The sequence below is a fragment of the Scyliorhinus canicula genome, chromosome 5 (genome assembly GCF_902713615.1).
Source record: "Scyliorhinus canicula chromosome 5, sScyCan1.1, whole genome shotgun sequence".
Taxonomy (NCBI): Eukaryota; Metazoa; Chordata; class Chondrichthyes; order Carcharhiniformes; family Scyliorhinidae; genus Scyliorhinus; species Scyliorhinus canicula.
In genome coordinates this window covers 56779347-56851435 of record NC_052150.1, presented here as the reverse complement: position 1 = coordinate 56851435, position 72089 = coordinate 56779347, and positions in this window count along the sequence as shown.

Here is a 72089-nt window from a genome sequence, read left to right as displayed (position 1 = left end):
GAAGTACCTTTGCCATTGCTGATAGTTTCCCTGACCTGGAACTCAACCTGTCCAATCTTGGATCCAGGACCGTATTAAAATCGCCTCCCATAACCAGCCGGTGTGAGTCAAAGTCTGGGATCTTTCCCAGAACCTTCCTGACAAACGCGACATCATCCCAGTTTGGGGCGTATATATTCGTCAGCACCACTGGCATTCCCTCCAGCTTCCCGCTAACCATAATGAATCTGCCTCCCGTGTCTGCCCCGAGCCTCCCCACCTCGAATGTCACCCTTTTGTCAATCAGGATAGCCACCCACCTTGTTTTAAAGTCCAGTCCCGAATGAAACAGTTGCCTGACCCATCCCTTCTTTGATCTAATTTGGTCTCCCAGCTTCAAGTGTGTCTCCTGTAACATAGCAACATCTGCTTTTAACTGTCTCAGGTGTGCGAACACACGGGCTCTCTTGACCATCCCGTTCAGTCCACAAATATTCCACGTAATCAGTCTGGTCGGGGGGGGGGGGGGGGGGGGGGGGGGGGGGTCTTGCCCCCTCTCCTGTCGATCAGCCATGACCTTTCCTCAGCAAGCTCTTAGCCCATGACCCGCACCTCACTTGGTCCGCCCCTACATGGGTAGTGACCTGGGGCTGGGATCGAACCCGGGTCCTTGGCTCGAACCACAGCGCCACCGTGCCACCATAAGTGTTCTTTTTTTAATGTGTAATACTTTACATTTATCTACAATATCAACCATCTTCTATTCCTCAGTTCACCTGCTTAATTGGCTCAGAACCTTTTTCACCCTTTTATTTTTAAAAATTCATTTAGGGGATGTGTGCATAGCTGGTTAGGCCAGCATTTATTGCCCATCCCTCGTTGCCCTTCAGAAGATGGTGGTGACTTGCTTTCTTGAGCCGCTGCAGTCCATGAGGTGTAGGTACACCCACTGTACTATTAGGGAGGGAGTTCCAGGATTTTGCCCCAGCGACAGTGAAGGAACGCCAATATATTTCCAAGCAAGCGTGGTGAGTGACTTGGAGGGGAGCCTCCAAGTGGTGGGGTTCCCAGGTATCTGCTGCTCTTGTCCTTCTAGAGTAAGGACGACTTTGCAGGGTCGACAGGGCTTGGTATTGTCATTTGGCAAAACATTTCATTAATAAATTTAAAAGCTTAACAAGTATTATCCTCTGAACAGTTTATGAATCAATTGGAGGCGCTAAGTAAATCCTGACACAGCTCCAGTAGTCACCAGCCTCCAGTCAGACCTGCTGCCTCTTTCTGATCACTGCCAAAGTGGAATATGCTTCTGGCTGCAACTTGGCCAGACAAGCATTTTCTTGGACTGCAAGGCATTATTGTACCAACAAATGTTGAGTTGTGCTGCCAGATATTTGAGGCATAGCTCACTTGTAAGAGACATGAGAATATTTAGCAAGCAGCTGCCTGCATAGCAAACACCAGTGCAAAGCTTCCGGCATGCATATGCAGCAAGCAATCAGACCCCAAAATCCACAGATCTCAAGGGATGAATGCGTTTTGATGATCTCATGTCAAATGGATAAATTTCTGATTTGCTACATTTCCATTCCCAGCTGCAGTATTTTCTAGATTTCTGCGAAATAACATGTTCATCTGGAATGAGCGAATCAGTCCTGGTTCCAAATTAAAAAGAATTTGATGGGGTCCATTCCATTTACGACCTTGGCTTTGGCATTTTCCTTGTCGAGCTCTCAAACTGTCTAAAATGTATAATAATGTTGTTACAGGCGTCCTTGAATGCCTCAATAATGTGACAGAAACATGTAGGACGTGATCCAGCGGACAATAGTTCAAGTCAGCTTTGGTGCGCTTGGAGGGGTGTTTAGTATCGGCCGCATTGGCAAGATCGTGGCATGTATTCAACAGCACCAAGTGCCAATAATAAGCCCCCATTGCTGGCTCACTCACCGTCTAATTCGCCTGACTGCATCTCAGCTGTTTGCCGTTAACTCTTAAGTGCTCTCTCACTCCCACTCAAAACGCAAGCATGGTAGCATGCGAACCTGCTCCCCGCTTTGGCAATGCCGCCCTGACCAGGTTTCTTGATGCCGTTGATGAGAGATGGGCAGCCTGTTCCCTGAGGATAACTAGCAGCAGGTTCAGGTCTCTGCTCGGACTTCATCAGCCATGCCCTCAGCAAGTATCCTTTGTCTCCCATGAGCCATCCATAATCCTGAGGTGGCTCTGACTGCCCCAGGATATAGTTGTCATGAATGCTCCCAGGTTGGCGGGCACACACTTACATGATTCTGAGCTGGTACTTGTATACAATCTGAACATTCAGGGAGTCGATCCCCTTCCTGTTAATATAGGGCACTCCCTGGTGCGCCGGTGCCGCATAGAACATAGAACATAGAACAGTACAGCACAGAACAGGCCCTTCGGCCCTCGATGTTGTGCCGAGCAATGATCACCCTACCCAAACCCACGTATCCACCCTATACCCGTAACCCAACAACCCCCCCCCCCCCCCCAACCTTACTTTTTAGGACACTACGGGCAATTTATCATGGCCAATCCACCTAACCCGCACATCTTTGGACTGTGGGAGGAAACCGGAGCACCCGGAGGAAACCCACGCACACACGGGGAGGGCGTGCAGACTCCGCACAGACAGTGACCCAGCCGGGAATCGAACCTGGGACCCTGGAGCTGTAAAGCATTTATGCTAACCACCATGCTACCGTGCTGCCCCATGGCGACATGCGTGCCATCGATCGGCCCCTGGACCTGGGCCATCCTGACAACGGTGACAAATCCTGCAGCCTGGGCTTCTTGGTGGGGCTGGTCCACGTCGAAGGTGATATAATCTGATACCTGGGCAGACAGAGCAGCACGACCTCCCGGGTCCATCTGTGGACTGAAGGTTGAGAAATGCCACAAAGGCCCCGTTCGAGCCCTGGAATGATCTGGTGGCACAGACGTTGAGGACTGCAGTGACCTTCAGGGCCACTGGGAGTGGGTATCCTCTTCCTCCTGGGGTGTCGTGTCCGCGAGTCTGTGTTACAGATGCCGCACTGTCCATGCCGAGATGTAGTCTTCTGTGGCATCTGTTGTCTGTCAGCTCATGGAAGGACCAAAAACACCTGTATACCTTGGACCGTTGTTGGCCTCACCTTCTGGGTCCCTCCTCAGCCTGATGGGCTGCCGGGTCTTCAATGTATGCGGTGGACCCCTGAACATGGGGTGACCTACAAATGGTCACCTGGACTCGAAACATTAGCTCTTTTCTCTCCCGACAGATGATGCCAGGCCTGCTGAGATTTTCCTACATTTTGTCTTTGGTGACGTCTCTAGCCTTAGTTGCCATTGCATACGACATCTGCAGGCCTCGGCAGCCACAAGCTCAGCAAAGACAGCCTCTGCGGAATCTATACCAGTAAACATTATTTTATCTGGAAGGAACTGGAGTAGGAGAGATAGCGACTATCACTTATGGATTGCATCCCGTAACCCTTTAAACCCAAGCCTCCCCGACCATGACCATGACTGTCCTACCTTCTCACAGAGTGCTATCTAGCGAGCCAGTTGTGCTGGCAAACCTTGCTCTGCACACTCACACCCAACCACAACAGGAACCCCTAGACTCCAGACCTTTCACAGCAACATTAGGGGTCTGTGCTCAACTGTCCTCTGCTCATTCAGACACTTGACTTTTGGCTGTAAGAGGATCCTCAGCTGTGAAACCCTGCTCTTTACTGTGACTGGTGGCAGCTGCCTCTATGGTTCTGACACTCCTAGAGTTCAGGCACACTGTTCAGGCATCAAAGGATTCTGGACATGCAATGCACTAATCATCATCTGACACATGACACCTGTGCATTCAAGAAGGCTCAGGAGTGTAAACTGCTCTCACAACTAACGAGGCTAATCCTCATTTGAAATAGCCTTCAGCTGTGAAGCTAGAGGCTGCTCACAATCAAGGAGGGTGAAATTGACTTTCAGGAGATAATCTGCAGCAGGGCTTTGTCCTGGAGAGTTTGGTAGAACAGACAGGCTGCAGTTCAAGATGGGTTGACGGCCTGTCAGACTCAAAGCCCCTCACCCCCACCCGCCCCAGGGGTGACCCCCGACCTGGACTGCTCCAGCCCCCTGAACAACCACACCCTCCTCAAGCACTCTCCACATCCCCGGGCACTGGGGCAGCAGCTCCGGTGCCCTTGAGCTGCATACCGGAAAATGGAAAGGGCTACTCACCTCCTCACTTCACCTCAGTAGCTGTTGCTTCAGTTTCATGTTTATGAAAAGGAGTACTGAACGATGCCTGCATGACCTCCTTGTTGCCAGTCCCAGCGGAGTTCACCAATAATGTTGCCAAATTAACTAGGTATGGCAGTTATTAATGATAATATTGCTTTTCAGAGTCACCAGGTATCAAATGATACCACCACAAGGCTTTACCAGACATCGATCAAAGACCAAACAACCAGTTAGTCAGTTCAAGTTCAAAGATAGTTTATTTACAGACACAGATTATAATTAAGGGCAACCTGCACTTTGCAGATGACAAGGGCTTTGTTCGTTGGGTAGAAGAAGTGGCTTCGTTTCTGCTGGGCTCATCCGTCTGGTAGCGATCGTTGGTCTTGAACTTGACTTCTGGTTGTAATGCTACACTTGGTTTTAGGCGTAGGCTGGGGCCAAGAGAGACCGAACACATGGCTGTGTCGCTTTTTATCCCTCTGGGATTTCGCGCTCTTTGGGCCGGTTCTTAACTTTGGATCCAATAATTCGACAGGCTTCGATCACTGCCTTCGATTTTGGCCAATAAAGGGGCGGGTGCCTTGATGGCTGGCCGTGTCCTGAACGGTCATTAACCTTGGCTGTTTGGGCTTTCTTAGCAAAGGGAGTGGTACTGGTTAGTCTGCATCTGTATTGGTTACCTGGGTACAGTCCTTTTATTCTGGGGAAATGGGCCATTAGAAGGCAAACGAGCGGGGATTTCGATCGCGTCTGGGTATCTGGGTTGCAAATACACACACAAGCTGAGTCTGTCTGAGTCCTGGGTTGGCCATAATTTCCATGGTCCTTTGCAGGTGGCCATCTGAGATAGCTACGTCCCATCTTCTTGATCCTGAACTCGAAGCGTGGTGGATCACACTGTTGATCCCTCATCCGTCCTTGGTGTGCCGGTTACCCTTGGTCAAGGACAGTTTCTACACTACTCTGTCGTATGTTTTGGAGCATTTACCTAAGTTTTATTAACACATCGTATATACATAATCTCTAAGGGGTCACTATAAAACATTCAACTATTACACATTTAACTTATTTGCACAAGGGAATATCTAAATATCACTATCTAAGCTACTGTCATGCGGCTGGCAAATATAAAAAGGAACTTGTGTACAATACAACATTTTTAAACCCACAGCAGCATCACATTTCTACTTAACTAATCAACAGAGGTTAACAATCTTTATTTTTATCGGTGGTTACATTGTTTGTTGGGTTGGGTGAATTCCGAAGAAAGGGGCTGGGAATGTTTATATCGGGGAGCGGGAGGCTCTTTTTTGCCATTTGCGGAGTCTAAGTGTCTGGATGACGCTGCAGATTATCGCTATCACCAGAAGGGTCTCTGCTGTATATGAAAGGGAATACCATTTAACAATGTTTTCGCACCAAGTGGGGGTATCAATGTTTATCTCTATGTATGGTGTGGTGTCCGGGCTAGGGGATGTTGTGTGGTCATATTCGGGGCTGGTGTGGTATAGGGTACAAAAGCTCGCAACGCGCGCAGTTGTAGGAGTCCAGCAATGATCGCAATGGAGGTCATCAGTCCTGTCTTCATCTTGTCTTCTGTTCTTCGTATATTCCTGCAGGTGCAAGTATAATATCTGTCATTATCATTGGTTAACATCTCGTTTCGTTTGTCTTTCTCTACCTAACTTCAGTTACCCATTAGAATTGTCATCATGTGTGACTCCCTCCATTTTTTTTTGAAATAGCCTTTTTTAGAGAGACAAGAAATGCAAATTTTTAAAGTATAGAGACTCTCGCAGCTTGTGATCAATGCTTGGAGTGGGCGGATAATTTCTTCGACCAGTCTTTTTAAAATCACAACCATGGGAGGTTGAGGCTCATCTTAACCAGCCGAATTTTCGGGCAGCCAGTTTTATAAAGTTTCTTCATCCCAGGGTACAGAGGTAGTTCGCGTATAGCAGCATATATGTGGTAACTAAGTGTGTCAAACATATAAATGGCAGGTGGGGAATGACCAGAGTTTGAAATGAAATGAAAATCGCTTATTGTCACGAGTAGGCTTCAATGAGGTTACTGTGAAAAGCCCCTAGTCGCCACATTCCGGCGCCTGTCCGGGGAGGCTGGTACGGGAATCGAACCATGCTGCTGGCCTGCTTGGTCTGCTGTAAAAGCCAGCGATTTAGCCTGGTGAGCTAAACCAGCCCCTGGTTTCGCGGAAGGTAAAGGGATGAGTGTACAGACTGTGGCAAAGGGCATTCTTTAAACCACAATAAGAGCAGAGAAGGGAAAACTAAGACCTGCCAAAGACAGTGAAAAGTGTAGAGAACCATTCCAGATACTTGAAGTAACGGGAACATGAGATGCGTGTAGGCCGCGGCAGGGCAAGAATGAGTGGGATTCCCGGGTAGGGCGATGATTAGTGCCATTGCTCCACTACCTGAGCTTAACTGACTGGATGCATTTGGGGTCCTCAGGCAGGGCGGGGATTAGTGCCGTTGCTCCCTTCCGGGGTGACCGAAATGAGCGGAAAGAATTTGTAACATATGTGAAATCCAACAATTGTTCCTTGAACGGCCATTGGTCAGTAAATGGCGTCGGAAGAGTAACTATGACTGTATCAAGAAATTGGGTGTGAGGCCGACATTAATTGAAACCATGCAGCAATAAGAAAGAAAGAAGGAAAGAAGGCGGGCAGGCTCCATCAGTAAATGGGACACCATAAATCTCATGCAGTTCCTTTTTCTCATCATCTGGACACCTCAGGGTTCTGTATTGAAAAGCGTTGTAAAAAGGTTACCGTAACGGGAGTCAGATTCGGAATCGTCCCCATCTCCAGTTGCCAGACTCGTGTGTGCCATTTTTGTGCCGTGGCCGCATGGGCCATTGTGGAATCCGAATCGTCATGTCTTACCTATCTACAAGAGTTGTCGCAGTGCCAAAAAGGGGTTCGTTTGTCATGGCGTAGGGGCGGTAGCAGTGAAGGACAAATTATTTTTGTCGGGCGGTGGCGGTGGCTCGGCTGTGGAAGGGGATATTGGGGGCCAAACATGTCCTGGTCATGGTTCCAGGGGCTGGAGTGACTGGGGCCGGGGAGGTTGGACCAGTGGTCAGTGATCGTGGTCAATTCGGGAAGGCTGGCACTATCGTCTGAATCAAACTCAAGGTGGAAAGTCGTACTTGTGGGCGGAGACAAGGTCGAGCCTGTGGACGTGGACGTGCTGTCATGGCTGGGGGCGGAATCGTTTGCTATTGCTAGGGAGATGTGGTGGGAGTGGCTACATTGGGTTCTATAGACTTTGAGCTGGTTGATGTGGAACCAATCAGTTTTACCATTGGGGTACATTATCTTGTACACAGAAGGGCTCACTTTGTCCAAAATGGAGTAGGGTCCTGCAAATTTAGGGGAGAGGAATGAACTGGGATTGTACAAGGAAACCATCACTTGTTGGCCGACTGTATACTCTACTGGGTGGCCTGTTTTCTCAAAGCAGGCCTTACTCTGCTTTTTCCTAGCACCTAGTCAGACAGCTGCAGCGAGCTGTGCTGCTTTAATATTGTCTGTAACTTGTTGGACCGCTTTTTCATGGCTGAGGGCGGTGACTGTGGGGCTTACCAAATCAAGACCTAATAAATATTCAATTCCTTTCTTGGGCCATCCGGTCATGAGAGTGTGGAGGGTGAAACCTGTGGAACTGGATACTGTGTTCCTAATAAACATAAGGGCGAATGGGAGAACTGTGTCCCATGTGGTGTTATGCTGTTGCACCATTTTTCTAATGGTCGCTTTCAAGGTGCGTTTCATTCGTTCAACAATGCCGCTGGATTAGGGATGATACGCTATGTGAAATTTCTGCTTATTCCAAAAATCGTTAAGACATTTTGCATGACTTTGCCGGTGAAATGAGAACCTTGGTCTGACTCAATGCTGCGGGGGAGTCCCCAGCGTATAAATATCTGTTGGGTCAAAATCTTAGCTGTGATTTTCGCTGTGTTCGTCCGGGAAGGGAATACTTCTACCCATTTTGTAAAGGTGTTGATTACTACGAATATATATTTAAAACCATTTATGCAGGGGGGGAGGGGACCAATGTAGTCAAGCTGTCAATTTGCCCAAGGGCCATTAACAGGTCGGGTGTGTCCCAATTGTCCTTTCTTTGAATACCTTTTATGATTGTTCTGCGCACTGATTAAGCAATTCTCAACATAATGTGTGACCTCTGCTTTTAAATCAGGCCACCAGCACAAAGGTCTCAAATGGGCAATGGTATTGTCTATCCCCTGATATCCGTGTCCGTCATGAAACTGGCAAATTATCTGGTTTCTGTCCTGGGTCGGGACCACACAAATTCCATTTTTCAAAATTATGCCGTCCTGCAACGTCAGTGAGTCCTTGAATTTGTCGTAGGGGGCTGGGAAGTTACCGTCTAAAACCTGCTTAAGAGTGTCGTCTGCCTTTTGGGCCTGGGCTAAATCTTCGATATTTGTCTGTGAAACCTGGACTGTGTGTATCTATTCACTTTCGGAGGGTTGCCTAAAGTGTCCTTGGCGTGACTCTGACTTGGCTAAGGCGTCTGACTTTATGTTACCGGGTGAGGAGGAACGATGAAGGCTTCTCACTTTGATTATGCCATGTGTGCGGTCTTTTGCTGTCTTAAGAATATGCTTCAACAATGGGGCTGAGGGTAGGGGTTTACCATCAGTGGATACGATTCCTCGAGATTCCCACAGGGGTAGGAATTCTGTCAAACTATTGCAGACATATAAACTGTCCGAATGTATGTCTGCTGGGGTCGGAAAGGAATCTGGATGCTGCACTACATATGCTATAGCTGCTAATCCGGCTGCTTGTGATCCGAGGTGGCCGGGCAATTTTAAAGATGTTTCTTCTAATGCGCGTCCCTGTGTGTTTTCCACATAAATTCCACAACCAGTTATTCTCTTTCCATTTTCTATGGTGGAGGAACCGTCTACATAAATTTTTAAAGCGTTGTCCGTGGTCTGGGGATTCTGTGTTCTAATGCCTGCTCGTGTGTATAGTGACTTCAGAATAAAGGGTCCTGTGTGGTGTTTGGCTGCAATGATCTGGCACTCATGTGGGGTTCCTGCATACTGAAGGTTGTCTGCTAAAAATGTGTGGGTCTTTGTACGTTTAACTTTAATGTCCCTTCCTTGTAACAACAGTGTCCAGCGAGCTGCTCTAATCTGGCTGACTGAACCGTCCTTTAACCTCCCATTTAACAATAGCTGCGTTGGGGTAAAATCGTTACTAGGTTAAGGCGGCCTGTGATGTATGCAAAATACTGTAGTGCCCAAAAGACTGCGAGCAAGTGCCGTTCGCAGGCTTAAAATCCTTGCTCTACGGGATCCAAAATTCGTGAGGCATAGGCTATGGGTCCTAAGCGGTCATGTCTTTCCTGAAGGAGTACTGCTGATAGGGTTTGGTCGGTGGTCACTTCTTCGATGGCGTAGGGAGACTGTGGGTCTGGAATTTGCAAACCAGGGGCTGGGCCGAGGGCGCGTTTTAATTCATCGATGGCGTCCGTGTGCTGAGGAAGCCATTCCCATGGGGCGTTCTTTTTTAGGAGCTCTGAGAGTGGGGCTGCTTTTGTGGCAAAACCATCTATATGGTTCCTACAATATCCAACTAACCCTAAGAATGACCGGAGTGCAGTCACATTGTGGGGCAGGGGCAATTTAACTATTGACTCAATTTATTTGTGTTCAATCTCTCTCTTTCATAGAATTTACAGTGCAGAAGGAGGCCATTCGGCTCATCGAATCTGCACCGGCTCTTGGAAAAAGCACCCTACCCAAGGTCAACACCTCCACCCTATCCCCATAACCCAGTAACCCCACCCAACACTAAGGGCAATTTTGGACACTAAGGGCAATTTTGGATACTAAGGGCAATTTATCATGGCCAATCCACCTAACCTGCACATCTTTCGACTGTGGGAGGAAACCGGAGCACCCGAAGGAAACCCACGCACACACAGGGAGGATGTGCAGACTCCACACAGACAGTGACCCAAGCCGGAATCGAACCTGGGACCCTGGAGCTGTGAAGCAATTGTGCTATCCACAATGCTACCATGCTGCCCTGTGGGTGATAATGGTGCCCAAATAAAGGACCTTTTGTTTTAGGATCTGGGCTTTTTTCAGGTTAACCTTGCATCCAATTGATTGTAAGAGACCTAGCAATTTTGAAAGAAGCTCAACATGCTCTTCCTTTGTGTCCGTCTGTAGGAGTAAGTCGTCCACATACTGAATAAGGCATTCGGGGTGGGAAAATTTGGAAAGTCCGTTGGCCAATTGTCGGTGAAAAATGGAGGGGGAGTTGTGGAAACCTTTCGGGGGCACATCCACGTATCCTGCTGCCCTTGAAATGTGAACGCGAACTTGTATTGACAGGCCTTATCCAAGGGAATGGACCAGAAGCCATTGCTAATGTCCAGCACTGTAAAGTACTTTGCTTGTACTCCCTGCCTGAGCATGGTTTCGGGACTCGTGGCTACGGTGGGGGCTGCTAATGGGGTGACCTTGTTGAGTTCTCGGTAGTCAATGGTTAATCTCCATGAACCGTCAGGTTTGGGGCATTGTTTGTTGAGGCTATGGGCTGAATTACTCCTTGATCTCGTAAGCTATTGATGACTTTTGAGCTCTCACCCTCGGCTTGCTGTGGGAAACCGTATTGCTTCTGAGGCTTGGGATCGGGACCTGAAATTGTGACCATGCCTGGGAACTTCCCACAATCGTGTTTATGTTGGGCGATGGCTGCTTTATGTTTTCTGAGGACCTCTCTAATTGTCTGGTCTGTACTAATTGTTTGCGGATCAAACCAATAGTCTCCTACTGAGCAAATCCTATGTTTGTTGTCCCCTACTGTGAGGGGAGCCTCTCGCTGTTTTGGCCATTTTCCATACACACCTATTCATGGGGTCAAAGGAAAGGTTGTGGGAGCTCATAAAGCCGATTCCTAAAATGTGCTCGCCTGTTTGGAACAAGTCGACTAAAATAACGGGGTGTCTGGTGTTTATGGTTCCTATCTAAATATCTAGGACTGTAATGTATCCCTGTTGTAAATGTCTCTGTAAATCCACTCAGGGTGATAGTGTCTGTGATGGGCCATTTGTCGCGCTGAAACATTGTGGAGGAGTTTAAAGTGGTGCAGGACCCTCCTGTGTCCCAAAGGAACTCTACTGGATGTCCCCGGACTGTGCCTGTGACTACTGGTCTGCCTGCTTTGTCCCAGAGTGAGTCGCAGACCCAATCCATCAATCTGTGGTGTTGATTACTGCATTATCTGTTCGGGCGCTAATGCTATGTATGGCCCTAACATTGTTCCTTGGTGGAGCATTCGATTGCTGGTGCCGTTGCTGGTTCGGGGGGTTTTTGTCTGCATTCATGGGCGTAATGTCCCATGTGTCCACAATTATAGCAACCTCGTGGTGCCTGTACTCTGGGTGTTGTCCTTCGTGTCTGCCCTCATTTACCAGTGCTGCCCTCATTTACCAGTGCTGGGTCCTGATTAGTCCTGACTGGGTGCATATTCGTTTCTGCCTTTTCCTGATCTGCCTTCCTATGTAGGGATTGTTCCCAAGCTCTGGAGAGTCGCTTTAAAACCCAAACTTCATTATGTGTGGCGTCTGCAGGGTCGTAATTTTCCCAAGCCTTTTTACCTGCTTCTGTGGTGTGGGACACTGAAGTGCGGGCCCATTTAGTTGTGTCGTCGTTATCTAAGTGTGCGCGATTCAAATCCCCAAACACTGCCTTAAAATAGATCCAAAGGCGACCTGCAAATGTGGTCGGATGCTCTCCCTTCTTTTGCCTACAACGGTTCAAACCTTCTACTGAGTCTCCCTTGTTGTACTCAATCGCATCTAAAATGGCTGTTTTCATCTCCTGTAGGGTTCCTCTTCCTACATTCTGGGGTTCTGGTAAAGCTGAGCTGACGGTCTAGTCAAGTTTAACTTCCTCCCTTCCATCCAGACCGTACCTAACCGTTTGCTGTCATACTCTCTCAAAGAAATTATGTGGGTCTGCGGTGGGTTTGAATGGTTCAATTTTGGCACAGGCATCTCTCAATTGGGTGATGGTTAGTGGGGTGGTGTAAACAAAATCAGGCTCATCCCGATCTGTTGACTTGCGCTGTGTGGTGACTGAATTCATGGGGGTGTGTGCTGCCTGTGCAGTCAGTGGTGCAGGTGCTTTCCTTTTTGGGGCATGAGGGGCTTTATTGTGATTTTCGGTATTCTCCACATATCTATGGGCATTTTATTTAGTTCTTGCCAATTGGGGCCATTCTCCTCATTTAAATCTTGTCCAAAGGTATCTCTGAATCTGTTTTGCACTGACAGCAGTGACTGCAACTTCTCTATTTGTCGTCTACATTTCGCGTGGTCTACTGTGCTCTGTCTTTGTTCTGTAGTGGAGCTATGGAGCGCTTGTAAAGCTGCCTTTAAATCCGCGCATTGTCTTGTTAACTCTCCTACCTGCTGTTCTGTCTCTTCTCGTACCAAGACTGCGTGCTGTGTATCTTGGTAGGCTTTATCGTACTGGGTCTGAAAGCTGCTGAGTTGAAATAAACAAGATTGGTGTGCCTGTTTGACATCAGCCATCTCTTTATCTTTAGCTGCCAACTGTTCCGGAGTTGCTCATTAATCTTTTCACATTCACTATAGTTTCCCTCATTCTTCTCCTCGTTCTCAACTAGCTGCCTGCGGAGCGTCTTCACAACCTCCTCTGTGCCTCGCAATTGTGCCAAACAGGACACTATTGCCATTGGCTTACCAATTTTTGCTGCATTCTTCTTGTGTACCTCGGTTAGGTTGTCCCACCAGGATTGTCCTATGCTTCCTGGACCTGACTCATCATTTGAACAAAACTCGGACCAAAGGGGCCATCCTTCCCCCCATCAAATACTTCCTCAATTCCTCTTCACATATGGGGCACTGCTCTGCTCTGTTGGTCGCTGCGACCTCGGGTTCCTGTGGATTCATTAGGCGTTCCATCGCTTTTGTGGCCATTGCTACTATTATCTCTGTTTTCCTCCCGTTAATCTCTGTTTTCCTACCTCTAAGTTCTCTTTTGCTCTGCTTCTAACTTCTCTTTTCCTACCGTTCATTTGGGACAGGGGGAATAAGGCGATGATTCAAACAGCGGGTACAGCCGAGGCTATTTTCCGGATCACAATACTCCCGATAGTTTTACGCGAAATCTAACGAGTTTACCTTAGATGCCTGTTAGTAGGCATGCAGGTTAGTACACACTTCCAAATCTTGGTGATTTGATCGATACAGGCCTTACACTTGTGGTTTCTTTCACTTTTCCTCAATTGGATTTCTAATGCAAAGTTTTGTGGGTTCTCTCGGAGTGACAAAATCACTTCGAGGTCGAGTCCCATCAGATGTCGACAATAATGTTGCTCTTTTTAATCAGTGGAAGACTGTCCCACCAGAGTCACCAATAATGTTGCCAGTCCCAGCGGAGTTCACCAATAATGTTGCCAAATTAACTAGATATGGCAGTTATTAATGATAATATTGCTTTTCAGTGTCGCCAAGTATTAAATGATACCACCACAAGGCTTTACCAGATATCTATCAAAGACTAAACAACCAGTTAGTCAGTTCAACTTCAAAGATCGTTTATTTACACACAAGGATTACTTCGACATGCAACATAAAACACTACAAGTTAAACTACACCTAACAACTACAAAACTTATACTTAACTTCAGGGCAACCGGCACTTTGCAGATGAACAAGGGCTTTGTTTGTTCGGATCTTGCATGGCTGGGTAGAAGAAGTGGCTTAATTTCTGCTGGGCTCATCCATCTGGTAGCGATCGTTGGTCTTGAAGTTGTCTTCTGGTCATAATGCTACACTTGGTTTTAGGCGTAGGCTGGGGCCAAGAGAGACCGAACACATGGCTGTGTCTCTTTTTATCCCTCTCGGACTTTGCACTGTTTGGGGCGGTCCTTAGGTGTGGACCCAATAATTCAACAGGCTTCAATCACTGCCTTCGATTTTGGCCAATAAAGGGGCGGGTGCCTCGATGGCTGGGCGTGTCCTGAGCGGTCATTGACCTTGGCTGTTTGGGCTTTCTTAGCAAAGGGAGTGGCACTGGTTAGTCTGCATCTGTATTGGTTACCTGGGTACAGTCCTTTTATTCTGGGGAAATGGGCCATTAGAAGGCAAACAAGCGGGGGTTTCGATCGGGTCTAGCTATCTGGGTTGCAAATACACACACAAGCTCTGAGTGTGTCTGAGTCCATGGTTAGACATAATTCCCATGGTCCTTTGAAGGTGGCCATCTGAGATGGCTGCATCCTGCTGGGGCGGCCGCTACATTTGACTTCAATCTCATTAATAAAATTGAAATGAATGCAAGTTGAGATTAATATATTTTCTCGCCATGTTTTGGGCGATATCCAGAACTTGCTATCAGGAGCGGGCCAACTGAATCGCAAAATTGTTTGCGATTTTGCCCTCTCCCACTGTTCACTCGGCTCGCCAGGATCCACACCTGGCGTAATGCGCTCGTTGAATTGACCCCATCGTTAATATTTTAATACTATTTCATGTATTATATTTTACGTTAATATTTGATAGGATGAGTCTTCCAATTCAGTTCTCCTGAAGTTTGCCCACTGAAGTTGTGCATGCTCAGCTGTTGATTTTCTGTTCAATGGAGTGTACAATGGGAAAGCTTACCCATATAGCTGGCGCTCCGATCCAGGCACCCCTCCCATACAGGAGTGCAGCATGCTTTGGAACTCACTTTGAATTGCTGAGGAGAACACTTCACACTTCTGTTGAAGACACAGCCTGGAATAGATCTATTTTTCCTGCCGATGCATGATGTACATCTATCCAGTGTTCTCACTTTTTCTCTTCAACAAACTTTTCTTTCCTTCATCACTTCTTCCCTATTTTCCAATTTCACTGTTGAAGAATGGAAATTCATACATATGGAGCTCCGCCTCGTGCGGCCAGTAGCAGGGTTACTGATGAGGCAGAGAATCCAGCGTCGGGGACAAAACTGCTTTCCAATTACTTCCCTTCATGGTTGAGTTATAAACATTGTGTTAAGACAACTTCAAAGTTACTCAACTGTGAAGGAAGGTAAATGGAACAATGCTCACAGCTGGGGGTGTTTGGAAGCTGTCAACCACAGCCTAGTAAAATCTGTATCAAAGAGAAATGAATGAATAGCTTGCAAATCAAGGATTTGAGGGGGTTTAAACACAGCTGACTGCTTTTCTCTTTCCAGCAATTGACGGGTGCTGCTTCCTGTGTCTGAGCCAGCAGGTGTATTACCCAGGTGAGTGTTAAAGCAGTAATATTTTCACTGCCTCTCTCGTGACTGCTCTCTAGCTTCCAGACAGGGGTCTCTCTGCGGGGGAGCTTCCTGACAGAGGTCTGTTCTGGGGGCTTCCAGACAGGAGTTTCTATTCTGGGAAGGGCTTCCTGAGAGCAATCTATGTACGTGCTCAAAATGGCAGCCCCCTTTTTCGACTTCCGGGCGGCGAGCGAGGAGGTCGCAGGGAGAGGGGCTCCCGCAAGCGCCAGGAAGGAACCCCCCCGACAGGCCGGACGGCGGAGGAGGAGCGGGCGGCAACGGCGGAGGAGGAGCGGGCGGCAACGGCGGAGGAGCGGGCGACAACGGAGGAGCGGCGGGCGGCAGCGGCGGGCGGCAGCGGCGGGCGGCAGCGGAGGAGAAGCGGAGGAGGAGCGGGCGGCAGCTGAGGAGGAGCGGGCGGCGGCGGAAGGCGGAGGCGAGGAGCGACGGCGACAGGGAGGCCCAGCAGCGGCAGGTCCAACCCCTCTCTCCCCCCCCCCCCCCCCCACGCGGGCCGGGAACGGTGCGGTAGCGGCGGGCCCTCTTCCCCCCCCCAAACCAGCAGCGGGACACCACCTTCCCCCCCCCCAATCAGCAGCGGGGACACCAACTCCCCCCCCCCCCCCCCCCAACCAGCAGCGAGGACACCAACTCCCCCCCCCCCCCCCCAACCAGCAGCGAGGACGCCAACCCCCCCCCCCCCCCCAACCAGCAGCGAGGACACCAACCCCCCCCCCCCCCCCCAAACCAGCAGCGGGGACACAAACCCCCCCCCCCCAACCCCCCAACCAGCAGCCCCACTCGCCCCTCCCCCTCCCCCCAACTGCAGTGACCACCACGTGGCAAGGACAAAGGGGGACTCTCTCTCTCTCTCCTGGGCGAGTGGAGAGAGAAAACAAAAGAAAAAAGAGACTTATATTTCTGTTCTTTTTTTTAAAATAAAAACCCAAAAGAAAACTGGTAAAGAGAAAAGGGGTGAAATAAAGGGGTAAAGGAAAGAAGGGGGGAAATAAATTTTTCATTTTTAAAAAAAAAAATATATACATATATTTTTATATATATATAAATAAAATTAAAATAGGGTGCGGAAAAGGGGGAAAAGAAGAACAAGGAGAGAAGAAACGATGAAGGGGAAGGGGGAGAAAAAAATGCCAGAAGGGACCCAAGAGAAAGGGGGCACCGGAGGTGGACGGGGCAAAGGGCAAACCAGCTTGGGCGAACGAGTCAACACGCGAAGCAGCGGGAAGAATGTATCGCCGCATCCAAAAGGGCTGGACGGGCGGGCAACCTCTCCCCTGGGGTTAGAGGGGGGCGTGAATTGGAAGGAAGCCATTGCAGAGGTGGTGAGGGAGCAGCTGCAGGCAATCAAGGCAGAGTTAAAAGCAGACACAGAGGCCGCAGCACAGGCAGCAATGACCAGGGCCATGTCAGGGGTGCAGCAGGCTCTGACCAGAATGGAGGAGAAAGTGGATGCCCAAGGGAAGATACTGGAAGCCCACGGGGCAACCATTAAAGAGCTGGAGAAGGCAGCGACTGACGTGAGCGACCGGGTCATGTCCCTGGAGAGGGAAATGGCGAAACTGAGTGCAACACAGGGGAGCCTGAAGGGCAGGGTAGACGACCAGGAGATCAACTCGAGAAGGCAAAACATTAAGATAGTGGGCCTGCCAGAGGGGATAGAGGGTAGAAATCCCACAACATTCGTGGCTGCGATGCTGGGCTCCTTGGTGGGGCGGGAAACTTTTCCCACCCCACCGGAAATGGACAGAGCTCATCGGTCACTGCGCCCGAAGCCCAAGGAAGGGGAAAAACCGAGAGCAGTTATAGCCAGACTGCACCGGTACCGGGATAGGGAGACAATCCTGCGCTGGGCCAAGGAGAATAGAGCCTGCAATTGGGACGGGCACGCCATCAGAATCTACGAGGATTTTGGAGCGGACATAGCTAAGAGACGGGCGGAGTTCAACAGAGCGAAAGCAGCTCTCTATAAGAACAAAGTACGTTTTGGTATGCTGTACCCAGCAAAACTCTGGGTCACATACCAACACAAGGAATATTTCTTTACAGCCCCTGCCGAGGCGAATAGATTCGTTGAGGAGCACGGGCTGGAAAAACGCCATGGGAAGTAGGGACGAGGGGCCCATGGCAAGGAGATACGTCATGCCGACGGGGGGGTGGGGAGGGGCGAGGCAAAGCCAGCCCCCTCCCCCCTGGCAGGAGCACCCAGGAAAAACAACCCAATGCCCAAGGGCCCGCTCCAGGTGGGAGGCCAGGCCCCGGCACGAGGGAACGGGAGTACTGGAGAGGGGAGAGGGGAAGGGGGACAGCAACCTCCGAGCGGGGAGCCACCGTGCTAGCAGGAAAGCTAGCGAAGGGGGCGCGCAACAGAGCAGGGCCGCAGCGCACCCCCAACAGGGGGAAGGCGCCAGGCAGGGGAGGGGGGGGATCACCCATCAAAGGTGGGAGAGCAAATGGGGACAGGAATGGGGGAGAGAGGGGCAATGGAGGGGTACACAGGGGTATCCCCGAAAGGGATAGAGCGGGGGGGGGGGGCACTCGGGGGGCGAGAGACCAGGGAGGGGAAATGCAGGGACGAAGGGACAAAAGAGGCCAGAAAGGGAATAGGGCCACAAAGTGCCACAGACAAGGGCTCGAAACAGGGAACTGCTGCAAACACCCACCCAGTACGGTCTGTGGGTGAAGGGGCCCCCCGGAGTGCAGGGGGCTACCCGCGTGGCGGACACACAGTGGACGGCCATGGCGGGTGTCCCCGGGACAAGGGGGAACCCCGGAGCGCAGGGACCCGACCGCATGGGGAGAGCAGTGATAGTGGACATCCTGGACGGCCCCCTAACAAAGGGAAACCCCAGAGGGCAGGGGCGCGTCCACCGGACAAATATGGTTAACCCCACAGGAGCAAGGGGGCAGAAGCCCCCCACCAGAATAGTCACCTGGAACGTAAGGGGACTTAATGGCCCAGTGAAGAGATCTAGAGTCCTCACCCACCTTAGAAACATGAGGGCCGACATAGTCTTCCTCCAAGAGACGCACTTGAGGGAGCAGGACCAACTGCGGGTAAGAAAGGGCTGGGTGGGACAAACCTATCATTCCTGTTATGGGGCAAGGGCCAGGGGGGTGGCGATCCTGATTGGCAAGAGGACAATGTTTAGGGCGACAAAGACGGTTACGGACCCAGGGGGACGGTATGTCATGGTCAGCGGGGCCCTGGATGGGGCGCCGGTAGTCCTAGTTAACGTGTATGCGCCCAACTGGGACGACACGAGCTTCATCCAAAAGACCATGGCAGAAATCCCGGACATAGCGACGCACCGACTAATCATGGGGGGGGACTTCAACTGTGTACAGGACCCAACGACGGACAGATCAAACCCCAGAACGGGGAAAACCTCAAACATGGCAAGGGAACTCAGTCACTATATGGAGCAGATGGGAGCAGTAGACCCCTGGAGATTCGCCCACCCGGGGGAGAAAGAATTCTCTTTCTTCTCCCCAGTACACAACGTGTACACCAGAATTGACTTCTTTGTGGTGGGGAAAACGGTGCTTCCAGAGATAGACAAGGTGGAATACTCCGCAATTGTGATATCAGACCACGCCCCACACTACATGGATGTGCGGCTAGAGACGGGAAGGGCCCAGCGCCCCAAATGGAGGTTGGACGGTGCCTTACTAGCTGACAAGGCCTTCAGCGAAAGGATAGCGCGGGCCATAGCGGAGTACACTGAGATCAACCAAAACGGGGAGGTCTCACCCTCCACGTTCTGGGAAGCGCTTAAGGCCGTACTAAGAGGGGAAATCATAGCCTACAAAGCGCAAAGAGATAGGGAGGAAAGGGTGGCTAGGCAGAAGCTGGTCGACTCCATACTGGAGGTAGACCATAAATACTCCGAGGCCCCGACCGTAGAACTCCTGGCGGAGAGGAAAGAATTACAAAGGAACTTTGACCTGCTCTCCACCAGGAAAGCAGTACACCAACTCCGCCAGGCACGCGGGGCCCTATACGAACACGGAGACAAAGCCAGCCGCCTGTTGGCCCACCAGCTGAGAAAGCAGGCAGCCAGCAGAGAAATTGCGCAAATCAGAGATACCAGAGGCACGTTGGAAACAGAACCAGAGAGGATTAACAAAACCTTCAAGGCCTTCTACCAAGAGCTGTACACCTCAGAGCCCCCAACGGGGAAGGCTGGGATGAACCGGTTTCTTGACGGACTGGACATACCAGTTGTGGGAGAGGGCAGAAAACGGGATCTGGAAGCACCACTAGCACTCGGAGAGATCATGGACAGCATTAGCTCCATGCAGGCGGGGAAGGCGCCGGGACCGGACGGATTCCCGGCGGACTTCTACAAAAAATTTGCGACAGCACTGGCCCCGCACCTGCGGGAGATGTTCACAGACTCGCTAGCTAGGGGCACATTGCCACCCACGTTAGCACAGGCCTCAATCTCGCTGATACCTAAGAAAGACAAAGACCCAACGGAATGTGGGTCATACAGACCCATATCTCTGCTGAATGCAGACGCCAAAATACTGGCCAAAATCCTAGCCAAGAGGCTAGAAGACTGTGTACCTGAGGTGGTCACAGAGGACCAGACGGGCTTTGTCAAAGGTAGACAGCTTACCGCGAACATCAGGCGCCTGCTGAACGTGATAATGACCCCCTCCGGGGAGAGAACACAAGAGGTGATCGTCTCCCTGGACGCAGAAAAGGCCTTCGACAGAGTCGAGTGGAAATACCTCATAGAGGTACTGGAGCGGTTCGGGCTTGGAACAGGGTTCACCGCTTGGGTAAAGCTCCTGTACAACGCACCCATGGCGAGTGTACAGACCAACAATACCAACTCCCAATACTTCCAGCTGCACAGGGGCACCAGACAAGGATGCCCACTGTCCCCGCTGCTGTTCGCACTAGCAATTGAACCGCTAGCAATCGCGCTCAGGGCAGCAAAAAATTGGAGGGGGATCCGAAGGGGAGGTAGAGAGCACAGAGTCTCACTCTATGCGGATGATCTGCTCCTCTATATCTCGGACCCACAAAGCAGCATGGACGGAATCATCGCGCTCCTGAAAGAGTTTGGAGCCTTCTCGGGCTACAAACTCAACATGAGCAAAAGTGAGATCTTCCCAGTACACCCGCAAGGGGGGGGGGGGGCAGCACTAAAGGGGCTGCCGTTCAATCAAGCCCGACATAAATTCCGCTACCTGGGGATCCAAATAGCCCATGACTGGAAAGGGATCCACAAATGGAACCTCACCAGCCTGACGGAGGAAGTTAAAAAGGACCTGCAAAGATGGAACACACTCCAGCTCTCCCTCGCGGGGAGAGTTCAGACGATCAAAATGAACGTACTGCCCAGGTTCCTCTTCCTGTTTAGATCCATTCCGATCTACATCCCCAAGGCCTTTTTCAAAGCGCTGGACAAACTCATCATGGCGTTCGTATGGGGGGGTAAAAATGCTAGGATCCCAAAGAAGGTCTTACAAAAAACAAAAACCAGGGGAGGGCTAGCCCTCCCGAATCTACAATTCTACCACTGGGCAGCAACAGCCGAGCGAGTAAGGGGATGGATCCAGGAGCCAGAGGCTGAGTGGGTGCGTGCGGAGGAGGCCTCCTGCATGGGAACCTCCCTCCGGGCCCTCGCCACGGCAGCACTCCCATCCCCACCCAAAAAACACTCCAGCAGCCCAGTGGTGACAGCCACCCTCCAATCCTGGAACCAACTGCGGCAGCAACTTGGCCTGACCAAAATGTCGAACAGGGCTCCCATCTGCAACAACCATAGGTTCACACCAGCACTGACTGACGCCACCTTCAAAAGGTGGAGGCAGGACGGGGGGACACTGACAGTCAGGGACCTATACACGGACGACAGGATCGCAACACTGGACGAACTGACAGAGAAGTTTCAGCTAGCTGGGGGGAACGAGCTACGGTACCTGCAGCTCAAAAACTTCCTACGAAAGGAGACAAGGACGTACCCACAACCGCCACGACAGACACTACTGGAAGACCTACTGGACGCAAGTATCCTAGAGAAAGGGAACTGTAGTGACATGTATGACCGACTGGTAGATAGGGACGACACCGTACTGGACGCAACAAGAAGGAAATGGGAGGACGACCTGGGGATGGAGATAGGGTGGGGACTCTGGAGCGAAGCACTGCATAGGGTCAACTCCACCTCCACGTGCGCAAGGCTCAGCCTGACGCAACTAAAAGTGGTACATAGAGCCCACTTAACAAGAACCCGTATGAGTAGGTTCTTCCCGGAGGTGGAAGACAGATGTGAACGGTGCCAAAGAGGCCCGGCCAACCACGCCCACATGTTCTGGTCTTGCCCCAGACTCGTGGAGTACTGGACAGCCTTCTTCGAGGTTATGTCCAAAGTGGTGGGAGTGAGGGTGGAGCCATGCCCGATAGTGGCGGTCTTCGGGGTTTCAGAACAGCCAGATCTATTCCTGGGGAGGAGGGCGGACGCCCTTGCCTTTGCCTCCCTGATCGCCCGCCGTAGAATCCTGTTTGGCTGGCGGTCAGCAGCACCGCCCAGAGCTGCGGATTGGCTGTCCGACCTCTCGGAATCTCTCCAAATGGAGAAAATCAAATTTGCCATCCGAGGGTCGGACGACGGCTTCCACAGAACGTGGGAGCCATTCATGCAACTGTTCCGGGACCTATTTGTGGCCAATGTACAAGAGGAAGAATAGTCGGGGGAAGGTAGCGGGAGGGGCTACAGGTTCGGTACGGGGGTTCGATGGCTAGCTAAGGCCCAAAACCAAACTAAATAAACATGTTGGGGGGGGGGGGGGGGGGGGCGGGCACAGTTACTACTACGAAGATGCTTACCTGTAAATATGTATGTTAATTTTTGCGTGTTTGTTTGTTGTTTTTTTTCTCCTAACAATTTGTAATTTGTTCAATATAAAATATGAAAACTGAATAAAAACATTTATAAAAAAAAAAATGGCAGCCCGATAGCGGGATTCCCTCGGAATTACTTCACTATCCTCGCCATGCATAAATTTGCATGGCTAAGGATTGGGAATCACTTCCTGATTTGCGCTCCCAGCTTGCCTATGGTGTAATGTGTGAATATTTATATTGTCTTCCAAAAATTGCAAAATGTACATTTACACATTGTTATAGGGTCAGGGTTTAGAGAACCCCAAAGTGTATCATGATGTTCACCTGACCCACAACTTTTAATAGATTGTGGTATGGGGAGCACATGGCCCACTCTACAGGTGTGGTACAGCAGAAATTGAAAAGTAATTTTTAAAGCAAAACAATGTTTATTCTATGAACTCAAGTCAACCTTTTTGAGACATACAGTGAACATAGAACATAGAACAGTACAGCACAGAACAGGCCCTTCGGCCCTCAATGTTGTGCCGAGCAATGATCACCCTACTCAAACCCACGTATCCACCCTATACCCGTAACCCAACAACCTCCGCTTTAACCTTACTTTTTAGGACACTACGGGCAATTTAGCATGGCCAATCCACCTAACCCGCACATCTTTGGACTGTGGGAGGAAACCGGAGCACCCGGAGGAAACCCACGCACACATGGGGAGGACGTGCAGACTCCGCACAGACAGTGACCCTGCCGGGAATCGAACCTGGGACCCTGGAGCTGTGAAGCATTTATGCTAACCACCATGCTACCGTGCTGCCCCTTTGGTAGCAGGTGCATCTTATCAACCATCAATTCAAATACAACCCCAAAAGAATACAATGCTAAGCAATCCTTAATAACTTCCCAAACAACATCCAGAAGACAGAAGAAACACCTTTCAACAGAAGCACATTAGGTTTACATTCTCTACTGAAAACATTTATAATTCTGAATTCACCAAATGATCACGAGATAGTCTTTTCATGGCAGAGAGAACAGCAGCGCACCTGCTTGGTCTGGCTTCAGCTCCAACTGAAAACGAAACTAAAACACACCCTGCAGCAAACAGCCTAAAATGAAAGTAAAAAGCTGACAGACAGCCCAGCTCCATCCACACGCTGATATTACTGATGAACACACATTTCTTAAAGGTACATTTCTTAAACACCCATTTCTTAAAGGGACTCTCACATGACAACATGAAGCAAACCCCGTTGAATCACATGGTGCTCTGCCTAACATCAGCTCTGCGCTCAGGCATGGTGGCAACCTTGTGACCTTTGATGAGGTGGAGGCAATTTGCTTGCATGTGTCTGTTTGCAACTGAGATGCACAATGCAGGTGCCTCATTGTGGAGGTGGCAGTGGGTAAACGTTCAGTGACTGCATTGAGGGGTAGCATCTTCATCCTCCTTGGTAACTGTCTCAGCCCTTGGGTTGTGCTCTGGGTGGCTGGAGAGACACAATTGACATTAACTCCAAACTTCTTTCTGCCATCAGCACCACATGCTGAGCATGCAGCATGCATTCTGTGCATGCTAGTGCGCAGTTCCTGCATCTACTCGGTGTGCAATTGAATATGGCTCTTCATGAGATTAGTCATTCTCTCAAAGGAGGAGCTCATGCACTCAAAGCCTTGGTGGTACATCTGAACTCCTCCATTCTCAGCCCATGGTCCTGCACTGCCTCAAGGAAGTCTGTTATGTAGAACCACATCTGTTGCTGCTGATCAAATAAAGCCTGTGACTCCCAAGGTGCTGCATCATTGCACAGCCCATGTGCCCCATCCTCTGAGGGATCAACCGACAGCAACCTTTGCCTATTTCAACTTCTCCTGCTCACTAATGCCATCCTCTTTACCAAGTGCCACCGTATCTCAGCATTCACAACAACCCACCTATGTGAGTGTATTGTAGCCACCGAAGTTGGCCATTCCCTGAATACAAAATGGAGGAACGCAAAGCATACAGGATAAAATGGACAATGTTTGCAGCGCCAGCAGACTGCACCTAGCAGGTGTGGATTCTGTCTGCTAAGAAAGCAAACAGCACCGAAACGAATATTCCGCATACTAATGAGGCAATCACCAGGATAATTAGCATGTTAATGCAACGATTCCAGAGACAATGGACACAATTGGGGAAGCAACTGCAACATTGTATAGGATACCAGACACTCAGGCACCAGCAGGGTTCGAAAACAAAGAACCTGAAAGCCCGCCCAGTAGCTAAGGAACAGCCTCAGTATTGGGGGGATTCAAACATATCGATTGGGAAGAGACCCAATCGATTCTAAGCAGGTAAGGGAGTCTGCCCAAAGGGGCGCGGATCCCTGGGACCAATAAAAGACAGGTCCCACACATGGTTCAGTCTTCTCGTCCAGCCCTCCTCTCTGTTTGACCAGCACTCCTCCATGGACCAACACCTCGACCAGCTTTTGCCAAGAAGACCTTGAACGAGAGAGAGGAGAGGGTTCGGACAGCAGCCGCCAGCAAGTAAGTGTCTCACAACGATCGCTACCAGAGATAGACACTCCTGACCCCTTTTAACTTATACCAACCTGAAGTCTGCAGACCAGAGCAGAGCAAGAGGCTATGTTCCCTGACCCGGCAGTTGTGATGGGAGATTTTAACTTCCCCAACATTGAATGGGATTCGTGTAGTGTTGGAGGCGTAGATGGAGCAGAGTTTGTAAGGAGCATCCAGGAGAGATTTTTAGAGCAGCATGTAAATAGTCCAACTCGGGAAGGGGCCATACGGGACCTGGTATTGGGGAATGATCCCGGCCAGGTGGTTGATCTTTCAGTCGGTGATTACTTTGGGAATAACGATCACAATTCCGTAAGTTCTAGAATACTCATGGACAAGGACAAGAGTGGTCCGAAAGGAAGAGGGCTAAATTGGGGAAAGGCAGAGTATAACAAAATTCGGCAGGAGCTAGGGAATGTGGATTGGGAGCAGCTGCTTAAGGGTAAATCCACATTTGAAATGTGGGAGTCTTTTAAGGAAAGGTTGATTAGAGTGCAGGACAGACATGTTCCTGTGAAATGAGGGATAGAAATGGCAAGATTAGGGAACCATGGATGACGGGTGAAATTGTGAGACTAGCTCAGATGAAAAAGGAAGCATATGTAAGATCGAGGCGACTCAAAACTGATGAAGCTTTGGAGGAATATCGGGAAAGTAGGACGAATCTCAAACGCGCAATAAAAAGGGCTAAAAGGGGTCATGAAATATCTTTGGCTAACAGGGTTAAGGAAAATCCCAAAGCCTTTTATTCGTATGTAAGGAGCAAGAGGGTAACTAGGGAAAGGATTGGCCCACTCAAAGACAAGAGAGGGAATTTATGCGTGGACTCAGAGGAAATGGGTGAGGTTCTTAATGAGTACTTTGCATCAGTATTCACAAAGGAGAGGGACAAGATGGAAGTTGAGGCTCGGGATGGATGTTTAATCACTCTAGGTCAAGTTGTCATACGGAAAGGGGAAGCTTTGGGTATTCTAAAAGACATTAAGGTGGACAAGTCCCCAGGACCGGATGGGATCTATCCCAGGTTTCTGAGGGAAGCAAGGGTCGAAATAGCTGGGGCCTTAACAGATATCTTTGCAGCATCCTTGAGCACAGGTGATGTCCCGGAGGACTGGAGAATTGCTAATGTTGTCCCTTTGTTTAAGAAGGGTAGCAGGGAAAATCCAGGGAATTACAGACCTGTGAGCTTGACGTCAGTGGTAGGCAAACTGTTGGAGAAGATACTGAGGGATAGGATCTATTCACATCTGGAAGAAAATAGACTTATCAGTGATAGGCAGCATGGTTTTGTGCAAGGAAGGTCATGTCTTACAAACTTAATAGAATCTTTGAGGAAGTGACAGAGTTAATTGATGAGGGAAGGGCTGTAGATGTCATATACATGGACTTTAGTAAGCCGTTTGATAAGGTTTCCCATGGCAGGTTGATGGGAAAAGTGAAGTCGTATGGGGTTCAGGGTGTACTAGCTAGATGGATAAAGAACTGGCTGGGCAACAGGAGACAGAGAGTAGTGGTGGAAGGGAGTGTCTCAAAATGGAGAAGGGTGACTAGTGGTGTTCCACAGGGATCCGTGCTCGGACCACTGTTGTTTGTGATCTACATAAATGATCTGGAGGAAGGTATAGGTGGTCTCATTAGCAGGTTTGCAGATGATACTAAGATTGGTGGAGTTGCAGATAGCGAGGAGGACTGTCAGAGAATACAACAAAGTATAGATAGATTGGAGAGTTGGGCAGAGAAATGGTAGATGGAGTTCAATCCAGGCAAATGCGAGGTGATGCATTTTGGAAGATCAAATTCAAGAGCGGACTATATGGTCAATGGAAGGGTCCTGGGGAAAATTGATGTACAGAGAGATCTGGGAGTTCAGGTCCATTGTACCCTGAAGGTGGCAACGCAGGTTGATAGAGTGGTCAAGAAGGCATACAGCATGCTTGCCTTCATTGGACGGGGTATTGAGTACAAGAGTAGGCAGGTCATATTACAGTTGTATAGGACTTTGGTTAGGCCACATTTGGAATACTGCGTGCAGTTCTGGTCGCCACATTACCAGAAGGATGTGGATGCTTTGGAGAGGGTGCAGAGGAGGTTCACCAGGATGTTGCCTGGTATGGAGGGTGCTAGCTATGAAGAAAGGTTGAGTAGATTAGGATTGTTTTCGTTGGAAAGACGGAGGTTGAGGGGGGACCTGATTGAGGTCTACAAAATTATGAGAGGTATGGACAGGGTGGATAGCAACAAGCTTTTCCCAAGAGTGGGGGTGTCAGTTACAAGGGGGTCACGATTTCAAGGTGAGAGGGGGAAAGTTTGAGGGAGATGTGCGTGGAAAGTTTTTTACGCAGAGGGTGGTGGGTGCCTGGAACGCTTTACCAGCGGATGTGGTAGTGGCGGGCACGATAGCATCATTTAAGAGGCATCTAGACAGATATATGAATGGGCGGCAACAGAGGGAAGTAGACCTTGGAAAATAGAAGACAGGTTTAGATAAAGGATCTGGATCGGCGCAGGCTGGGCGGGCCGAAGGGCCTGTTTCTGTGCTGTAATTTTCTTTGTTCTTTGTTCCTTTGAGATAAGTATTAGTTTATTTAGCGGTAGGAATAAGTTTAATCCTTTTAGTGTGTGCATGGGTAGCACACTCACCCAGAACGACCAACAGTATCTATGCTGGCCGACATGCACCTCAAAGAATCATAGAATTTACAGTGCAGAAGGAGGCCATTTGGCCCATCGAGTCTGCACCGGCTCTTTGAAAGAGCACCCTATCCAAACCCACATCTCCACCCTATCCCCATACCCCAGTAACCTCACCCAACACTAAGGGCAATTTTGAACATTAAGGGCAATTTAGCGTGGCCAATCCACCTAACCTGCACATCTTTGGACCATGGGAGGAAATCGGAGCACCCGGTGGAAACCCACGCACACACGGGGAGAATGTGCAGACTCCACACAGACAGTGACCCAAGCCGGGAATCGAACCTGGGACCCTGGAGCTGTGAAGCAATTGTGCTAACCACCATGCTACCGTGCTGCCCTGTAAGATGTGACAGTGCTGGTCTGCTGTGTTGGTTTCTTGCGATGGCTTTGGTGCCATGACAGGATGCCAACTTTCCTTCTCTATGTCAGAACCTGTGGAATAATTCAGAAGAGATCTAGAAGCAGCCTTTGAGAAGCTCTGCAGTGCTAAGAACTCCAAGTGCAGCTGAGTCATTGCTATCAGGCAGATAGAAATGAACCCCACTCCTACAGATCGCAGCTGTGTTTCACGCTCCCCCAGGAATGCTCCTTTCTCCTTTTTGATTTGCTCCTGCAGGACCAGCCTGATGATTTCCATGGCTCTCTCCTACATAAAAGTGATGATGTGCAGATGATATACTCTTTTCCCTTGTAGCACCCTTCCTCAAGCATTATGCACCCTTCAGCAAGAAATAAGGAGATAAGGAACTGCTGTCCTCTCACGCCTATGCCACTGGCTCATGGACATAGGAAACTGCATTATTCAATTAAGGTAAGTCCTCAACAGAGCTATAGCTCTGAGCCCTGTTCACGGGCATCCTGGGTGTACATTGCTCCCATGTTCTGGAGCAACATGTACCCTCAGTCTCCTCATCTGGGTGTCTACTGGAGGTTGAATACATCAATGCCTTTCACCTGGGTCTGACTTTGTGCTCACCTTGATAAAGTGAAGAAGATCATAGAACATTTTTTGGCACTGGACCCAGTTCCCATGGACCACAGATCTGCTGCTGACTGTTTCTTGCACCTAACTTTGTTTGGCTGTGTTGCCTTCTGCTTCCACCTACCCTCACTGTCTCTCAAAGAACAGGATCAAGGTCAGCATCAGAGAATCGAGGAGCAGACCTTACCAGGACTCTGTCCCTCTTCCATACTCCCTAGTACGTGTAATTTCTCTGACAAATGGCACTCACGTTAACAGCTTACCCTTGTTGAGTCCTGCCCCTATCCTAGACCCATGACTGCTGATTGATCAGCCAACCTATCACCTTGCCTATTCATTGAATGCCTCCACAAAAATCTGGGGCTTTGACTGTTCTTTTTTGTTATGATTCCAAGCTGGATATCCCCAAATTGTTAAGCTCCCGGTTGATGTGATCATTCAGCCTCCTCAATTGGTCGCAATAATATTAATTAAAAAATAATTCCTTCACTTTTGGATACCTTTCCCCAGTTCCTCAGAAAAGAGACCCCTGTCTGGAAGCTAGAGAGCAGTCCAGATGGGGGCTGTGGGAAGCATTATAGCTATAATACTTACCTTCATGCCCACATATCCAATCCTCAAAGAAGAGCAGCTGGGCTTGCGTCTGTTCCCACAGATCCACTATCTTCAAGTCATTCATAGCTGTAGAGTTGGTCGGTGATTGACAGCTTGTAGAAAACAGGTGTTCATATCCTTTCACGCTTCAGTGGCCGAAGTGGTGAAACCACAATATTTGTAAACATTGACCACACCAAAGAGATTTGAAAGCATTCCAAGCACTAAGTGCTTTCCAATCACTCAAGCATGTGATTTCACTGCACTTACCTCTCTTTGATGTGATCAATGAGCAAGCTCCACGTGGCATGGGAGAGGGGATGGAGCATGGCGTTCGATTTTGCCCCGACACCTGTTCTTCACTCCATCGGCGAACGCATTCTGGGCATACTGGGGTTGGAGAATATCCTGCCCAGAAAGTGCTGTAAATAGCTGGTCTGTGGATCAAGAAACAATGTTAATGTTTTGAGTCCAATCTGACTCTTCTGATTTTATTACTTGTGGCATTCATTTTATTTATTTCAGATATTAATCAGAAAGCCACATGATTAGTTCAGAGATCAAGTTGCTTCAGCTATTTCTAGAATTCCATTCTCATCATTCCCCATTACATTCCCAGAAGTGTTTGAAACAAGGGTCTTGGTTTAGTCCTTTCCATTTCACTTTAAAAAAAAAAAAAATTAATGAGATTTTAGTACAATCAAACGGGCTAGCAATAAATAGTGCAACTGGTGAATCATACCCAAATAGAATTAACAGAGTGACAATGCTCTCTTCCCTTAAAAGCATGCTTATTCTCAGATGAAGAACAAGTATGTCAATCACGACCACAAGGAACAGCATCCAAAAAGTTTCTATCCAATCCGACCACCATCCTGGCTGAGACATACATAACCATTGTTGCATCATTAGCAGGAAAGAGTGTGCAGACATCATTGTGTGAACAGGTCATCAAGTTGCATTATCACCTTCCGAAGGCAGATGGTGGATAAAAATGACATCACTGGCATTGCCAGATACTGTCACCAAAAGGGAATATATCAATTAGTCTGAAGATAGTTGGAAACCTATTTGAAACCAACACAAATAAACATCTGTTAACATCGCAGATTTTCCAGACATGTATTTGGATACTTTGTTGAATAATCAGCCAGATGTGACAGAGTGAATAATGCCAACCACTTCAGCTAAAAATTTAAAAATGCCCATATACTAGCAAGATGAAGAGAGATTGTCAATGCAGTACATGGATAATCTGATTCGTTGACTTGTTGAGGAATAGCCTGCTCAGCTAGCAAGAATATAGCATCGTTACACGTTCCGCTGATACCGATTCAGCAGTGGCAGGTCCACTTTTTTTTTAACCATGTTGCCATAGCAATGCTGTACTGAGAAGTCTGAACTCTGATATTCCTTTTAAAACATTTTTTTCCAAAGGTATGTAATTTCTTTTGTCAGAGACCTGTAATTTACTTTGAAAATTTGTCTGAAAATAACTCATTTTGGAACTGATTTTTGAAGAACCCTTCTCCGTCAGTGGTAGGCAAACTGTTGGAGAAGATACTGAGGGATAGGATCTATTCACATCTGGAAGAAAATAGACTTATCAGCGTTAGGCAGCATGGTTTTGTGCAGGGAAAGTCATGTCTTACAAACCTAATAGGATTCTTTGAGGAAGTGACAAAGTTAATTGATGAGGGAAGGGCTGTAGATGTCATATACATGGACTTCAGTAAGGTGTTTGATAAAGTTTCCCATGGCAGGTTGATGGAAAAGGTGAAGTCGTATGGGGTTCAGGGTGTACTAGCTAGATGGATAATGAACTGGCTGGGCAACAGGAGACAGAGTTTAGTGGTGGAAGGGAATGTCTCAAAATGGAGAAAGGAGACTAGTGGCGTTCCACAGGGATCCGTGCTCGGACCACTGTTGTTTGTGATATACATAAATGATCTGGACAAAGGTATAGGTGGTTGATTAGCAGGTTTGCAGATGATACTAAGATTGGTGGATTTGCAGATAGTGAGGAGGACTGTCAGAGAATACAGCAAAATATAGATAGATTGGAGAGTTAGGCAGAGAAATGGCAGATGGAGTTCAATCCAGGCAAATGCGAGGTGATGCATTTTGGAAGATCTAATTCAAGAGCAGACTATATGGACAGTGGAAGAGTCCTGGGGAAAATTGATGTACAGAGAGATCTGGGAGTTCAGGTCCATTGTACCCTGAAGGTGGCAACACAGGTCGATAGAGTGGTCAAGACGGCATACAGCATGCTTGCCTTCATCAGACGGGGTATTGAGTACAAGAGTTGGCAGGTCATGTTACAGTTGTATCGGACTTTGGTTAGGCCACATTTAGAATACTGCGTGCAATTCTGGTCGCCCCATTACCAGAAGGATGTGGATGCTTTAGAGAGGGTACAGAGGAGGTTCACCAGGATGTTGCCTGGTATGGAGGGTGCTAGCTATGAAGAAAGGTTGAGTAGATTAGGATTGTTTTCATTCGAAAGATGGAGGTTGAGGGGGGACCTGATTGAGGTCTACAAAATTATGAGAGGTATGGACAGGGTGGATAGCAACAAGCTTTTTCAAAGAGTGGGGGTGTCAATTACAAGGGGGTCACGATTTCAAGGTGAGAGGGGGAAAGTTTAAGGGAAATGTGCTGGAATGTTCTTTATGCAGAGGGTTGTGGGTGCCTGGAACGCTTTGCCAGCGGAGGTGGTAGAGGCGGGCACGATAGCATCATTTAAGATGCATCTGGACAGATATATGAACGGGCGGGGAACAGAGGGAAGTAGATCCTTGGAAAATAGGCAACAGGTTTAGATAAAGGATCTGGATCGGCGCAGGCTGGGAGGGCCGAAGGGCCTGTTCCTGTGCTGTCGTTTTCTTTGTTCTTTGTTCTTTGTTCACTTTTCCAAAGTTAAGCCAAACTATTTTTATTGGATTATTTGCAACCACACCAACCTTGTACAAAACCTAATTCAAAATACACAGCAATTGTCGTTTTAATTGGTAAGGCAAACACAGCAGTGTTGCTGGTGTGGGATGGCTTGATAAGCTTGATTTGAGATGGAGACAGCAGAAAATTGCCTGTCCACCTGGTTTGGCTGGAAAATTGAGGAGGAAGCCACCAATTGAACATAGAACATAACACATACAGTGCAGAACGAGGCCAATCGGCCCATCGAGTCTGAACCAACCCACTTAAACCCTCACTTCCACCCTATCCCCGTAACCCAATAACCCCTCCTAACCTTTTTGGACACTAAGGGTAATATAGCATGGCCAATCCACCTAACCTGCACGTGTTTGGCCTGTGGGAGGAAACCGGAGCACCCGGGGGAAACCCACGCAGACACGGGGAGAACTTGCAGTCTCCGCACAGACAGTGACCCAGCGGGGAATTGAAAAAAATTGAACAAAGTTGGTGAGCTCCTCCTCAAACTGGGCCTGGCACCCAGCTGGAAGGAAAGTGGGTCAGAAATTGTGCACCAGCACTCCTTTCGGCAATGGACAGCAACATTTTAAAGGGACAAGAGCGTATAAAGGTCAATCATTGCACATGAGATAAAGTAAATTGGCCTGGAGTTTGAGCAACTAAAAACAGTGAGGCGAACAGCACTCACTGTTATGTGGAATAAAACTGGCAGAAATAGTTGCAAAAGTTGCAATCAGAGTTACTGGGTGTGTTATAACAATCCTTGCCAATGTACTTGGCATCAAAAGAAATGAAATGGTGTGAAGTTGGGGCACTCAGTATCAGGAAATAGAACTGTAGAATAGTTATGGATGGGGAGGCTAACCTGAACTGTCTGTCAATATAATTCAACTTTCCAATGTTCATCATACATTTGGATCTGTGCCAGAAGATGTTTTGAAAAATACTTATACAAAGAACAAAGAAAATTACAGCACAGGAACAGGCCCTTCGGCCCTCCCAGCCTGCGCCGATCCAGATCCCTTTATCTAAACCTGTCTCCTATTTTCCAAGGTCTACTTCCCTCTGTTCCCCGCCCGTTCATATATCTGTCTAGATGCATCTTAAATGATGCTATCGCACCCGCCTCTACCACCTCCGCTGGTAAAGCGTTCCAGGCACCCACCACCCTCTGCGTAAAAAGCTTTCCACGCACATATCCCTTAAACTTTCTCCCTCTCACCTTGAAATCGTGACCCCCTTGTAACTGATACCCCCACTCTTGGGAAAAGCTTGTTGCTATCCACCCTGTCCATACCTCTCATTATTTTGTAGACCTCAATCAGGTCCCCCCTCAACCTCCGTCTTTCCAACGAAAACAATCCTAATCTACTCAACCTTTCTTCATAGCTAGCACCCTCCATACCAGGCAACATCCTGGTGAACCCCCACTGCACCCTATCCAAAGCATCCACAAGGAGACACATCCAGAGTGAGGCACATCTAGAGTGGGAATTGCGACTTGGTAATTTGGTGCAGTGAGGTAATTCGGTGCAGAGTGAGAGAAGGTGATTTTTCGGAGGTGCTTTTTAACCCTGGTAAGTGACTGGTAAGTAGTTTCTCTTTTCATTATCTAATTTATTTATTTTTATTTTGAAATTGTAGTTGTATAAGTTTACCTAAGGTTTAAGACATGGCAGGAGATCCCAGACCCGTGTCATGCTCCTCGTGTGCGATGTGGGAGCTCAGGGACACATCCACTGTCCCTAGCTCCTTCACGTGCAAGAAGTGTGTTCAGTTGCAGCTTCTGTTAGACCGCTTGACGGCTCTGGAGCTGCGGATGGACTCACTTTGGAGCATCCACGATGCTGAGGAGGTCATGGATAGCACGTTTAACGAATTGGTCACACCGCAGGTGAAGGTTACTGAGGGAGCTAGCAAATGGGTGACCAAAAGACAGAGCAAGAGTAGGAAGGCAGTGCAGGTGTCCCCTGCGGTCATCTCCCTGCAAAACAGATATACCGCTTTGGATACTGTTGGGGGAGATGGCTCACCAGGGGAAGGCAGCAGCAAGGTTCATGGCACCGTGGCTGGCTCTGCTGCACAGCAGGGCAGGAAGAAAAATGGCAGGGCTATAGTGATAGGGGACTCGATCGTAAGGGGAATAGACAGGCGGTTCTGTGGACTCAATCTAGACTCCAGGATGGTATGTTGCCTCCCTGGTGCAAGGGTCAAGGATGTCTCGGAGCGGCTGCAGGACATTCTGGGGGGGGAGGGTGAACAGCCAGCTGTCGTGGTGCACATAGGCACCAACGATATAGGTAAAAAACGGGATGAGGTCCTACAAGCGGAATTCAGGGAGTTAGGAGTTAAACTAAAAAGTAGGACCTCAAAGGTAGTAATCTCAGGATTGCTACCAGTGCCACGAGCTAGTCAGAGTAGGAATGTCAGGATAGATAGGATGAATGCGTGGCTCGAGAGATGGTGCAAGAGGGAGGGATTCAAATTCCTGGGGCATTGGGACCGGTTCTGGGGGAGGTGGGACCAGTGCAAACCGGACGGTCTGCACCTGGGCAGAACTGGAACCGATGTCCGAGAGCTGTTGGGGAGGGTTTAAACTAATGTGGCAGGGGGATGGGAACCAATGCTGGAAATTGGAAGGTAGTAAAACAGGGACAGAAACAAAAGGAAGTAAGGGGAAAAGTGCAAGGCAGAGAAGAAAAAAAAAAGATTTTCTTTGTTCTTTTGGAAAGTTTTTTACGCAGAGGGTGGTGGGTGCCTGGAACGCTTTACCAGCGGAGGTGGTAGAGGCAGGTACGATAGCATCATTTAAGATGCACCTGGACAGGTATATGAACGGGTGTGGAACAGAGAGAAGTAGACCTTGGAAAATAGGAGACAGGTTTAGATAAAGGATCTGGATCGGCGCAGGCTGGGAGGGCCGAAGGGCCTGTTCCTGTGCTGTAATTTTCTTTGTTCTTTGTTCTGGTAATGTGGTGACCAGAACTGCACGCAGTATTCCAAATGTGGCCTAACCAAAGTCCTATACAACTGTAACATGACCTGCCAACTCTTGTACTCAATGGCTGAAGGCATGCATGCTGTATGCCTTCTTGACCACTCTATCAACCTGCATTGCCACCTTCAGGGTACAATGGACCTGAACTCCCAGATCTCTCTGTACATCAATTTTCCCCAGGGCTCTTCCACTGTCCATATAGTCTGCTCTTGAATTAGATCTTCCAAAATGTATCACCTCGCATTTGCCTGGATTGAACTCCATCTGCCATTTCTCTGCCCAACTCTCCAATCTATCAATATTTTGTTGTATTCTCTGACAGTCCTCCTCGCTATCTGCAACTCTACCAATCTTAGTATCATCTGCAAACTTGCTAATCAGACTACCTATACCTTCCTCCAGGTCATTTATGTAGATCACAAACAGCAGTGGTCCGAGCACGGATCCCTGTGGAACACCACTAGTAACCCTTCTCCATTTTGAGACACTCCCTTCCACCACTACTCTGTGTCCTGTTGCCCAGCCAGTTCTTTATCCATCTAGCTAGTACACCCTGAACCCCATACGACTTCACTTTTTCCATCAACCTGCCATGGGAAATCTTATCAAACGCCTTTCTATAGTCCATGTATATGACATCTACAGCCCTTCCCTCATCAATTAACTTTGTCACTTCCTCAAAGAATTCTATTAGGTTTGTAAGACATGACCTTCCCTGCACAAAGTGGGTGGTGAGGGATACCACTGGTGTCCCCGCTGACTATACCTGCGGGAAGTGCACCCAACTCCAGCTCCTCAGAGACCGTGTTAAGGTACTGGAGCTGGAGCTGGATGAACTTCGGATCATCCGGGAGGCAGAGGGGGTCATAGAGAAGAGTTACAGGGAGGTAGCCACACCAAAGGTACTGGACAAGAGTAGCTGGGTTACAGTCAGGGGAAAGAAAACTAACAGGCAGACAGTGCATGGATCCCTCGTGGCCATTCCCCTTCAAAACAAGTATACCGTTTTGGATGCTGTTGGGGGGGATGACCTACCGGGGGAAGGCCCCAGCGGCCAGGTCTCTGGCACTGAGTCTGGCTCTGGGGATCAGAAGGGAAGGGGGGAGCATAGAAAAGCAATAGTAATAGGAGATTCAATGGTTAGGGGAATAGATAGGAGATTCTGTGGTCGCGAGCGAGACTCCCGAAAGGTATGTTGCCTCCCGGGTGCCAGGGCCAGGGATGTCTCTGATCGTGTCTTCAGGATCCTGAAGGGGGAGGGTGAGCAGCCAGAAGTCGTGGTGCACATTGGTACCAACGATGTAGGTAGGAAAAAGGGTGTGGAGGTAATAAACAAGTTTAGGGAGTTAGGCTGGAAGTTAAAGGCCAGGACAGACAGAGTTGTCATCTCTGGTTTGTTGCCGGTGCCACGTGATAGCGAGGCTAGGAATAGGGAGAGAGTGCAGTTGAACACGTGGCTGCAGGAATTGTGTAGGAGGGAGGGCTTCAGGTATTTGGATAATTGGAGCGCATTCTGGGGAAGGTGGGACCTGTACAAGCAGGACGGGTTGCATCTGAACCAGAGGGGCACCAATATCCTGGGGGGAAGGTTTTCTAGTACTCTTCGGGAGGGTTTAAACTAATTTGGCAGGGGAATGGGAACCGGATCTGTAGTCCAGCAACTAAGGTAGACGATAGTCAGGACGCCAAAGCACGTAGTGATGCAGTGGGGAAGGTAACAATGACAAAGGAGAGTACTTGCAGGCAAGGAGATGGGTTGAAGTGTGTATACTTTAATGCAAGAAGCATCAGGAATAAGGTGGGTGAACTTAAGGCATGGATCTGTACTTGGGACTACGATGTGGTGGCCATCACGGAAACTTGGATAGAAGAGGGGCAGAAATGGTTGTTGGAGGTCCCTGGTTATAGATGTTTCAACAAGATTAGGGAGGATGGTAAAAGAGGTGGGGGGGTGGCATTGTTAATTAGAGATAGTATAACAGCTGCAGAAAGGCAGTTCGAGGGGGATCTGCCTACTGAGGTAATATGGGTTGAAGTTAGAAATAGGAAAGGAGCAGTCACCTTGTTGGGAGTTTTCTATAGGCCCCCCAATAGCAACAGAGATGTGGAGGAACAGATTGGGAAACAGATTTTGGAAAGGTGCAGAAGTCACAGGGTAGTAGTCATGGGCGACTTCAACTTCCCAAACATTGAGTGGAAACTCTTTAGATCAAATAGTTTGGATGGGGTAGTGTTTGTGCAGTGTGTCCAGGAAGCTTTTCTAACACAGTATGTAGATTGTCCGACCAGAGGGGAGGCCATATTGGATTTAGTACTTGGTAATGAACCAGGGCAGGTGGTAGATTTGTTAGTGGGGGAGCATTTTGGAGGTAGTGACCACAATTCTGTGACTTTCACTTTAGTAATGGAGATGGATAGGTGCGAGCAACAGGGCAAGGTTTATAATTGGGGGAAGGGTAAATACAATGCTATCAGACAAGAATTGAAGTGCAGAAGTTGGGAACATAGGCTGTCAGGGAAGGACACAAGTGAAATGTGGAACTTGTTCAAGGAACAGGTACTGCGTGTCTTTGATATGTATGTCCCTGTCAGGCAGGGAAGAGATGGTCGAGTGAGGGAACCATGGTTGACAAGAGAGGTTGAATGTCTTGTTAAGAGGAAGAAGGAGACTTATGTAAGGCTGAAGAAACAAGGTTCAGACAGGGCGCTGGAGGGATACAAGATAGCCAGGAGGGAACTGAAGAAAGGGATTAGGAGAGCTAAGAGAGGGCATGAAAAATCTTTGGCGGGTAGGATCAAGGAAAACCCCAAGGCCTTTTACACATATGTGAGAAATATGAGAATGACTAGAGCGAGGGTAGGTCCGATTAAGGACAGTAGCGGGAGATTGTGTATTGAGTCTGAAGAGATAGGAGAGGTCTTGAACAAGTATTTTTCATCAGTATTTACAAACGAGAGGGGCCATATTGTTGGAGAGGACAGCGTGAAGCAGACTGATAAGCTTGAGGAGATACTTGTCAGGAAGGAAGATGTGTTGCGCGTTTTGAAAAACTTGAGGATACACAAGTCCCCCGGGCCTGACGGGATATATCCAAGGATTCTATGGGAAGCAAGAAATGAAATTGCAGAGCCGTTGGCAATGATCCTTTCGTCCTCGCTGTCAACAGGGGTGGTACCAGAGGATTGGAGAGTGGCGAATGTCGTGCCCCTGTTCAAAAAAGGGAATAGGGATAACCCTGGGAATTACAGGCCAGTTAGTCTTACTTCGGTGGTAGGCAAAGTAATGGAAAGGGTACTGAGGGATAGGATTTCTGAGCATCTGGAAAGGCATTGCTTGATTAGGGATAGTCAGCACGGATTTGTGAGGGGTAGGTCTTGCCTTACAAGTCTTATTGAATTCTTTGAGGAGGTGACCAAGCATGTGGATGAAGGTAAAGCAGTGGATGTAGTGTACATGGATTTTAGTAAGGCATTTGATAAGGTTCCCCATGGTAGGCTTATGCAGAAAGTAAGGAGGCATGGGATAGTGGGAAATTTGGCCAGTTGGATAACAAACTGGCTAACCGATAGAAGACAGAGAGTGGTGGTGGATGGCAAATATTCAGCCTGGAGCCCAGTTATCAGTGGCGTACCGCAGGGATCAGTTCTGGGTCCTCTGCTTTTTGTGATTTTCATTAACGACTTGGATGAGGGAGTTGTAGGGTGGGTCAGTAAATTTGCAGATGATACGAAGATTGGTGGAGTTGTGGATAGTGAGGAGGGCTGTTGTCGGCTTCAAAAAGACATAGATAGAATGCAGAGCTGGGCTGAGAAGTGGCAGATGGAGTTTAACCCTGACAAGTGTGAGGTTGTCCATTTTGAAAGGACAAATCTGAATGCGGAATACAGGGTTAATGGTAGGGTTCTTGGCAATGTGGAGGAGCAGAGAGATCTTGGGGTGTATGTTCATAGTTCTTTGAAAGTTGCCACTCAAGTGGATAGAGCTGTGAAGAAGGCCTATGGTGTGCTAGCGTTCATTAGCAGAGGGATTGAATTTAAGAGCCGTGAGGTGATGATGCAGCTGTACAAAACCTTGGTCAGACCACATTTGGAGTACTGTGTGCAGTTCTGGTCACCTCATTTTAGGAAGGATGTGGAAGCTTTGGAAAAGGTGCAAAGGAGATTTACCAGGATGTTGCCTGGAATGGAGAGTAGGTCATACGAGGAAAGGATGAGGGTGCTAGGCCTTTTCTCATTAGAACGGAGAAGGATGAGGGGCGACTTGATAGAGGTTTATAAGATGATCAGGGGAATAGATAGAGTAGACAGTCAGAGACTTTTTCCCCGGGTGGAACACACCATTACAAGGGGACATAAATTTAAGATAAATGGTGGAAGATATAGAGGGGATGTCAGAGGTAGGTTCTTTACCCAGAGAGTAGTGGGGGCATGGAATGCATTGCCTGTGGTAGTAGTTGAGTCGGAAAAGTTATGGACCTTCAAGCGGCTATTGGATAGGTACTTGGATTAGGGTAGAATAATGGAGTGTAGGTTAACTTCTTAAGGGCAGCACGGTAGCATTGTGGATAGCACAATTGCTTCACAGCTGCAGGGTCCCAAGTTCGATTTCGACTTGGGTCACTGTCTGTGTGGAGTCTGCACATCCTCCCCGTGACTGCGTGGGTTTCCTCCGGGTACTCCGGTTTCCTCCCACAGTCCAAAGATGTGCAGGTTGGGTGGATTGGCCATGAAAAATTGTCCAAAATTCTATGATTAACCTAGGACAAAAGTTCGGCGCAACATCGTGGGCCGAAGGGCCTGTTCTGTGCTGTATTTCTCTATCTATCTCTATCTCTAAAACCATGCTGCCTATCACTGATAAGTCTATTTTCTTCCAGATGTGAATAGATCCTATCCCCCAGTATCTTCTCCAACAGTTTGCCTACCACTGACGTCAAGCTCACAGGTCTATAATTCCCTGGATTTTCCCTACTACCCTTCTTAAACAAAGGGACAACATTAGCAATTCTCCAGTCCTCCGGGACATCACCCGTGCTCAAGGATGCTGCAAAGATATCTATTAAGGCCCCAGCTATTTCGACCCTCGCTTCCCTCAGAAACCTGGGATAGATCCCATCCGGTCCTGGGGACTCGTGCACCTTAATGTCTTTTAGAATACCCAAAACTTCCCCCTCCGTATGACAACTTGAACTAGAATATTTAAACATCGATCCCTAGCCTCAACATCCGTCTTTGTGAAGTACTCATTAAGTACTCATTAAGAATCTCACCCATTTCCTCTGAGTCCACGCATAAATTCATTCTTTTGTCTTTGAGTGGGCCAATCCTTTCTCTAGTTACCCTCTTGCTCCTTACATACGAATAAAAGGCTTTGGGATTTTCCGTAACCCTGTTAGCCAAAGATATTTCTTGACCCCTTTTAGCCCTCTTTATTGCGCGTTTGAGATTCCTCCTACTTTCCCGATATTCCTCCAAAGCTTCATCAGTTTTGAGTTGCCTCGATCTTATGAATGCTTCCTTTTTCATCTTAGCTAGTCTCACAATTTCACCCGTCATCCATGGTTCCCTGATCTTGCCATTTCTATCTTTCATTTTTACAGGAACATGTCTGTCCTACACTCTAATCAACCTTTCCTTAAAAGACTCCCACATTTCAAATGTGGATTTACCCTTAAACAGCTGCTCCCAATCCACATTCCCTCGCTCCTGCCGAATTTTGTTATACTTTGCCTTTCCTTAATTTAGAACTCTTCCTTTCGGACCACACTTGTCCTTGTTCATGAGTATTCTAAAACTTACGGAATTGTGATCGCTATTCCCAAAGTAATCACCGACTGAAAGATCAACTACCTGGCCGGGATCATTCCCCAATACCAGGTCCAGTATGGCCCCTTCCCGAGTTGGACTATTTACATACTGCTCTAAAAAACTCTCCTGGATGCTCCTTACAAACTCTGCTCCATCTACGCCTCCAACACTACACGAATCCCATTCAATGTTGGGGAAGTTAAAATCTCCCATCACAACCACCCTATTGCTCCGACATTTTTCTATAATTTGTCTGCATATTTGTACCTCTACTTCATGCTCGCTTTTGGGAGGCCTGTAGTAAAGTCCCAACAATGTTACTGCACCCTTCCTATTTCTCAGCTCCACCCATATTGCCTCAGTGCTCGAATCCTCCTTCGTGCCCTCCTTAACACAGCTGTGATATCATCTCTGACGAGTAATGCAACTCCTCCACCCCTTCTACCTCCCTCTCTATCCCTCCTGAAGCATCTATACCCTGGGATATTCAGTTGCCAGTTCTGCCCTTCCCTCAACCAAGTCTCAGTAATACCAATAACATCATATTCCCAGGTACTGATCCAAGCCCTAAGTTCATCTGCCTTACCTGCTACACTTCTCGCATTAAAACAAATGCACCTCAGACCACCTGTCCTTTTGCGTTCATCATCTCTTCCCTGTCTACTCTTCCCCTTAGTCACATTGAGTTTATTGTCTCGTACCTTACTGGCTTTAGTTGCTGCTTCTTTACTGACCTCTAACTTCCTAATCTGGTTCCCATCCCCCTGCCACATTAGTTTAAAACCTCCCCAATAAGCAGAGGTATTTTCATTTTTGAAAAAGGCTATGTCGTGTTTCTCCAAATTTGCAGACTTGGTTAGTTTTCTGGACAAACATGCTAAGATTGCCATCGATCCATTGTATGGAGATATTCTAGAGGACACAACAGTCAGGGGCAGTGGCAAACCCAGATATGCTGAACGAAACTGGATCAAGAAATCGAAGAACAAATAAAGTGTTTTTGTCACCAGTACTGCAAGTGACACATAAGATGATGGAATCTGTTGAAAACCAAGTTTAGACCACTGAGCGGACTTCACAAAATGCATTTCAAAGACTTTACCTAGGCTGTAAAGTTGACCACACAACAGAGACATGTAGACACCTCTGAGGCAAGCCTCATGCAGAGAAGATTCATTTCCTAAAGTCAAAGAGAACTTGCTTTAGCTGTCTCGCCTATGGACATATGAGTAAAGAATGTAGAAGAAGGAGTACATGCCAAGTTTGCTTGTAAGAACACCCTTACATGTTACATTTTTAAAAAGACGGAACTTCCCTTTCATCGGAGCATTCTGATCTTTTCTGTCTTCTTTGTTCACAAAAACCAGAAGGAAAAGTAAAAATATTTCTGCTAAAGAAGAAAACAAATGTAACTTTGAAGAGAGAAAGATGAGCAATGCTTGTGTGTACCTCAGTGCAGAAACATGTGGCCATACTGGGACCGGAGATGGGAACAGACAAATACATGTATTCTAGTCGTCACACCTGTGAGTGTTAAAGTCAAATGGATGGCACGGTGGCCCAGTGGTTAGCACTGCTGCCTCACAGCGCCAGGAACGCACGTTCAATTCCTGGCTTGGATCACTGTCTGTGCAGAGTCTGCATGTTCTCCCTGTGTCTGTGTGGGTTTCCTTCCTGCAAAAAGAAAGGCAGTTTGAAGACATACAGCTTACAGGATTTCAGTTGCAAACCTGGAAGAACTAATATAACAACATTTGAATCATGACTTTAATGAACATAATACTGATGAAAAGGCAGAAGTATCAAGGGAAAATAGATAGAACAGTACAGCACAGAACAGGCCCTTCGACCCTCGATGTTGTGCCGAGCAATGATCACCCTACTCAAACCCACATATCCACCCTATACCCGTAACCCAACAACCCCCCCCAACCTTACTTTTTAGGACACTACGGGCAATTTAGCATGGCCAATCCACCTAACCTGCACATCTTTGGACTGTGGGAGGAAACCGGAGCACCCGGAGGAAACCCACGCACACACGGGGAGGACGTGCAGACTCAGCACAGACAGTGAACCAGCCGGGAATCGAACCTGGGACCCTGGAGCTGTGAAGCATTTATGCTAACCACCATGCTACCGTGCTGCCGAATAGTTTATGGATGCAATGGATGGACATTACTCTGTACAACTGCCATTCAAAAACAGACTTGTCTCTGACTTTGTCTATATAAATGTTTCTGGAACATACCTCTCCATTCTCCTGAGGAAGGAGCTGCGCTCCGAAAGCTCGTGTTTGAAACAAACCTGTTGGACTTTAACCTGGTGTTGTAAGACTTCTTACTGTATTCAAAAACAGACCAGTAAACATACCAAACAACAAACAGATGGCAGAACAATGTGTTTCAAGCATTAAGAAAAAAATCAGCAAGGTCAAAGACTTTCTTAAAAACTTTACAGGATCCACAAATTACATAATTGACAAGGGGTATGCACAGCAAGTTCCTCAGGAACAACTAAGCCGTGATGCCGGAAAGGTATGGTACACACCGCATCATGGAGTGTATCGTCCAAGAAGAAGACACTTGAAGAAGGTATTTAACTGCGCTCCTGTGTACTAAGGGGAGTCCTTGAACAACCAACCCCTTCAAGGTCCAGATCTAACTAACAGTCTCATCAGCGCCTTGACTAAGATTTGCCAAGAGCCTGTTAAAGTTGATGGAAGACATCAAGGCAATGTGCCATCAAGTGAAAGTACCAGCAGAAGGCTCTGATTTGTTTCTGCTTTCTGGTCAGATGGAGATGATCGAAGGAGTTGATAGAATACAGAATGGTTGTGCATCTGTTAGGAGCCGTGTCATCACTGAGCTGTGTGAACTTTGCACTCAGAAAGACTGCTGAAGACAACACAAATAATTGTGAACTACCGGTTATCAACACAATACTGAAAAATGCCTACATCCAATGACTGCTTGAAATTAGTACCTTGAGAAAAACAAAGTGTGTCATTGGCTAGGGATTTGAAGACTGTAAAGGGAGGGTACTGGCTAAGTAAATGGTGTACAATGGCTGTGTTGCATCAGCAGCTATTCCAGTGAATGGAAGACCCATGCAGGTTAAGGATCTGGATTTGAAGGAGGATTGTTTTCCACCAGGAAGAGCTCTTGGTGTGTTGAGTCTGACACCACCTTCAAATTCAGGATTGCAGTCAGTAATCGACCACACACGTGAAGAGGAATGTTTTCACTCATCGGTTCAGTTTACGATCCTCTTGTATTCTTAGTACCATTCAATCTTCCAGCAAAGCTGATCTTACATGTGTAGGATAAAGTGTAGTTGAGATGAAAGGATACCAGAGAACAATTTACACCAATGGTAGCAATGCTGGCTGAAATTCACCAGTTGACTAACTTAAAAGTAAGAACATAAGGCCATTTGGTCCCTTGAGCCCGCTTTCCCATTCAATAAGATTATGGTTGATCTTTTTGTGGACTCGGCTCCACTTACCTGCCTGCTCACCATAACCCTTAATTCCTTTACTGTTCAAAAATATATCTATCTTGGCCTTAAAAACATTCAACGAGGTAGCCTCAACTGCTTCACTTGGCATGGAATTCCACAGATTCGCAACCCTTTGCATGAAGAAGTTCCTCCTCAACTCAGCCCTAAGCCTGCTCCTCCATATTTTGAGACTATACCCCCGAGTTCTAGTTTCACCCGCCAGTGGAAACAACCTCCCTGCTTCTATCTTAATTATTCTCGTCATAATTTTAAATGTTCCTGTCAGAACCTCCATCATTCTTCTAAATTATAAAAGTATAGTCCCAGTCTCCTCAGTCTCTCCTCATAAGCCAATCCTCTCAACTCCGGAATCAAACTAGTGAATCTCCTCTGCAGCCCCTCCAGTGCCAGTACATCCTTTTTCAAGTAAGGAGACCAAAGCTGTACGCAGTCCTCCAGGTGTGACCTGCAAGGTGTCTGAAATCAAATAACTTTGGTGACAGAACGTCAGCTCAGCGACACCATTTTTCTGACTCAAGTGGGAATGGCCATGGCATTGTAACCTATCTTGTGTTGAAGAACAAAAAGAATTGTGCTTTTGAGATGAGAAAGGCCTGTGTAACCCCATTGAAACAAACCACAACTCCATAAGACCATACACCATAAGACATAGGAGCAGAATTAGGCCACTTGGCCCATCGAGTCTGCTCCGCCATTCAATTATGGCTGATATTTTCTCATCCTCATTCTCCAGCCATCTCCCCATAACCCCTGATCACCTTATTAATCAGTAACCTCTCTATCTCTGTCTTAAAGACACCCAATGAATTGGCCTCCACAGCCTTCTGCAGCAAAGAGTTCCACAGATTCACCACCGTGTGGCTGAAAACATTCCTCCTCATCCCTGTCTTAAAGGATTGTCCCTTTAATCTCAGATGGTGTCCTCTGGTTCTAGTTTTTCCTACAAGTGGAAACATCCTCTCCACGTCCACTCTATCCAGGCCTCACAGTATCTTGTACATTTCAATAAGATCCCCTCTCATCCTTCTAAACACCAATGAGTACAGAGTCCTCAAACGTTTCTCATACGATAAGTTCTTCATTCCAGGGATCATTCTTGTGAACCTCCTCTGGACCCTTTCCAAGGCCAGCACATCTTTCTTTAGATATGGGACCCAAAACTGCTCACAATATCCAAATGGGGTCTGACCAGAGCCTTATACAGCCTCAGAAGTACATCCCTGGTCTTGTATTCTAGCCCTCTTGACATGAATGCCAACATTGCCAACTGCCGACTGAACCTGCACATTACCCTGAAGAGAATTGTGAACAAGGTCTCCAAAGTCCCTTTGTGCTTCTGCTTTCCGAAGCATTTCCCCATTTCGAAAATAATCTATGCCTAGATTCCTCCTTCCAAAGTGCACAACCTCAAACTTTTCCACATTGTATTTCATTTGCCACTTCATTGCCCACTCTCGTAGCTTGTCCAAGTCCTTCTTCAGCCCCCTTGCTTCCTGAATACTACTTGTCCCTCGACAGATCTTTGTATCATCTGCAAACTAAGCAACAGTGCCTTCAGTTCCTTCTTCCAGATCATTAATGTATAGTGTAAAAAGTTATGGTCCAAGCACAGACCCCTGAGGCACACCACTAGGCACCGGCTGCCATCCTGTAAAATACCCCTTTGTCCCCACTCTTTGCGTTCTGCCAGTTAGCCAATCCTCTATCCATGCCAGGATCCTACCCTGAACATCATGAGCTCTTAACTTAATTAACAGTCCCCTGTGCAGCACCTGGTCAAGGCCTTCTGGAAATCTAAATAAATCATGTCCGCTGGTTCTTCTTTGTCTAACTTGCTTGTTACCTCCTCAAAGACCTCTAACAGATTTGTCAGACATGACCTCCCTTTGACAAAGCCGTGCTGACTCAGTCCTATTTTACCTTGCACTTCCAAGTGCTTTGTGATCTCATCTTTAGTAACAGACTCTAAAATCTTACCAATGACAGAAGTCAGTCGAACCGGCCTATAACTGCGCATAGAACAATACAGCACAGAACAGGCCCTTCGGCCCTCGATGTTGTGCCGAGCAATGATCACCCTACTCAAACCCACGTATCCACCCTATACCCGTTACCCAACAACCCCCCCCAACCTTACTTTTTAGGACACTATGGGCAATTTAACATGGCCAATCCACCTAACCCGCACATCTTTGGACTGTGGGAGGAAACCGGAGCACCCAGAGGAAACCCACGCACACACAGGGAGGACGTGCAGACTCCACACAGACAGTGACCCAGCCGGGAATCGAACCTGGGACCCTGGAGCTGTGAAGCATTTATGCTAACCACCATGCTACCGTGCTGCCCCAGAGCTGGAAGAGGCAGACATCTTCTGCCTCCCTCCCTTCTTAAACAGCGGTGTTACATTCGCCACTTTTCAGTCCTCTGGGACCCTTCCTGCCTCCACTGATTCCTGAAAGATCATCACTAATGGCTCCACTATTTCCTCAGCTATCTCTTTTAGGACCCTGGGGTGTAGTCCATCCAGTCCAGGTGACTTATCCACCTTCAGACCTTTCAGTTTCCCCAGAACCTTCTCCTTAGTAATGGTCACTGCACTCACCTCTGCCCCCTGGTTCTCCTGGAGCTCTGGCATCCCACTGGTGTTTCCACCGTGAGGACTGATGCAAAGTAACTATTCTGTTCGTCTGTCATTTCTTTTTTTCCTATTATTACTTCTCCAGACACATTTTCTAATGGTCCAATGTCTATTTTTGCCTCTCTCTTACCTTTTATATATTAAAAAGATGTCTTCCTATCTTCCTTTATATTACTAGCTAGCTTGCACTCGTACTTCATCTTCTCCCCCCCCCCCCCCCCTTTATTGCTTTTATAGTTGTCCTCTGCTCACTTTTAAAGGCTTCTTAATCCTCTGGTTTCCCACTAATCCTCGCAAATTTGTATGCTTTTTCTTTAGCCTTTATGCCGTCCTTGACATCCCTTGTCAGCCATGGATGCCTTGTCCTCCCCTAGCATGTTTCCTCCTCCTTGGGATGAATTTCTGTTGTGCCTCCCTAATAACCTCCAAAACACCTGCCATTGCTGTTCCACTGTCTTCCGTGCTCGGCTCCTTCACCAATCAACTCTGGCCAGCTCCTCCCTCATGTCTTTGTAGTTACACTTATTTAATTGTAATATCATTACACCTGATTGTAGCTTCTCCCTCTCAAACTGCAGGGTAAGTTCTATCATATTGTGGTCACTGCTCCCTAAGGTTTTCTTCACCTTGAGTTCCCTAATCAAGTCTGCCTCATTACTTTCCACGGAGCAGGCAGAGAGGGGAGCGATTTTTGGAGGGGAGGGCTGGAAGGTAAGCTGAGTTTTTGATTTTTAACTTATCTTTTCGGAGCAGGAAACCGGAAGTTGGCCATGGGGAGACCTGGGAAAGTTTGTATTTTCTTTAAAAAGGCACTTTCTCCGAGGTTTTGGCCTGATTCTTCCAGCGGAACGGGCAGAGAGGGGAGCAATTTTTGGAGGGGAGAGCTGGAAGGTAAGCTGAGTTTTTGGTTTTGAACTTACTTTTTCGGAGCAGGAAACTGGAAGTCAGCCATGGGGAGACCTGGGAAGGTTGTATTACCCAATAAATTAGAACGGTGAGAAAATCCGAGACATTACACTATGTAGAGGTTATGGCAGCTAGGGCAGTGGAATGCTCCTCCTGCAGAATGTTTGAGGTAAGGGAGACCACCAGTGTCCTTGCTGACTTCACCTGCGCGAAGTGCAGCCATCTCCAGCTCCTCACAGACCGTGTTAGGGAACTGGAGCTGGAACTGGATGAACTGAGGATCATTCAGGAGGCTGAGGGGGTGATAGGTAGAAGCTACAGGGACATAGTTACACCTCAGAACAAAGGTAGCTCGGTAACAGTCAGAGGTGGGAAGAACAAAGAACAAAGAAAATTGCAGCACAGGAACAGGCCCTTCGGCCCTCCCAGCCCGCATCGATCCAGATCCTTTATCTAAACCTGTCGCCGATTTTCCAAGGATCTACTTCCTTCTGTTCCCCGCCCATTCATATATCTGTCAAGATGCATCTTAAATGATGCTATCATGCCCACCTCTACCACCTCCGCTGGCAAAGCGTTCCAGGCACCCACCACCCTCTGCGTAAAAAACTTTCCACGCACATCTCCCTTAAACTTTCCCCCTCTCACCTTGAAATCGTGACCCCTTGTAACTGAAACCCCCACTCTTGGAAAAAGCTTGTTGCTATTCATCCTGTCCATGCCTCTCATAGTTTTGCAGACCTCAATCGGGTTCCCCCCTCAACCTCCGTCTTTCCAACGAAAACAATCCTAATCTACTCAACCTTTCTTTATAGCTAGCACCCTCCATACCAGGCAACATCCTGGTGAACCTCCTCTGCACCCTCTCTAAAGCATCCACATCCTCCTGGTAATGTGGCGACCAGAACTGCACACCGTTTTCCAAATGAGGCCGAACCAAAGTCCTAAAGAACTGTAACATGACCCTTGTACTCAATACCCCGTCCGATGAAGGCAAGCATGCTGTATGCCTTCTTGACCACTCTATCGACCTGCGTTGCCACCTTCAGGGTACAATGGACCTGAACTTCCAGATCTCTCTGTACATCAGTTTTCCCCAGGACTCTTCCATTGACCATATATTCCGCTCTTGAATTGGATCTTCCAAAATGCATCACCTCGCATTTGCCTGGATTGAACTCCATCTGCCATTTCTCTGCCCAACTCTCCAATCTATTTATATTTTGCTGTATTCTCTGACAGTCCCCCCCGCTAACTGCAACTCCACCAATCTTAGTATCATCTGCAAACTTGCTAATCAGACCACCAATACCTTTGTCCGGATCATTTATGTGTATCACAAACAACAGTGGTCCGAGCATGGATCCCTGTGGAACATCACTAGTCCATTTTGAGACACTCCCTCCCACCACAACTCTCTGTCCCCTGTTGCCCAGCCAGTTCTTTATCCATCTAGCTAGTACACCCTGAACCCCATGCAACTTCACTTTTTCCATCAACCTGCCATGGGAAACTTTATCAAACGCCTTACTGAAGTCCATGTATTTGACACCTACAGTCCTTCCCTCATCAATTAACTTTGTCACTTCCTCAAAGAATTCTATTAGGTTTGTAAGACATGACCTTCCCTGCACAAAACCATGCTGCCTATCACTGATAAGTCTATTTTCTTCCAACTGTGAATAGATCCTGTCATAATATACACACAAGTATATGATGGTGCACAGACAGACATTGATTCACACACAGGATGTCCAATTAACACACAGAACACAGCAGCCAATCACCAGACAGGACACGGCCACTATAAAGCCAGAGGGGACTAGTTTTCCCGCTCTCTTGGGATTCAGCCTCTGAGACAGCCAGAGCCCGTGAGCAACAACATGAACATCCACCATGTGGTAGCAAGGTAGTCTGGTCAGGTTAGCCTCAGGTCTCCAGTCAACTCAGCATAGTGTCAACCCACAGTTCAAGTATGTTTAACAGTTGGTAGTTAAATAAAATAGAGTTGCATTTCTCCAAGTGTTGGAAGCCTGTCTCTCTCACTGCAATGGTAAACGCAGTTCTCGCAGACCCAGCATACCCAACACATCATGGTACCAGTGCGTGATGTTAGAGTTTGACGGACCTACCTTGAGATAGTCTGCCTTTGACCAGCAATCAGCCATCCGGTAATATGGACAGCGTCCGCCCTCCCCCGCAGCTCTGCAACGCCGGCAATCTCGGTGCTAACTGGAAGATTTTTAAGCAGAAGTTTCAGCTGTATCTTGAAGCCACCGACCTCGAGGCAGCATCGGATGCCAGAAAGATTGCACTCTTCCTCTCTACGGCCGGGGACCACGCCATCCACATTTTTAACTCCCTCACATTTGCTGAAGGTGAGGCCAAGTCCAAGTTCAAAACAGTCCAGCTCAAGTTCGACAGCCACTGTGACATCGAAATCAACAAGAGTTTTGAACGCTACATGTTCCAACAGAGGCTGCAGGGTAAGGATGAACCTTTTCAATCCTTCTTAACCCATCTCCGTATCCTCACGCAATCCTGTAACTACGGCTCCACCTCCGACTCCATGATCCGCGACTAGATCGTTTTCGGGGTCCACTCCGACCCCCTTCGCCAGCAGCTCCTTAAAGTGAAGCAGCTCACCCTCGCCATCACCATCGAGACCTGCGTCCTACATGAGCACGCTACTAACCGGTACTCCCATATCAAGGCGGCAGAGACGGCGTGGCAAGACCTCCACGATGCGGAGCGGGTGCAGGCCGTAAAACAGCTCCAAGGCCTGAGTCTGGATGAGGGCAGCCAGTTTGCGCGTTTTTCCCGGGCTCCTACGCATGCGTGCAACGACCGAGGGGGCGGCGAGGCCAAGGACCAAACTGCTCAGGTGCGCACATCGTTCGACCGCACCACGCATGCGCGGTGGCGCACGGAGTGTCCTGACGACGGCTCCACGACGTGCAACAACTGTGTCTCCTCCCACTTAAAGCGGCAATGTCCCGCGAAATCTCGACGCTGTCTCCAGTTTGGCAAGCTTGGACACTACGCAGCCCTGTGCAGATTTGCTCAACTGCCCAACACACATTGCTCCCAGCAGCAGCGCAGGACCGTTCGGACAGTGCAGCAACCCGTTGCAGATTCCGACTCTGACATGGTTCCAGATCCCGGCACCGAGGATCTCACATCCCCATTCCACGTGGGCATCATCACCAAGCATACGATGCTTTGCAAAAAAATGGCCAAGCCCCTCCCAGTGATGAGCACTGATCCGGACGACGAGTGGTGTGCCACCCTTACGGTCAACAAATCTCGCATACGATTCAGGCTGGACACCGGTGCTTCCGCCAACCTAATTTCGCAGTCTGACCTGGAAAACATCCACGCCAAGCCGACCATCCTTCCATCGGCCTGCCAGCTTCTCAACTACAATGGCAATGCCATTGCTGTCAGTGGCTCATGCCAGCTTGTGGTATCGCACCGTTCCTTAAGAGCCACCCTGCGCTTTGAAATTGTAGGGTCCAACAAAGCTTCCTTGCTCGGTGCTCAGGCTTGCAAGATCCTGAATCTCGTACAGCGTGTTCACTCCATGTCACCCGCTGAGGCATTAGCCTCGCCAGATGCCGACTTCCACACACAATTAAAGGACATCATTGCACGATACCACAGCGTCTTCGAGGGTATGGGCACACTCCCATACCCGTACAAAATTCTTTTGAAACCGAATACCACGTCTGTGGTTCATGCACCGCGTCGGGTGCTGGCGCCCCTTAAGGACCGCCTCAAGCAGCAGCTGCAGGACCTCCAGGACCAGGGCGTCATTTCAAAGGTTACGGAACCCACAGACTGGGTTAGCTCCATGGTTTGTGATGTGTTGGGTACTCTGGATCCATGGAGACTGCATTTACCTCAGCAGTAACACATACAGGCTACCAACACTTGAAATAGCACACTATTTTATTAAGCTAGAAACTGTTGAACATACTTTCACTGTGGGTCGACACTATGTTAGATTAAACTAAAGACCTATGCCTATCCTAACCAGTCTATGCACTCGGCACATGGTGAAGATCTGTGCTGCAACAGTGAGCTCTGTCCTTCTGAGAGGCTGCATCCCGAATGAGCGGGAAAACTGATGCTCTCTGTCTTTATAGTGAGTGTGCTCTAACTGGTGATTAGCTGCGGTGTTGTGTGTGTTTATTGGTCTTGCTGTGTGTGTCAATCAGTGTGTGTGTCTGCACTATGATATATTATGACATCCCCCTTTTATAAAAAAATGTATGTTTGTGGCAATAAATAATGTGTGGTAAGAATATTCCTAACTACGTGTGGAGTATGAAGACATATTTACAAGACTATGTACATAAGAACTAAGCTATTTACACGGAAAGGTGTCTGGTGCAGATAAACAGTATGCAACAAAAGAGTAACGAGATCAACATTATATACAAACCAGGGAAATGATCAAACAAAGCAATGAAACAATTCAGAGAGTCCATAAATTCGAAAAGTTCATAAATTTAGTCACTGAGGTGGGCGGCGAATTCTGGTTGACCTCCTCAAGGGTAACCTTTTGATGGTATTTACTCCCTTCTCTGCTTTGCCGTTGGATTGGGGGTACAGGGGACTGGACGTTACATGGGCAAAATTGTACTGCCTGGCAAAGTTGGACCATTCTTGGCTGGCGAAGCAGGGGCCATTGTCGGACATGACCATGAGCGTGTCGAGTGAAGGTTTCTTTACATGCACGAATGACTGCAGACGAGGTGAGGTTGTGCAACCGTATCACCTCCGGGTAATTCGAAAAGTAGTCCACGATTAGGACGTAGTCTCTACCCAGCGCGTGGAACAGGTCAATGTCCACCTTGGTCCAGGGTGATGTGACCAACTCATGGGGCTGCAGGGTTTCACGTGTTTGGGCCGGCTGGAAGCGCTGACAAGTGGGGCAGTTGAGCACGGTGTTGGCTATGTCCTCATTAATGCCGGGCCAGTACACTGCCTCTAGGACCCATCGGCAGCACTTCTCCGCTCCAAGGTGGCCCTCGTGTAGCTGTTCCAGGACAAGCTGGCGCATGCTATGCGGGATGACAATGCGGTCCAGTTTTAGAAGAACCCCACCTACTACCACCAGATCATCTCTGACATTATAGAATTGAGGGCATTGGCCCTTGAGCCACCCGTCCGTTAGGTGGCGCATGACACGCTGTAGCAAGGGGTCGGCAGCCATCTCGCGATGAATTCGGATGAGGTGTTCATCCGAGGCAGGTAGATTGGAGGCTGCGAATGCCACATGGGCGCCAACCTGGCAGACAAATCCTGCTGGATCACATGGAATGGTGACTGACCTGGAGAGAGTGTCAGCAACGATGAGTTCCTTGCCTGGGGTGTATACCAGCTGGAAGTCGTAACGCCGGAGCTTGAGAAGAATACGGTGGAGGCGAGGCGTCATGTCGTTCAGGTCTTTTTGTATGATATTGACCAGCGGGCGATGGTCTGTCTCAACGGTAAACTGAGGGAGGCTGTAGATATAATCGTGGAATTTAACGACACCAGTCAGCAGGCCCAGGCACTCCTTTTCAATCTGCACATAGCGCTGCTCAGGGGGGGGTCACCGCACGAGACGCATACGCAACAGGGGCCCATGATGAGGCCTGATCACGTTGAAGGAGCACTGCTCCAATGCCGGATTGGCTGGCATCGGTAGAAATTTTGGTCTCCTTGGCTGGATCAAAAAAAGCTAAGACCGGGGCCGTGGTCAGTTTTGCCTTGAGTTCTCTCCATTCGTGTTCATGGGCAGGGAGCCATTGGAAGTCTGTCATCATCCTGACCAAGGTGGAAGTGTGGACATGGGTTACTGCTTTGCTCCGGAAGGAGCATGATATGGCTTCGGCTTTGTCATTGGCATGGAAAAGTAAGATTAGTAGGAAAGTGTCTTCAGAAATGGAAGTAAATGATTTGAATAATTGGGATTGAAACTTCTGTTAAATATTTTGGATAAATGTTACAAAAATGTTAAATTATTGGATGCATATGAAGCATAGTCAACCATCGATATGTTTAAGAAAACAGATGAACAATCCATGGAGAAATATATTATGGACTTTGACAAATGGTATAAGAGACTGAAGAGATTAGAGCTTGAAATCTCAGAATCTGTATTGCCATTTAAGTTACTCGAATGTGCACTTATTTCTCATGTCAATAGACGTATGGTATTGGCGGGGAGTTCAACGTCACAGGAAACATGACACTACGAGACCAAATGGCCACTGCCCTCACAGGTTTTTTTTGGAAGACAGGCATTTCCAGCTATGTTCCCATTGAATATAGACAACTCTGTGGCAAAGCAAAGGATTCAATGATGGCTGCGTTTTGAGACAATACATTTACTGGCGATTCAAATACAAAGGCCGTGATTCAGGGACCCTGCTGCACCCAGCGCGGACCCAGCAATGGGTAAATTGCGCGCAAGCCCCAAACCGGCCGTGAAACTTCACGTGGGTCATTTAAATACCCAGACGCTGTATTCACCTGGTGTCTGGGACTGACCGGCGCTGCCAGGGAGACCTTGCAGGATGCCGTTTTGTGGCCCCCACGCAGCCTGAGACAGGGAAGGGTGGCACCCTAGCACTCCCCCTGGAATTCAGGAAGATTGGCACTGCCAGCCTGGACCCTGCCATCCTGGTACTGCCAGGGTGCGCGGGAGGCACTGCCAGGGTGTCCGGAGCACTGCAGGGTGTTTCGCTGGCAGTACCAGGGAGCCCAGTTTGGCATGGTTGGTTGGGTGAGGGGAGTCACAAAATGGGGAAGGGAAAGATTGGGACAAAATGGCGCCTGATATGTGAGGAGCCTTTTCTGCAGCAGGAAATCCCTCTAAGTGTAGCCTCGGCAAGGAGGAACTCCCCGAAGCCAGGAAAATGGCAAAGTGCTGTTGGAAAGCAGAATGTTTCTCGGCGTTGCAGCCACTGAGATACATCTCACTAAACTCACCATTCTGCTGACTTTCACTTGAGTCCGCTGAATCGCACCCAGAGATAACATTACTGACAGGCGTTTTGAAGGTGGTCGTACTTTTAGCCGATATGAAAGTCGAGCCATGAAGGAATCGTGTTGGTCACTGAGAGTCTGAATCCAGTGGTGAGTATTTGGATGGCTGATTCATTCACTGTGCAGTTTCAGATAGTTGGTTGCACTTCCACAGTGTGTGGGGTGGACTGCCAATGAGGCAGATTCGCGGAAGGTCAAAGTATGAAAGCTCTTTGTGCTTCAGGCTTGGAGATGAGAACATGATTATGCCTTCCAGAAAGCTCATCCTCCCTTACAGGATAGATAGGATTGACCTTTCGATCAGTACAGATGTGGTTTCTAGTGATACACCTCTATGGAGAAATAGATTATCAAATGAAAAAAAGCACAGATTACACTAGAAATGAAGACTAACAGAACGATCACACTTGAGAAGATTGTGGATCTACATTTTACTGTATCAGTGATGGAACCATCAATTCACTAGACTTTAAGATATGAACAGTGGTTTTAATCTACTTACTACAGAGCCAGCCTGTTACCCGTTGAACTCTCGATGAACTGCAGGCTGGCTCTGGACAAGGGTATTTATACAGTAGTCCAGGGGGAGGAGTTGTGGGTGGAGCCAAGGGTGGAGCCCTGTACAAACTCCTGAGCATTCCCAGAGCTACTCCCCCTAGTGGTCGGATAACGCTACTGCGCTTACAATGGTATTGGTAAATACAGTGTGAATTGCTAAGTTACATTCACCACAATCAGGCCATTACTGTCTACCATTAAGAAAGCCAAAAAGGTCTCATCAAAGTGTTCAAGAAGTTTTGTTACCTTCTGGGAATAAGAATTTGGTGGACCAAAGGAAGATGATTTGGAGGTTGCATGGTGTAGAAGGTGTATTTATCCAGTGTCACAAAAACTGAAAGCATCACTGTGAGATGCTAGACTGCTTGATTAAAAAAAAACACAATTACTTTTTTGAGCAAGTCACGGCTCGGTATGAAATTTGTATAGAATAGCGAAAGATACCACCAAGTCTGATTGTAAGCTGCCACTAGCCAGGAAATTTAACAATGCAGTGGCAATGGACTAAAAGGTATGGGTAAAGATTGAGTTCTATTTGCTACACTGCACAGATATGGCGACCATATTTAGCACTCACGGTAAGGACAAACACACCATTGTTGTTCAGGTCATGGAGAAATGGATGGGAGCAGGATTAGGGACACCAATAAAATTTCTGTCAGACAATGATGGGTAATTTACCAAAGAGAAATTTCGAGACTTGTGAAAATTTGATATCATAATTAAGCACACTGCAGCTGAGAGCACATTTTCTGTGCGAGAGAAACACGGAAATGACAGCTGACATGTGACATAAAATATTGGCTGATCAAGTGGATTATAAATTGCAAGCGGCGCTGACATGGCCAGTCCACACCAATTTGTGTGCAAAAGGAATCCCGAAGTTGCTTTCAATCCTATCACGTGCTCGACTCTAGAAGGGACTAACATCAGCTCTATCTTTTCTGCTCATCTGAATGCTTTGCATGCAAGCAAAAAGGCTTTTGTTAAAGCTGAGGTTGAGGAGATAATTCAGCTAACCTCATGGCACCACATAAGGCTGTCAGGAATATAGTTTAGACAGGGAGACCTGGTACATTACAAAAGAGAAGGGCGGAAATAATTGAAATGGTCTGGCAAAGTGATAGGTAGTGATTATATAACACAGGAATCCAACTGTTAGAACTCATACTTCAAGGTTAATTGGCCTGGCTATACCTTTACAGATTCTGAACAAGACAGAGAGAGTGAAGAGGCATTGTGCACTTCACATGTGCACATAATGTGCAAGTATGAGGAACCGACTAAGGCAAATAAAGACATGATTAATGATGAACAATGTAACACTGGAGGGCAGGATATGGCTATGTATTCAAAAGGATAATTAGCCAAAGTAGGAATGAAGGTAACATACATAGCTGAGGGGGCTAATGTGTGGAAGTATGTGTCCATCATAGGGAGAGCAAAAAAGGTCACTGATGAATATAAACCTTGGTTAAATGGGCAGGATGAAAGTCAATAGATAAGACCCATGGATTGGAAGGTAAAACTGTGATTGGCCAGAACATGCTGTGTGAGTTCTGAGAGTGAATCAGAGAGTGGTTGTGATATCAGGAAAAGATCTTGGATTGCAGACAAGACTGATCATGTGTGGTTTCATGTAGCAGCAGTCCAGGAAGAGAGAGTGGGATGAATAGAGGTTGTAGCTTGATCGGAAAGAGAACCACAGTAGGAACAAGGACTGTCTGTACAAGTAGAAGCCCTCAAGACAGAGAAATTTTAGTAGCTGCCAATAATTTAGAAGATAAACTGATAAAATAGGCCTATCAAAAAGAGCTAGAAAGTTGAAAGAATTTGGGGTAGATAGTGAAATGCCAAGAAGGGGACAGCCAACCTTCTAGTATCTTCAGAAGCAGGTGCTCTGCTAAAACTCCCTTCGGCTCCCTAAGTAAGAAAACCTTATAAATGTTTGAGTAAAGGCTGTGAAAAGAAATTCGCTTCGAGAGCTGTTTAGGAGATAGTTGAGTGTTTTTAATCTTACCAAGCCGTTGCCTTTATCCCGACTCGTAGAGTTCTGCTCTTGATTGAACTCCAAGGCTGAGTTTTGAACTCCAAGGCTACTAGCCGTTGTAAGTATGAATTGTTTATAGCTTAAGCAATTATGTAGTTCGAGAGTTCAAAGGCTAACTCCTCACATATCCTGTATTTGCTGAACTGTATAATTTATTAAAAACTTGTATTACCCTTATTCTTGAAATAAATTGCGTATATATTTCACCATATAGATCCATGTCTGTTTTCATAAATAAGTGTGACATTTAACTAAGGCTCATCATATTCTCACCTCTGAGGCTACTGGGGGATGACTTACACATACCCGGCTCTCAGAATAAAAAGATTTAGCTGCAGTTAAGGATAAGATAATCCCCTAAGTGATAGTCTACCTCGTATACCGAAGGTAGTGAAAGCAAGGAACATTGTTGATGCTATAATTAGCCATCCCAAACAGTGAGTCTTTAGATATTGACAAGACCTTGTTTGGTAGCTTACAACCTCAACTAATCGGGAAGGTCTTCGGTAGAATACTCCTAGACTGTCACATCTCATACAGGGGGATAGGCATCGGAAATGTGCTCACTGATCACACATACAAGGCTTAAGCTAGACTGGTAGCTCGGGGTTTTGAGGAATGACTTGACGATCAAGATAACAGAGTGGTCTTCCCAAAGGCAGGCTAAGTAAACTTGAAGATATTGTTGACCATTTTGGTAACATACTCCTTGGAGTACAGATCACAGGTATAAAAGCAATGTTTTTGTAGCATGAGTGATTCCAAAGGAAAGTATTTTTGAAACAACCTGAAGAAGCCTCCGATACAGAAGGAAAATTGTGAAAATTAAACAACTGTGTTTACAGATTGAATGATGCTTCAATCATATGATATTCTTCCTTGGAGTCAGTCTTATTGAAAATAGACAGTTTTCAGTTAAATGCAGAGCCTTCACTGTTCTATTGTATAACCAGGAGAGACGGTCAGGAATCTTTATCATGCACGCGGGCGATTTTTCTGGTTTGTAGAATTTGAACAATGGGTGATCGATAAAATCAAGGAGTTCAAGGTTGGGAGCCATGCTTCAGGGGCTTTTCAATATATAGGTTTAAGCATGAAGCAAAACAAGTTAGGAGTGACATTGTACCAACAATCCTATCTAGAAAATGTTAGTCACATCCCAACAAATCAGGTCAGATCTTCACAAAAAGGTAGAAACTGATCAGCTGGGAAGTTTAATTGGACAGTTTAATGGTTATACTCCTTGGAGTACAGATCAGAGGTATAAAAGCAATGACTCGATGGGACGAGACCTGATGCCAGTTATGACATGTTGGAGCTGAGTACCATGATGAAGTATTCCTCTGTCAAGCAAGTTCTGAGAGCAAACAAAATATTTAAAAATCTAAACTTGGGGAAATTCACATTCAAGTTCTCTTCCCTGGGTAAACCAGATGATATGCGATTGGTCACCTTTAGCAATGCTCCATATGCCAATCTTCTGGATTGGTTTTTGGGCACTGCAGGGTTATCATATTTTTGGTAGGAAAGAATAATAAACATTGCCCTTTGAGTTGGAAAGCCAAGAAAATTAAAAGAATAGTGAAACCCATCTTAGCTGCAGAAACCCTGCCATTGGTTGAAGCAGTAGATGTGGGGGTTTACTTATCCAGTATACTGACAGAACTATTATACAAGGAGGAAGGTGAGGGAGGTCTGCTCATAGAGTGCTGTGTTGATAACTGTTCCCTGTGAGACAATGACCATTCAACAAAAGTGTCACTGAAAAAAGCTTTCCTCTACTACATCCTCGCTGACTAATGTAAAATTAGTATATGCTGGAGGAATAATACAGCAACTTGCCTTTTACCTTCAGCAAGTTTATTCTGCATACAACTTTTAAATCAGTGGTTAACAATGCTGTCTCAGGGCTTGTGTTTGATTCCCGTTTTGGGTGAAGGTCTGTATGGAGTTTCATCCAGATGCTCGGATTTCCTCCCACAGTCCAAAGATGTACAGGCTAGGTGGATTTGCCATGATCACAGGGTTACGGGGATAGGGCTGGGGAGTGGGCCTAGGTAGGGCGCTGTTTCAGAGGGTCAGTTCAGACTCGATGGGCCGAATGGCCTCCTTCTGCACTGTAGGATTCATCTATTCCACTAGACGTATCTAGCATAAAATAAATGTCAGAACAACGGGAGATTTCTATGTTACGATGGATTGACACAAGTCACCAATTATCAGACTGTTTAAGGAAAAGAAATGCCTGCTGCAAGAAATTCGTAGATTGTGTTGTAATATCAAATTGAAAACTAATTTTTGCATTGTAATTATATGTCTATAAATATGATAAAGGGAATGTGGGATCTACAATGTTAAAGCACAATACTTTGTTTGGATTGAAAGAAAATCAAGTGCAGATTTGAAAAAGAATGTGCTCTATCTATCTATATCTATGTATCTATCTATCTATACCTCCCTGTCTATCTATTGCAGCTTTAATTGAAAGGAAAGAGAGTGGAAACAATCAATGTCTCAATGCATCGGCAAGTGCATGCTTTGTCATTTACATTGCTAATTTAATTGTCTGAAACGCACCGGTGATGGTTATTGGCTTAACCAATAAATTTAGTGGAGTATAAATGGGCACAGAAGGAACAGTTAGGGTGGGGGAACCATAAGGAGTTTGATTTCCTACTTGAGCTGTATGCAGAATAAACTTGCTGAAGGTAAAAGACAAGCTTCTGTATTATTCCTCCATCATATACTAATATTTTATATTAGTCAGCGAGGATGTATTAGAGGAAAGCTTAAGTGCTTTTACAACACTGCCTGTGGGCCAGGAGGAGTAGGAGGGCATTCTACCCAGTACGAAAGCATGCTTTCTTCCTGCCATCTGACGCCTGCCCACCCTCATCCAAAATTCTGCCCCAGATTGGGGATTAGAAACTTCCTCCCCCCCCCTCCCCGGGAATCAGGGATTTAAGTCACCCATCCCAACATAGCATTGTTGGGCAGCACGGTAGCATTGTGGATAGCACAATCGCTTTGCAGCTCCAGGGTCCCAGGTTCGATTCCGGCTTGGGTCACTGTCTGTGCGGAGTCTGCACATTAGAACAGTACAGCACAGAACAGGCCCTTCAGCCCTCAATGTTGTGCCGAGCAATGATCACCCTACTCAGGCCCACCCTATACCAGTAACCCAACAACCCCCATTAACCTTATTTTTTAGGACACTAAGGGCAATTTAGCCTGGCCAATCCACCTAACCCGCACATCTTTGGACTGTGGGAGGAAACCGGAGCACCCGGAGGAAACCCACGCACACACGGGGAGGACGTGCAGACTCCACACAGACAGTGACCCAACCGGGAACCGAACCTGGGACCCTGGAGCTGTGAAGCATTTATGCTAACCACCATGCTACCGTGTTGCCTCTCATCCTCCCGTGTGTGCGTGGGTTTCCTCCGGGTGCTCCGGTTTCCTCCCACAGTCCAAAGATGTGCAGGTTAGGTGGATTGGCCATGCTAAATTGCCCTTAGTGTCCAAAATTGCCCTTAGTGTTGGGGGGGGGTTACTGGGTTATGGGGATAGGGTGGAGGTGTTGACCTTGGGTAGGATGCTCTTTCCAAGAGCCGGTGCAAACTCGATGGGCCGAATGGCCTCCTTCTGCACTGTAAATTCTATGTAACATATGGTTCCACTCCCCCCACCCCTTCACAATGTTCCTTCCTTGTCCACCACATTTCCATTAAAATCTCTCTATCTCAGCCTTAAATATATTCAGTGTTGGCAAATACACAATCCTTTGGGGTACAGAATTCCAAAGATACACAACCCTTTGAGTGAAGAAATCTCTCCTCATTTCAGTCCTAAATGATTGGCCCCTGATCATGAAACTGTGCTCCCTTGTTCCAGATTCCCCAACCAGTATCTACCCTGTCAAACCACTTCATCATCACTGAATCCCCCACTATCCTGGGGGTTATCAGTGACCAGAAACTGAACTGGACCAGCCATATAAATACTATGGCAACAGGAGCAGGCCAAAGGCTAGAAAAACCTGCAGTGAGTAACTCGTCCCCTGATTCCCCAAAGCCATGATGGGGAGATGCCGGCATTGGACTGGGTTGAGCACAGTAAGAAGTCTTACAACACCAGGTTAAAGTCCAACAGGTTTGTTTCAAACACGAGCTTTCGAAGCACTGCTCCGAAAGCTCGTGTTTGAAACAAACCTGTTGGACTTTAACCTGGTGTTGTAAGACTTCTTACTGTGCTCCCCAAAGCCTGTCCACCATCTACAAGGCACATGAAAGGAGTGTAATGGAATACTCTCCACTTGCCTCGATGAGTGCAGCTCCAGCAACACTCAAGAAGCTTGACACCATCCAGGACAAAGCAGCCCGCTTGATTGCTGCCTCTTCCACAAATATTCACTCTCTTCATCACCAATGCACTGTAGCAGCCGTGTGTACCATCTACACTTTGAAGCTTTTCCTGTTTGAACTTGGGCTTTATTTCATGCTGGCTTGCCATCTAGTGGCTTTCAAGAGCATTTTTGCAAAATGGTAAATTCTTTCATCTCATCGACAGCTGAATTTTAATTGAATTACAATCTCTATAATTTTAATTGGAGCATTTACCGATTTAAAATTAACAGATTTGTAATTTTGTTAAAGGATTGGGGAGCGTATTTTCAGATAGTTATGTGGAGTGTCATGTGATGCAATCACTCTGGGGAAATGTAATGTTATCTTCACAAAACATAAATTGATGAGGAAAGCCATTCAACTCACGGATGGCTGATCCAAGGAGACCAAAACATCTCTGTCGCATTATTTAACTGACTTTGTGTCAGCATTGGCATAGTGGTCGTCCTCTCTCACATCTGAGTCAGAAGTTCATGTATTTGAGTTTCACTCTCGCGACTTGGCTATATAAGCCACGCTGACTGCCAGCTATGTTTTCTCAATGGGACATTGAACCAAGACATTGTCTGCTCTTTTGGGTAGATGTAAGAGACCCCATGGCAATATTTGAAGATGAACAACCAACCCTAAAACAGATGGTATAATTTATTTTGCTGTTATTTATGTGAGCTTTCTAGATGTAATTGGCTGCTGTGTTTTCCACAATACAACAGCTACTACACTTCTAAGCATGTCATTGGCTGTGAAGAGAATTGGGACACGTCAAAGTTGCTAGATAAATCGAATCAGAAAATGATTACCGCACAGGACCAAGCATATGATGAGCCATCAATTGCACGTGAGACGAGTTGCTGTACAAAAGTTAGGCTTTAATAAGCTAGAACCTAGCCCTGGAGTCGACTACAATAAAATGGACGACCGCCGGGTGTTCTGACTATTTATACCTCGGTATGGAGGTGTGGTTAACTCAGCCTCTCGACCAATCGGAGAGCTGTCACATGACTGGTCTTAACCAATCGGTCGAGAGGCACATGACCGACCAGGGCCAATGGTAAGCCGGTGTTCTGCACCAATGGCAGACAGCTATGCAAATCATACCACCGCAGCATATAAGTTTGTACTTTCTTTGTCAGCCAACAGTCCATTCCAAGTATTGATAATTCAGGCAGTAGTCATGCTCGACTAGCTGTGATGGGCAGGCCACATTGCCAACATGCCCGATACAAGACTCCCAAAACAAGTGCTCTACTCCGAGCTCCGCAATGGCAAGCGATCACTAGGAAGGCAGAGGAAACGCAAGGACACTGAAGCCTCTCTAAATAAATCAACATCCCACCGACACGTGGGAATCACTTAGAATGCACAAACTGGACATAAAGCATCCGTGAAGGGAGCAATCACCTCGAGCGTCACCGAGCGCTTGTCACGGAGGCCAAGCATAAACAGCAGAAGAATGACGCGGAACCCAAAGCGCCCACTTACCCCCCTCATCAAACACCACCTGCGCCAGAGCCTGCAAATCCAGGATCAGACTATTCACCCACCACAGAACCCACCTGCCCAGAGTGGAAGCAAGTCATCCTCGACGCTGAGGAACTGCCCAAGATAGAGAGAGAGTCATCTATCCTAAACCTGCCCTTGGCTTATTTTCTTCTTCATCAGCCCTTTTGTCATCTAATCTGTCCTGTCTTGCTTCTTTTTTGTCATCTAATCTGTCCTGTCTTCCACCCTATCATAGGTATCCCCTTTTGTAGCTCCTCCTCTCCCCTCTTTGCCAGCTTATTTACTTGCTTACATCTCTAACATTTTCCAGTTAAACGAAAAATAAAGGCCACAAGAATGCAACAAATAGCACAGGGTCTAGCGAATGGCAAAGATGCAATGAACAACAAAGGGAAGAAAATGATGGGAGGAGCTATACAAAGGCAATATACAAAGAACCTTGCTAGGCAGAGTAAAATTGAGAATTATATTGAGAAAAAAGAGGGTGGTCAGGAACAGTGTGAGCCACTTGAAAGCAGCTAATGGTGATTTTGTCAATGAAAAAAAGAATAATGGACATTTTGAATAATTATTTTGCGGCAGTGTTTACAGGGGAGGTAAAGAAAAACATGTTGGAATTCCCAAGAAAACTGAAATTGAATCAGATACTGAACAAAATTAACATAGGCAAAATAACAGTAATGAAGGAAATAATCCCACTAATGATTGACCGTGGGCGGCACGGTAGCATTGTGGATAGCACAATCGCTTCACAGCTCCAGGGTCCCAGGTTCGATTCCTGGCTTGGGTCACTGTCTGTGCGGAGTCTGCACATCCTCCCCGTTTGTGCGTGTGTTTCCTCCGGGTGCTCCGGTTTCCTCCCACAGTCCAAAGATGTGCAGGGTAGGTGGAGTGGCCATGATAAATTGCCCTTAGTGTCCATGATTGCCCTTAGTGTTGGGTGGGGTTACTGGGTTATGGGATAGGGTGGAGGTGTGGGCTTGGGTAGGGTGCTCTTTCAAGAGCCGGTGCAGACTCGATGGGCCGAATGGCCTCCTTCTGCACTGTAAATTCTATGATAACCTATGATATTTAGGACTGGGTGGTTTCTATCCCAAGGTTTACAGAACATAAGTGAGAACATTGCAGGTGCCCTAACTACAAGCTCATAAAGTTCTCACAATTCTGAACTTTTGTATTGGAAAATTGTACATTCTGTACCTCTACTTAAAATAGAGCATAGAACATAGAACAGTACAGCACAGAACAGGCCCTTCAGCCCTCGATGTTGTACCGAGCAATGATCACCCTACTCAAACCCACGTATCCTCCCTATACCCGTAACCCAACAACCCCCCCCCCCTTAACCTTACTTTTTAGTACACTATGGGCAATTTAGCATGGCCAATCCACCTAACCCGCACATCTTTGGACTGTGGGAGGAAACCGGAGCACCCGGAGGAAACCCACGCACACACAGGGAGGACGTGCAGACTCCGCACAGACAGTGACCCAGCCGGGAATCGAACCTGGGACCCTGGAGCTGTGAAGCATTTATGCTAACCACCATGCTACCGTGCAGAGGAAATCCGAGGAATTAAAGGGCTTAACATCTGGTATCCTTAAATGTCCAGTGTCTTAAAGTGGGATAAGTGAACACATTGGGCGCGATTTAACGAGAAAAAAAGAGTCCCGTTTCGGACAGGTATAGCGGGGTGTTTCCTGCCATTAGTAGTGCTAGAAAAGATCCCGCTATCAAACGGGACCCTGTTATTTTATCGGGCCTCAGCAAGAGATTGGGGTGCTATTTTTAAATGGCAGCCTGATCTCCATTTCCTAATGCGACCTCCGGAACCCCCCAAGACACCAACTTACCTGTTGGGGGGTCCTCGAGGCCCCCTCTACCCACCTCCATAAGGGCAGGGAATCCCTGGACCTGATCCCCAGCACGGGCAAAATGTACTTGGCACTTTGACACTGTCAGCCTTGACAGTTCCCCTGCCAGCACTGCCTGGGCACCCCGGCAGTGTCAGGCTGGCACACAGGTGGCACTGTCATGGTGCCACTCTGCCCAGAGGCTGATCACCCAGGGACGTCCAATCACTTGATAGACCCCCCCTGTGCCGTTCCACCTGGTACTAAATGGCACCCGGCTCGGGTATCCTTGGCAAGGCTGCCATTACATTTCACCGGACTCTCTAACCTTACCTTATGGAGTGGCACACTACTGCTCTCACAATTAATCCCACATATTACCACCTTTCCTGACAATGTCCTCCGTCACCACACATCACCTTACCTCTCACCATTAAAGATCGACTTGCTCCTGTATCCCATAAGACCTTAATCTCTTTAATTACTCCACTTTGTATACATGAGTAAACTTTACCCTCACAAATGAAACCCTTAAAAAGTTCTGGGGCGAGATTCTCTGTTTCTGAGACAAAGAACAAAGAAAATTACAGCACAGGAACAGGCCCTTCGGCCCTCCCAGCCTGCGCCGATCCAGATCCTTTATCTAAACCTGTCTCCTATTTTCCAAGGTCTACTTCCCTCTGTTGTCGCCCGTTAATATACCTGTCTAGATGCCTCTTAAATGATGCTATCGTGCCCGCCTCTACCACTTCCGCTGGTAAAGCGTTCCAGGCACCCACCACCCTCTGCGTAAAAAACTTTCCACGCACATCTCCCTTAAACTTTCCCCCTCTCACCTTGAAATCGTGACCCCTTGTAACTGACACCCCCACTCTTGGAAAAAGCTTGTTGCTATCCACCCTGTCCATACCTCTCATAATTTTGTATACCTCAATCAGGTCCCCCCTCAACCTCCGTCTTTCCAACGAAAACAATCCTAATCTACTCAACCTTTCTTCATAGCTAGCACCCTCCATACCAAGCAACATCCTGGTGAACCTCCTCTGCACCCTCTCTAAAGCATCCACATCCTTCTGGTAATGTGGCGACCAGAACTGCACGCAGTATTCCAAATGTGGCCTAACCAAAGTCCTATACAACTGTAACGTGACCTGCCGACTCTTGTACTCAATACCCCGTCCAATGAAGACAAGCATGCTGTATGCCTTCTTGACCACTCTATCAACCTGCGTTGCCACCTTCAGGGTACAATGGACCTGAACTCCCAGATCGCTCTGTACATCAATCTTCCCCAGGACCTTTCCATTGACCATATAGTCCGCTCTTGAATTTGATCTTCCAAAATGCATCACCTCACATTTGCCTGGATTGAACTCCATCTGCCATTTCTCTGCCCAACTCTCCAATCTATCTATATTTTGTTGTATTCTCTGACAGTCCTCCTCGCTATCTGCAACTCCACCAATCTTAGTATCATCTGCAAACTTGCTAATCAGACCACCTATACCTTCCTCCAGGTCATTTATGTATATCACAAACAACAGTGGTCCGAGCACGGATCCCTGTGGAACACCACTAGTAACCCTTCTCCATTTTGAGACACTCCCTTCCACCACTACTCTCTGTCTCCTGTTGCCCAGCCAGTTCTTTATCCATCTAGCTAGTACACCCTGAACCCCATACAACTTCACTTTTGCCATCAACCTGCCATGGGAAACCTTATCAAACGCCTTACTAAAGTCCATGTAAGGGTGGGATTCTCTGATTGCCGATCACATTCAGCGATCGGGTGGAGAATCCATTTTGATGGCGAAATCGGGGGCGGTGCCTGTTTTCGGATGCTCCGCCCCCTCAAAAAGGGCATCATCGGCGGTTAGGCCGCATACCATTGGGGCAGCCTCAGGATGTAACTTGAAGGTCCTCCCCTGATGGGCCGACTTGCCGACGGTGTTGATCACTTGTGTCCTGAGGTTTCGTCAGCCTCGCGTAGTGGCTGCCGACTGTGGCCAGCGGCGCTACAGTCGAGAGGGAGCTGTTCCGCTGGCCGGGGGGGTGGGCGGGCTTTGGCGGGGGCTAAGGGGAATGGTCGGGGGTGGCGACGAGGGTTACAGAGGGGCACTATCTGGCAGGCCAGGTCTGCCCGGGGCCAGTGCCATGTTGTATGGCCTGACCGCTGCAGGTCACCACCGTTCGAATGCACGGCCACGGACCCGGCTATTCTCCGCCCGTTTCTGTCGGGAATGTTGCGGGTTTTACGTGGCGCGGCTGCTAGCCCCCCATCAGGCGGAGCATCGGTGCGGGGGCTGCGCTGACTTTTTCGTTGTACGATTAGACAAATCCTCCGACATAGCCTAAAAATTGGAGAATCCAGCCCAAAGTGTTGACGCGACGCAGAAATCGTGGCACTGAATCTGCATCGATTCAAAACTATAGACGGGCTAGCACAGGAACCACTTGGAGGGATTTCCAATGTAAAATGGTGCGGAATTCACTGGGTCCGTAATTGACACTTGGGATGTTGACAATCTGCAGTCGCATGCACACATTACCCTCCCCACATATACTCATCCCAGCCAACAAGATATCACTGGTTATGCTGGAGCACGCCCATCCCGCTGATGGGTTGGTTGAGGTCAGAGGGCACCTAGGGGGCTGGCCTGGGAAAACACCTATATGATCCCTGGCCCGAAGTTCACAGTGGGCCATCAGCAGTGTGTGCAGCTGCTTGGCTGCCTTTCTGGCTGCAGCAATGGTGTTTTGGGGCCGTCCAACCCGACCCCACAGCCCACCGCCTAGCCACCCCCTCGCTACTTCCCTCGGCCCTGGCAGAAGCCCCCTGGCCAGCGGCAGAACTTGAGAAAACTATGGCGATGTTGTACACTTTCCATACCCCCTCTCTCCCTCAGCAGCCACCATGCCAGTTTCACGATTTTTAAACGCACAAGTGAACCACAACGTCGGGAACTCGGCCCATCGGAGGCGGAGAATTGCAGTGAATCGGAGAATAACCGATAATGATATGCAAACGGTATCTACTGTGCATGCGTCTGGACAGGATTGACACTACTGTCAACGTGACGGAGAATAGCAATTTGGCACCACATTGGCGTCCACCACAATTCTACAGTTGGAACCCATTCTCCGCCCAATCGTGTTTCGCGATTTCGGCGTCAGTCAATGGAGAACCCGTCCCTGAGATCTGCTTATCTACCAACCTCTGAGCAGGCTGGTACACTCTGTTGCACGTCTTCCACTGGGACAATGGTTTTTCCTGCCAGTTTAATAATCTCCACTGGCTTATCCTTTTTACGGACACTGTCTTCTCAGTACTTTTCTTAAGCCACCAAAACTGCGACTTCACATGTCCAACTTTATTACAATAAAAATGCTGATGTTTTTTTATCTCACTATCATGGCCGAGATTCTCCCTTCCATGGACTAAGTCCCCATGCTGGCGGGAAAACCGGTGCCAACGACTCCGGCGTCAACGGGCCCCCAAGGTGAGGAATTCTCACATGTCTCGGGGGCTAGGTGGACGCCGGAGGGGTTGCCGCTGCTCCAACCGGCGCCGAAGGAACGGCACGAGTTTGCGTATGTGCTAAAGGGTTGGCATGATCTCACACATGCGCGGAACCGCCGGCGTGTTTTGGCGCATGCGGGGGGGGGGGTTCTCTTCTCCGCTCCAGTTATGGCGGAGCCCTACGGGGCCGACACGGAAGGAAGGAGTGCCCCACGGCACAGGCCCGCCTGCAGATCGGTGAGCCCCAATCGCGGGCTAAGCCACCGTGGAGACCCCCCCGGGATCAGAGACCCCCCCCCCCCGAGGACCGCACCAGCCAACTTACCTGCCAAGTCCCGTCGTGTGGGACCTGAGTAACCTAGGACTGGCTAAAAATGGATGGCCACTCGGAGAATTGCCGGGGGGGGGAGGGGGGGGGGGGGGGGGGGCGCTGCCAATGGCCCTGACTGGCGTGGCGTGAACCCCGTCCCCGCCCGAAAAATGGCGTCGGAGGATATGGTAGCCGGCGGCGGGGCGGGATGCGCGCCGTTCCCCGGGGATTCTCCGACCCGGTAGGGGCTTGGAGAATCCCGCCCATATCATTGGTTTCCTTTGTACTGCTCCTTATCTGGTGTCCACTATCTGGTAGTGAGAAGTATTATTGCCTTATTGTTAACCCCTTGTTTTCCTTACAAAGAACAATACAGCACAGGAACAGGCCCTTTGGCCTTCCAAGTCTATTCTGGCCATGATGCCACCCCTGACAAAACCCTCAACACTTCCTTGTACCGTACCTCTCTATACCCATCCATTCCATGTGTTTGTCAAGATGCCTTTTGAAGGAAGTTAATGTATCTGCTTCTACAACCTCCCCTGGCAACGCGTTCCAGGCACTTGCCCCCCTAGAACATAGAACGATACAGCGCAGTACAGGCCCTTCGGCCCTCGATGTTGCACCGACATGGAAAAAATCTAAAGGCCATCTAACCTACACTATGCCCTTATCATCCATATGCTTATCCAATAAATTTTTAAATGCCCTCAATGTTGGCGTGTTCACTACTGTTGCAGGTAGGGCATTCCACGGCCTCACCACTCTTTGCGTAAAAAACCCACCTCTGACCTCTGTCCTATATCTATTACCCCTCAATTTAAGGCTATGTCCCCTCGTGCTAGCCACCTCCATCCGCGGGAGAAGGCTCTCGCTGTCCACCCTATCTAACCCTCTGATCATTTTGTATGCCTCTATTAAGTCACCTCTTAACCTTCTTCTCTCTAACGAAAACAACCTCAAGTCCATCAGCCTTTCCTCATAAGATTTTCCCTCCATACCAGGCAACATCCTGGTAAATCTCCTCTGCACCCGTTCCAAAGCTTCCACGTCCTTCCTATAATGAGGCGACCAGAACTGTACGCAATACTCCAAATGCGGCCGTACTAGAGTTTTGTACAACTGCAACATGACCTCATGGCTCCAGAACTCAATCCCTCTACCAATAAAGGCCAACACACCATAGGCCTTCTTCACAACCCTATCAACCTGGGTGGCAACTTTCAGGGATCTATGTACATGGACACCCTCTACGTAAAAAAAAAACCAGCCTCGCACATCACCTCTAAACCTTGCCCTATGGACCTGAAACCTTTAGCCCCTGATGACTGACCCCTGCACCCCGGGAAAGAGTGCCTACCCATCCACTCTATCCATGCCCTTCAGAATCTTGAAGACCTCTATCAGGTCGCCCCTCAACCTCCGTCGTTCTAACGAAAACAGTCCGAGTCTATTCAGTCTCTCCGCATACCAGACCAGGCAAAATCTTGGTAAACCTCCTCTGCACCCTCTCCAAAACCTCCACATCCTTCTGGTAGTGTGATGACCAGGATTCTGCTCAATATTCCAATATTTCTTCTTTGCTATTCTCCTTCACCTCGATAGCGGCGCCAATCCTGTCCGGACGCATGTACAGTAGACACCGTTTGCATATGAAATGAAATGAAAATCGCTTATTGTCACAAGTCGGCTTCATATGAAGTTAGTGTGAAAAGCCCCTAGTCACCACATTCCGGCGCCTGTTCGGGGAGGCTGGTACGGGAATTGAACCGTGCTGCTGGCCTGCCTTGGTCTGCTTTACAAGCCAGCGATTTAGCCCAATGCCCATTATTCTCTGGGTCCTCGACGATGTTCCGCCTCCGATGGGCCGAGCTCACGACGGCGCAATACACATATTGTTACAATGGTGACATTGCCCATCTACAGGGAAGCTTTAACTTGAGTGCCTCCACTGCCTGGGATCGTCACTCCTCCTCGTATACCCAAATCCTTCCTGATGGACTCAGCAAAGAGTTCTATGCAACACACAAACAGGGCAGGCGAGAGAGGGCAGCCCTGCTTGATTCCAGATTGGATTGGAAAGCTTTCTGATTCCCACCGTTGACTAAAACTGTGCTACTGATGTTTGTGCAGAGAAGTTTGGATCCAGACGCAGATTTCCTCCCCAAATCCAATTTTTGGGGAGCAGACCCACCACGCCACCTGTCTATACATATGAGACAACATGCTCTCATTAAGCATGTCTAGGGTTTTACGTCTTAAATCATGTGAATCTCTGTATTGTGGGCATGGCTTGATTATGGAGAGTTGGCAGGATGGAAGTCCCTTGAGCAATCGGAACGCCAATTTACAAGAATCTTTATGGGGAAGTATGTCACCAGTGGTTGGCTGATGGCAAATGTTATTTTGGTGGGCTCATGAAAATCTACTTTGGACAAGGACCAGTCTGGTGATGAACCCCTCCTGCACAGTGTCAGCCCTGGCTACATGCTCTGCCATTAGTGGGATCCTCAGGAGCTTCATCATAAGATCATAAGACATAGGAGCAGAATTAGGCCACTCGGCCCATCGAGTCTGCTCCGCCATTCAATCATGGTTGATATTTTTCTCATCCCCATAACCCGTGATCCCCTTATTAATCAAGAACCTATCTATCTCTGTCTTAAAGACACTCAGTGATTTGGCTCCACAGTCTTCTGCAGCAAAGAATTCCACAGATTCACCACCCTCTGGCTGAAGAAATTGCT